Source organism: Pantherophis guttatus, chromosome 1 (assembly GCF_059756535.1).
Source record: "Pantherophis guttatus breed Tessera chromosome 1, ASM5975653v1, whole genome shotgun sequence".
Lineage (NCBI taxonomy): Eukaryota > Metazoa > Chordata > Lepidosauria > Squamata > Colubridae > Pantherophis > Pantherophis guttatus.
In genome coordinates, this window is record NC_142063.1 from 29,782,410 (window position 1) to 29,844,166 (window position 61,757).

The 61,757-nt window shown below is 39.4% G+C and overlaps 1 protein-coding gene and 1 long non-coding RNA gene across 8 annotated transcripts; one reads left to right on the forward strand and one right to left on the reverse strand.

The window, feature by feature from the left end:
• Positions 1 to 32,574: 32,574 nt before the first annotated feature.
• LOC117675082 (uncharacterized) lies at positions 32,575 to 49,976 on the reverse strand. Its single transcript, XR_004594113.3, has 4 exons — positions 49,667 to 49,976; positions 48,605 to 49,082; positions 48,259 to 48,315; positions 32,575 to 32,742 (listed from the first exon to the last, which is right to left on the reverse strand). It is a non-coding gene; the product is annotated as an uncharacterized LOC117675082 (long non-coding RNA).
• CDKN3 (cyclin dependent kinase inhibitor 3) lies at positions 49,927 to 60,582 on the forward strand. Of its 7 annotated transcripts, none has more exons than XM_034433404.3 (8): positions 49,927 to 49,964; positions 53,144 to 53,226; positions 55,915 to 55,967; positions 56,073 to 56,138; positions 57,139 to 57,361; positions 57,840 to 57,871; positions 59,072 to 59,175; positions 60,272 to 60,582. In XM_034433404.3, the coding sequence occupies exons 2-8, from the start codon at positions 53,144 to 53,146 to the stop codon at positions 60,356 to 60,358; spliced, it is 648 nt and encodes a 215-aa protein (XP_034289295.2). In that variant the 5' UTR covers positions 49,927 to 49,964; the 3' UTR covers positions 60,359 to 60,582. The 7 variants fall into 7 exon arrangements, with proteins under 7 accessions (XP_034289295.2, XP_087751313.1, XP_034289293.2 ...); XM_087895187.1 differs by having other exon boundaries at positions 49,929 to 49,964; positions 56,073 to 56,117; XM_034433402.3 differs by lacking the exon at positions 49,927 to 49,964 and adding an exon at positions 50,324 to 51,269 and having other exon boundaries at positions 56,073 to 56,117.
• The last annotated feature ends 1,175 nt before the right edge of the window (positions 60,583 to 61,757 follow it).

Sequence of the window (61,757 nt, forward strand, 5' to 3'; positions counted from 1 at the left end):
CTATCTACAGTCTTCGGAAGAAAAGGCTGAAATAGTTAGGTTGAGGGATGTATTCTGTACACAAAGCATGCCTGTATAACAGAAAAGCAAGGTCTTTTCTCCTTAGAAAATGACTGGTATTGGTTTCCCATTTCTCTGAGAATATAACATTTTGAGTATTCCTCTGCTTCTGAATTGAAGGCTTCCTGTAGCACATTTCAGCAGCTAAAAGGATACAAATCCAAATCACCTCCAAATACAAATGGATTTTTTTTTTCTGATCCTGATAGGCTCCTATCCAACCTGAATTTTCTGTTAACTTTAGTTTGCTTACATTATGTCAGAAAATTGAAGCCAGGAGTTCATTGCAGTCCCCTACTTATGTGCAGGACCTTGCCAGAGAGGTCCTGACACTTAAGCAGTGGTTGAAAGAATCATGCAAATGATGATTTTGGCCCAAATAGGGAAGAAATAAATAACGGTTATTTTGCCCTACGTTTCCTTCCCCAATTTTTCCTCCCACCCAAAAAAATAATTGGAATGATAGTTGGCTGTCATGATAAATGAAGGGAATGAACTGACTAGTGTAAAACAAGCTTGGTTCTAAAGGCAAAAAGTTTGGGGGTTTATCCTCCAGAGTGTGATTGAGAGGGTGAGAAGTTAATTTGGCAGATTCACTTCTATGGTTTCATAATCTTTTTCTCCTCTTTCCCACCCCCCATCCCTTCCTCACCCACCCACCCCCCTTCGCCCCTCTCCCCCCTCCCTTCCCCAACGCAGCCTGGCTCCACCAAACGCTGCTTTGTGCCTGCCCTCACACAAGTCAGGAGCATGACCTGAAACGCAACCCTTCTCCCCAGGGCGCATCCTGAGTGGCAACAGCTTAGCTCAAGTGTTTCTCATGAACTGCCTTCCCAAGCACTTGATCTAAATCACGTTATTTCCTTCACAGTCTGGCCCAGTCAGTGCATCAACGGAATCTGCAGATGGCAGTTCAAAAAGGCCACAAGCTCAGCAAGAGGAAAGCCAAGAGAAGTCTCAGGATTTTGCTTGTTACTTCGCTTCAGCTGGAGGGGGAGGAGAGACTGGGGCAGGGGCAAGGAGGGGGAAGAGTGGGGAAGAATTGGGTGAGAAAGGCCAGGCAAATCTTCGGTACAAGCATTTCTGTGCAAATACAGTTAACCTCTTGCAAGAACAAAAGAGGGATGGCAAGGAACAAGGAAGGAAGCATTTTGCTGGAAAGTTTTCCTTTAAAAAGAGTTGTTGCTCACAATGAATACACTCCCACACTGATACCTTCGCACAGGTATCCCATGTTTGTGTTCTGGTAAAAGAGGTGGTATATCTTTTCTTCAGTATTATAGATGAAGTCTTTTTTTTTTTTCTCCCTCCCTTGAAAAAGCAGAAGGGAACATAAGGAGGCTTGGATTTTAGTTTACAGTTTGGTAATTTTGCAAAAAAATTCTGAGAACCCTGAACTGTAGGAAATTCCTGTGTGTGTTGGTGACTTGGTATGTTTTAGGAAGGGATGGCCTTTCTTCATCCAATCAGCAGAGGGGGTGGGGGAGAATGGCTAATCAATTATTATACTTCTTTTGGTGATAGATATTTAAGTTATTGTTTTGACTTTGATAGTGTCAGTATTTAGGTACTGTTGTTAGCTGCCCAGACGCACTATACTATGGATGGACATTGAAATAATTTAAATAAATAAATAGCATAAAGGAACATAAATTTGGAGCAGTACTATTTGTGTTGTGCTGATTTTAGCAATTGGCAAATAAAGGTCAAGTAGATATGATACCATTCATGCTCTTAGCAGATATATGATAAATAAAACAAAACAAATAAAATAAAATAAAACAGATCTACTGGTGATTAGGGCTTTTGTATTTAGCAGCGCTTTAAAATTTTTACCCACATTGATTTACAGCTGAGACTGGCCTCTTTGCACGTCCTTCATGCTTGATCTTGATCACCCAGTCCATATACTCAACATGTGAATTATTATTTCTGTTCCTGAAAATAACCTCTAGTGAAATTTAAAAAAAAAAAATTTCATGAGCACAAAGCCAAGAATTTCTGGGATATACGGTTAGATAACCTGAAGAATCTAGTTGGAGACAGACCATCCTGGAGAAAATTTACCAATGAGATCCCTAAAATCTGACACTGCCATTATAGCACATAATCAATCAGTCAATTGGCCAATATTTTATGGACAAAGTAAATTGGTGAATTACTAGAACTCAGGAAATTAACTTTTGCTGGTCAACTTAGTTAAGTATACTAAGTGTAGCTACACAGACTGTATGTCATTCAATATGCTTCGATAGCGCACTTACAAAACTATAGCCATGTCCACATAACATGTTAATCTTGTGATACAGCACGTTATCAGAAAGTGGCATATTTAATTAATTTATGGTTCAATGTATTGTGGAAATCTAGAAAATCTAGATCTGACAAGGGTTAGGGTTAGGGCAAGGCAAGGCTGGGCATGTTCCAGGGCCTATTTATTAAACAGTGACATCTGGTATGCCTTCATTATTGCAGTGCCTACTTTTTAAAACCCCAATGTCTCAGGATTCATACTGTGGAATCATAGGGCTTGAAGAGACCTTAGAGGTCTTCTTATCCAACACCCTGTCAAAGGCAGGAATCAGTACAGGGGTGGGCTGCTGGGGGTTTGCAGGGCTTCAGGAGAACCTCTAGCTAAGATTCTGTGCAGTTCGGAGAACCCCCAAATCCCACTCCTGGCTGGCCCTGCCCACCCCACCCTGCCCCTGTCATGAGTCCCCACACAATCCATTTTGGATGCAGGTGAGTGCAGGGCACACACGGAGGCTCAGGGAGGGTGAAAAACAGACCTACTGGAAGTGGGCCTCCAGAACCCCCCCACTGTGGTGGAGGCCAACTAGGCCACCCCCCACCATTGCCACGCCCACCCAGCAACCAAGCAGAGAACTCTTTGTTAAAATTTTTGAAGCCCACCCCTGAATCCGTATACCATCCCAGACAAATGATCGCCCAACCTTTTCTTGTCCCAGCAATGGAGCACCCACAACTCAGAAAGGCAAGCTGTTCCTTTGATTAATTGTTCTCACTTCTTCTCCTTAGTTCCAGGTTGGAAAGCTCTTTAATAAAATACCATCTGTTGATTTTTTAATCTTATATTTACTGTCCAAAACTGTAATTGATGAAATGACATATAACCATATAAATCAAATAAGAAAGAAACAATAATTGATTTTGTAATCAGATTAAATGTGGCTTAATCTGCTGCTCATGGCAAGGACTTTTCCATCCTTATCTCAAGGTGCAAGGGATTATTGAACCCTGATGCCAGGATCTTCGGCCTAGAAAGCTCTATTTGCCTCTATTCAAGCAAATGGACGGGAACATAACCTCTACTCAAAGAAGGAAGAATATTCTATCATGCATCCAAAACCAATACAAAATCCAGATCTGGCTATGAAGCTTTCCTGTCCTACAACCGTCTCAAGTACAGATAATCAGAGCCTACTTGCTTGCTTATCTAGAACACGGCTTTCAATTGGAGATCTCTCCTCTGTGGACATTATAGAGTAGCAGATGCTAAAGAAATATTTATTAGAGATATGTCTAATTGAGAGAAGAGAGATGTTGTAACCATAGAGTAAATTTCTCATTGTACTTATAACTGCTGTAAAAAAAAGATGAGAAGTTATTTTTTGATCTTTTTTCTTTCTTTTCTATTCTTTTTTTCTTCCTTGCAGTTTTAGTTTTTTCTGTTTTTCTATTTTCTTATATTAGTCTGTATTAATTTATATCTTCCTTTTTTAAAAAAAATCTTATGTCCATGTCTGTATGTATATCAGAAGTGAATTTTCATACAAAGAGGGCAAGAAACGAAAGAAGTAAATACCTATTAAAGGTAACAAAGCCGCCTTTTCCAGATTCAAGGACTGCTTTTTATGAAAATGACCAATCAAGGTCATCCTTGAAGACAAATTTTCTTTTCAGCACACTGTAAATCTGCAGCATTGCTTTCAAGGTGTTGATTACTGGGGCAGAGCTTGCAATATGGCTCTCTTAGTAATAGCTTTAATAACATTCTGAAATGAAAAGCAGATACCTTGACATTTGGCTTACTTTGAAAAGCTACACAGGTCAGTCTGCTTTTAATTTATGTTCCTTTCTACATCTGGAATCCCTTATAATTAAAAAGAAAAGGTCGGACTACTACTTCCACCTGTCAAACGATAAAAAGATAAATGCACTAATAGGTTACTAAATAGTCCAATGAGAGAGACTTTACATTTTTTTCCCCAGTTTTATATGGTAAAAAAAATTAAAAGAAAATTTGAGCCAGGAAATCAAAGGTCTTCTGTCATTGTTAATAACTTGTTTTTGCTCTTAACCTACACACCCCTTTACCACCCATACTATATACTGTTTTCAGGGTTAAATTCACCTAGTAAATAGTTCCTAGTATAACTTCCTAGTAAACTCACGCATAAAGTGAAGACTCCCTTGACTAAAGCTTGATTCCTGGTGATTACATGGACATGTTATTTTTTTCACAACTACACAAAAGTTTTAGGAGAGCAGAAATATAAAGTACACATTCTTAACCCCAGAGCACAACTCTTCCCTACTTACCCTCCAATTGCACCAATAAATGATAGCATGATTTCTAACTATTGGGTATGGAAACATCCCAAACAGTAAAACTTACTTTAGCTTCTATGCCCCAAAAAAACAGTTCCCCACCCCCAAAGAAACAAAAGCTGCATTTTCATGACCAGCTTATCCATGGCTAATAACACATTTCGTCTATAGCCTAGATCTGTGATGGCGAACCTATGGCACGTGTGCCACAGGTGGCACACGTAGCCATATCAGTGGGCATGCGAGCTCAGCTCCGGTGCGCATGTGCACGCCGGCCATCTGATTTTTGGGTCTTCTGGGCCCACCAGAAGTAGGGAAGTAGGGAAACAGGCTGTTTCCTGCCTCCAGAGGGCCTGGGGGTGTGGGGAAGGCCCATTTTTCTTTCTCACCTGGCTCCAGGGCCTTTCTAGGAGTCTAGGGAGGGCGAAAACGGCCTTTCCCACACACACCCCGAGGTCCACTGGAGGCTGAAGGTGGGACCGGAAGTTGTTAAATGGGCCGTTTTCAGCCTCCGGAGGAGCTCTGGGCAGGTGGGGAAGGCCGTTTTCACCCTCCCCAGACTCCTAGAGAGGCCCTGGAGCCAGGTAAGAAAGAAAAACGGGCCTACCAGGCCATCGCGTGCCAGGAGCGGGGGGAGTGGGGGAGTCGCATGCACGGAGTCGGGGCACATAGAATTATGGGTGTGGGCACGCACGCACTCAATCCCCACCCACCCCCTTCCTGGCACCTGATGGCAAAAAGGTTAGCCATCACTGGCCTAGATTCAACTCACATACTGAACCACACTGGCTAGACCGAATCTGGTTGGCTAGTTTCTGTTTTGTCTCAACAGGTGGCAATACCTGGAAGTTCTTCTGTGGGCTTAGAAGCTAAGTAAGGCTGGGTCTGGCTAACACTTGGATGGGGAACACTTGGATGGGGAAATCACTGAAAAATCCCAGGGTTACAAACTAGACTTGGAACAGTGCTGAGTTCCTCCCGGTTCGGCCCAGTTCTCCCAAGCCGGTAGTGGTGACGATATGATGTCACCAAACCGGTTCTGCCCCCCCTCCCCCCATGCCCCTCCACCCACCCCCCGTGTTATTCTTACCTTTTATTTGGCCCCACCCCCAATCTATTGCTGCCTCCTGAGTCCCAGCTTATGGCTAGAGGGAAAAAAACTGTTTAAACTCTTGCCGTGGGGCTTCAAAGGGCCACCTGGTCAGTGTTAAAAGAAAACAAATGAGTAGACCAGTGCCTGCAAAAATACATGAGTAGATCAGTGCCTGCAAAAATACATGAGTAGATCAGTGCCTGCAAAAATACATTAATAGATCAGTGCCTGCAAAAATAAATGGGTAGACCAGTGCCTGCAAAAAATAAATGGGTAAATCGGTACAGCTCTGCAAGCAGTTAAAAACCTGGTAGACCAGTACCTCTGCTAAATCCTAAATAATTGTCACATGACCATCAAGCCATGCCCACAAAATAAGCCATGCCCACAGAATCGGTAGTAAAAAATTTTAGAACCCACCCCCGACTGGGAAGCTGAAAAACATCCTGAAAAAAGGCAATGCTCCACCGCCTCTGCACTGAAGTGAAGAAATCTGCATGATTTGTTGTTCACAGGATGAGTCTAAACAGCAAAATGGTGCCCATCTTCTGGATACAACTGATTATATCAATGAAACCACTGGAATCCATGAAAGCATCCATGGAGCCAAACTCTGACTAGGTGGCTCAGTGGCTAAGACACTGAGCTTGTCGATCAGAAAGTTCGGCAGTTCGAATCCCTAGTACGGGTCTCCTGCATGAGCAGGGGGTTGGACTAGATAACCTCCAAGATCCCTTCCAACTCTGTTACTGTTACTGTTACAACTCAAAGGCATTTCTACTGCTAAATGCTGAGCACAATACAATAAATAGAACACAGATAAATAGAATAAAGCCATGGAAATTCTATTTCCTTTTACTACAGCTACATCCATCGTGTCACTGTTCTGCCTGCTGCCATCTCTGACCACTGAAACAAGTCAAAACATTGCTTGCTTCTGCCTTAAATAGTGCATTAAAAGTTTATTTAGTGAAGTTTATTTACTTTGAGTGATGGCTGAATGGCCCGAATATCTTATTGGTTGCTTATTTCTTCTGCAGCATCCTTCTATGGAAGTCCATATCACCAAACTCCCATTGCCACACTGGTTCAGAGTTTAAGAAGTTACAAAGAATAGGCTGAGAAAATGCTTTATAAGACAGAGGGGTTTTAAAAGCTATTTTTAAATATGGCTGCTTTCTTTAAACAAATGTCTCTCCATGTTATACCCATTTTCCCATTTCTAACCCTTTCCCAAATTTTACTTTTTTTAAGGAGTATAAGTAGACTAGGGCTTTTGTGCTCCTTCATATATCTTTTTTCCTCTTCTTTATATATTTTTTAACCTTCACCTTGTAACCTAGTAGTTTATCTCTCAATTATGCTTAACCAAAACCATAGAATGGGTTTAGTAAGTTCTCACAATGTGATATGTGCATCTCTTTTACTCTTTTTGACTTTTCTTCTGGGCAGCTGACAAATATTTAAACATGACTGTTTAAACAGAATTAGAACATAACTTTCACTGCAATTGGATATCACCATTTTCCTCCTCTGCTTATATGCTGCTCACCCCACCCCAAATTAGCAACATGAATAAGAATTACTGTTTGTAGAATCTAATATAAATCTGTAAGTTGTGAAATAAGTTACTCAAAGTCTATGTTGAATAACTGTTATCACTATGTTGCCAAACAATAGCTTTCAACATCCCTGGGAAGTTTGACTTTTGGTAAATATGGAAAATTGAAGTTCAACAATATCTTGGAATGCAACCCTTCTCTGTTGTTGAGATATCAAATGCCCCACTCAATAGCAATTTAAGACTGAAATGCACACTATTCCCTTATCCAAAAGGAGCCTGAAGATCAAATGGTATCAGATGATCAATTAATTCTCTTCAAAGCTTGCCCTCCTTTCTCAACCTGAGGGTCATTTATTGTGTTTTATTTTGTTTTAATTTGGATGGGGAAATACATACCGTGTTTTCCCAAAATTAATTTGGGGTGGGGTGGGGTGAGCAGCGTATAAGCAGAAGAGGAAAATGGAGATATCTAACGGCAGTGAAAGTTATGTCCTAATTCTGTTTCCAGTCATATTTAAATATTTGTCAAAAATATTTGAGAAGAGAAGTCAAAAAGAGTAAAAGAGATGCCTTATATTTTTTTGTAAAATATAAGTAAAAGAGATGTCTTATATTTTTTTGAACCCTGAAATAAGGGCTTGGCCTTATTGCCATGCGCTTAAAAGCCCAATTGGGCTTATTATCAGGGGATGCCTTATTTTGGGGAAAACAGGATATAAGGAAAACATTTACAACTTTCTTCAACCTAAGCACCATTCACATGACTGGACTCCACTTCCCAAGACACCCCAACCAGCAAAACCATGCCTGAGAATTCTGGGAGCTGAAGTCCATCCATTCAAAGGATTTCCATGTTGGGTAAAGCTGTTTCCCGACTTCAAAAAGTTGATGACAAATTTCAAACTGTGTTCAGCTTGCTGAGCAGAATGTCAGCCTCCGAAAGCAAGAGAGTAAATCACCCAAAGACTATTCTTTGAAAGGTCCCTGCCAAAGGGAGCCATTTTGTTAAATGTCCTGCGGAGGGCAATAACCGTACCTCCCATCACATACATCCAGCAAGTTCCACGCCCAGCTCCTCCAAGCCTTCTGAGGGTGATTCATAAACAATGTGTGTTGGTTTAATCTATTTTTCACAGGGGGTGCTTGAGAGCAGGAAAATTAGAACCAGGTAGAAAGGAATATTATTACTGTCTCTGAGTGTGCTTTGGTTACATGAGGACTGGATTAAGGTAACATCTGGTCTGTATTTCTTGAACTATTTCCCTTTTATCACAAGAAAAGATCGGCAACCCATCCCACAACTGCTCTTAATTTAGGCCCAAATATTACTGATGAAACATTGTACAACATGCTGTTATCTATTAAAACAATTTCCCTGAAGAAAAACTTGATACTTTTATATTTTCCAGCAAAGCCAATCACACACCGCTAACTGAAGCTTGCAGTAATAACAGACTCTTACAATCCCACACTCCTTCCAAATGTTGCACGACACCGCATGAAGGACAAGCAGGATGAAGAACTTCACCAGTTGAGAGGAACTCATGGGTTCTTTCTTCTCCCCTGAAACTTGCCTTGCAAGTCAAGTCAAGTGGGGGATGAAACAGCTGACTGGCTACCCCAAAATAAACCCATCCCCAAATATGCTAGCCTTCTGGAAGGCCTTGAAGATCTGTGGATAGCACGTATGAGTTTTGGGTTATGTTCTTTGAGACCTTTTGATTTTATGCTGTTGGAAATGTTTTTAGGATGCCTCACTGCGTTTGAATTGGTTGCTGTTGAAGTTGTTTTTATTTTAGTCTTTGCTGCCCAGTGTTACACTGGTTAAGATAGGAGGCCATGTACATTTGTTTAACATATAAATAATAAACTGTAGAAAGTTAGCACCCACCCTTCTCCTAGAAGAATGAAATATTCTAGGAAATATTTAAAAGGCAGAATATTATATTTCCCTGGATGAGAAATGAAGAAACATGTTTTTATTTTAGGCAGGAAGCAGACTCACTCTTAATAGCCCACACTCTCCTCAGCAGATATCAGCACTTAAGAGATAAAGAGATGGCTAGGTCTATTCATAAGCAAATACCCTCACCCAAGAGCCAACAAAGGTAGGATTGACCCACAGTCATAATAGGAATTGCCCCAAACCCTCTTCATTACATCATCACCCAGCAAGATTCAACCAAGCCTGAGACTCAAGACAACCTACAAAGTTATCCCTGCATGGCTCCATGGGAGTCTGACAACCAATCAGGATACCTGCCCTTACACAGGAACAGGAAGCTCTAAGGCGGGACCCAAGAGAGGGTATAAATCTCTCTCACACATACACCCATGTGCTCAATTGCCCAGGATCTCAAACCATGTGGTCCTGTCCACCATTAAACCATCTTTCCAAACAGCCTCCATGTTTCCATTGTCTTTCTCCCCACTTGGAACTGAACCCAGATGGACATTTCTTGCAACAAAACCCTCTCTTGCTCTCTTTGATGAGATAAGAATATATGGGAAAATGTATTTATAGCTCCTTCTTAGGGAAACTGAGCTATCTTTCGATTAAACCGTTCACTTGACTATTTGAGAGCATATAGCCCTCCCTAAAGATATTGCTCAGTATCCCTCATTGGTTAAGCACAGTGGGAGAATGCTGGGAACGCTATAACTGCTTTAAGTAATTAACAGTTAATTAATTAATTGCAATTAAGCACCTCTGAAGACTTGGAGGAAGATGTCAGATTGGAGAGGGAAGCCCTATTACCTCTTTTAATTCTTATCTTGTCACCCAAGGAACAGTATAATTTCGGTAGTAGAATTCACCTGTAACATTGATACTTGCATATTCTGAATTGTGTGTTTATGTTTAAAATAGAGAAGCCACAAATAGAATGTGAGGCCATCAGCATCCAAAATGGCTACAATCCACCTTACAATAATTTCATTAGCAGGTTTAAATGAGATATCCTGTCTCTTTTCTAGAAAATTATCTTTTTTAGAATTTAGCAGTGTGGCTTACAACCTAAAAATATTTAGAAAATGTGATTGACAGGAAAATGTGCATAAATTAAAATATTAAAGACAAATATACTAGGGCTGTGCAAAATTCAGTTTCAAAAAGATAGTATGCGGGAACGCATATAGTAAATATCCACAATTCTTTAAGGTAGCTACATCTTTTCCCAGGATCTCACAGCAATGATGGAGGGTACCTGTAATATTCCAGGAAAGATGCAGAAACAGTTGTAGGCAGGTGTTGGGTTCATGATCTACAACCTCTGAATTATTTGTTTGAAATCAATTATGAAGTGCTGTACAGTCCATGATACACACAAAATGTATTTTTTCTTGTTTATTAATGTTGAGTATTTTAAATATGATTATTTTCTTCTGGAATTTAATGAGTTATTCACAGATCTATGAAATGTTTCTAAATTTTCTTCCGTCAACAAAATATTATTTCTATTTCAAAATTGCAAAGGTTTTCTTGTTTTTTCCTCTCTATTGGCTTCAAGCAAATGATATAGCCAAATGTTACAGCAAATTCTTGCTCATTTGGCCATATGTTTATTTAATTTCTCACTTCTTTGTCTAAATGGTAAAATGCAATGGAAAATGGGGAAAACGGATGTTTGGAATGACAAGAGGCCAGAGGAATTTGTGTGCTGGTTACCCTTTTCTTTCCCTTCTCTCAACCCATTCCCCTCCCAAGTCACTAGTTTACCATCTGTGGAAAGGAATGAAAGTTCAGAAGTAAAATCAAAACAGAAAATGGGAGTATTTATTTGCTGCTCTCCTTGATATGTTTTCTGGTAATTGGATCACTTGGAAAAAAAAGATTACTACACTTGTATAAAAGTTAAATTTAAAAGAAAATATTCACTCCATGCATTTGTTGTTTATCCAAAAGATGGAACAACAATTGCCATTATCATCCATCATTTTTTTTTTCCCTTCAGATCAGATATCAAAAAGAGGACCGTTCTGTTCCTGGATTGCCTGTTTGCTCTATTTTCATTTCACGCATGGAAAAAGACATATCTTTTTCAGTGGAAAGAGGAATCCAAAAAGCCAACTGGTAATTGATGAAAGAAAGCAAGTCTCCTCAATTTTTAGAGATGTCCAATTGGCATTTTTATGTGGTGACACCATGATGCAAGTAACATCACTTCCTGTCGCTTGTTCTCCCCCATCCCCCACAACTTCAAAGCACCAAATCAAATGTCCTGAGGCAGTTCCTGAGACAGTTTCTTCCATTCTTGTCTGAATGACAGGGAAGGCTTCAACCAGCCCAATGGGAGGGATTGGTCCATGAACCAATGTTTAGGCTGGTTTAATAGATTAAACATTTTTAGGGGAAAACCCTTATAACTAACCACCACCCATCATTAGTATAAAGGGATCATGATATTAGCACATGGAATTCAACATCACAGCTGTATTCCTCTTTTGTGCTACCTTTCAGAATATCAAGATGGTCATTCATTGGCATCTCAGATCCTCACTGGAATACATGTAAATAATTTTGGTGTTAATAGTTGGCACATAATTTGAGGTTATCTGAAAATCTGGTCACTTTGGTGATTTTTTTTTTTTATTTGTCAGCAGTAGAAATCCTGCAAGAATCCCACTTTTTCCAATCTTCTATTGTTATGAGAACTGTCCATTCTTTTCTATCATTGTCTACACAGTACGTTCTTTACTATTTATACCCATTATGGCATTTTCTTTCAAATTCCATGGCTCTTATATTTTCCAGGAAGTTCTTAATGAGGAACTTGGTCAAGTGCCTTTGTAAAGCTTTTGTCATTTATCATCTTAGTACACATACTCCTTGATACCCACTCTCCCACACACAAAGAATACCAAAAGAAAGCAGAGTTTATTCTTATAAAAATTTGCTAGTTCTCATTTTTCCTATAGAAGTTTTTCCTTCTATATATTTGATCATTTAAAATTGCTTTTTGTTAGTTCATCCAAAATATACTCTCCATTTAAATTCTGATAATTCTGGAACAGCAATATAAAAAAGAATTTCTTTTTAATATATGTTTATATAAAGATGTAATTAACCATGGACATTTTTAGTCTGCCTCATGTTGAGTAGATCTGTAAAATATTGGTATATATTTCTCTATATGGGTTTTATCTTTTATGATGAAAGTGGTTCATAATAATTAAGATAAGCAATGAATCTCAGACTAGAAGATATTAAAATAACGCAGCCAGAGAACCATAAAATTAGCAATTATTAAGAATAATTTTTCCACAACTAATATTTCTACCATGTGTCAATGTGGAATTCCTGCTGAAAACATTGGCATCACATCTAGAAAGCACCAGGCTGGGGAAGGCCAATTTTGATTCTATGCTTTCTGCAGTACTATTGTTATTGTTATCTCAGGCATTAGTGCCCATCACATTGGCTTCTTTTTTTTTCTGAGCCAAGAAATTGTAAGATTTGTTGTTCCAAAAGTGCTTTTTTCCAGAAGGCAACTGGACTTTGCTTTTTCCTTGAAGACATTTCGCTTCTCATCCAAGAAGCTTCTTCAACTCTGACCAATGAGAAGTGAAACGTCTCCAAGGAAAAAATAAAGTCCAGCTTCTTTTGGAAAAAAAGCATTTTTAGGACAGCCATGACCTGGATGACTGTGAATCTCCATAGACCTGTATGTCAAGTAGAACAAAGTAGATTTGTTCTACTTCTACCTGGAAAACAAAAAAGAGGGTTGGTTGTCATTATTATTTGCATGTCTACACTTTCAGTATCAATATAAAAACCACAGGTTCATATCATATGAAGTGAAACATAGACATTCCACATTTTTAATAAGAAACACAGGGACTAAGAATTTCGATAGCCATGATGAGTACCACAACTGTTTTGTAATAACTTAAGTGATCCAAATGAGTTTTGTGGTTTATGCATTGAAACACAAGCAGATCCTATTTTCCCCACATGCCATCTTTGAAATTATTTGTTTAGGGGCATTTCTTGAATAAAAATCAGGCTAAAGCTATATCTTTCCCCCCCTCCCCTTCTTCTCTTTCTTAACAATTTGACCTACTAAGCAGGAACTGAGATCATTGTGCAGAAGTCATACTGAGGTATACATTCATAAAGCATGATTGATTCAACAGATCTAACTTATCTTCCTCGCTACTTCGCCTCTTATATGCCAACAGATGTTTTCTCTCTCTTCCTCCCCCTCTCAAATATTTGTAATTCCATAGATTCCTTGAAGCCATTGGCTTCATAATCAGAGAAACCTCTGGAAAATTAGATACATCATTAGTTTTGAATTTGTCTACATGGCCAGCCAGTATCCAGAATTGTTTATTGTAAAATGATTGCGTGATGGTCATCATATGCATGTCCTTGGGCCCTAAGAGACTAGGGTTGCAATTGATCAAGGGAAACACAAGTTCTAACAGTAGTATATCAGGCTCAATTTTTTCACAACTTGTTTCATCTCAACATTTTCTAAGTGAAAATTCACAACACCAACTCTCAATTTGAATACCAAGGTGCTCTAAGTGGCAAGCCTAATTATTTTTCTGGGTCATTATTTATTCAACTATATACTGTTTCCCTAGGCCCAATGTACACAGCCACCGAGAAGGAGAAAGTATAAGTGACGTTAGGTAAATTTAGCTGATATTCCCCCAAGATGATGCTCTCTAATATTTGCTAATATAGACTCTGAATTTGTTCATCCTAGGAGGGAACCTCTTTAAGTGTCATGTATCTTCAGTTCTGAAGCACAAAAATAAATTAATTCATTTTCTTTCCACATCCATATAGCCATTGTTTCATAATGTTCACATTTCAAGTAAATTAGAACAAAAGAAATAACAAAACAAAACAATCTGTTTGCTAGCCTTATTTAAATGAACTTTTCTGAGCTTGCAAGCATTACATTTTAAGCTTCCTTAAATCCTAGCATTATCATATTAACAGAAAAAAATTGATTGTTTCTTTATTGATCTGGGAATAAACACCATATTGTTGTAGAAAACCATAATCAGGATATCTTAAAGTGATATTATGTAGCTCTATAATCATGGGTGTGCGCGGCCCCGTTGCGAACTGGTAGTAAAGGTAAGTAGAACCCACCCCTGGTTTGCCACCTTGCACTGACCAAATTTAAAAAGTGAGATAAAATAATAATGGCTGCAATTTCCCAATGGTTATTATTACACTGAGTGCCATGCCAAAAAATGTTGGACAGCACCTAGAAGATATGCACAATTACAGGCATTACAAAAGGCCACACTGCTTAGATCCACCCATATAGCATGCTGATACGTTACAATATTCTAGGTTCTTGGGAAGAACTCAATGCACATGAAGGCCAACACCAGCTAAAGAACTGGCAGCTGTGATGTCACATTGTTCTGTACATTATAATAAGAAGAATAAGAGAAAGAATTGGAGAAGAGAAGATACAAAGACCTGCAAATAGAAATAGAACAACTGTGGCAAAAGAAAGCATAGGTAGCACCAATAAAAATAGGCATTCTGGGGGCAGTCCCAAAACAAGTGGAGCACCACTTGAACTTCATCAGCATTGACAAATTCACCAACAATCAATCACAAAGGGAAAAATTCAAAACAGCTTACATCCTGCAATACCTGTAACACCCCCCCCCACTCCCCCACTTTTGGCACGTGATGGCACGGTGGGCACGGGAGGCTCGTTTTTCGCCCTCCCCAGGCTCCAGAGACTTTCTAGGAGCCTGGGGAGGGGGAAAATGGCTTTCCTCACTCCCCCTGGAGGCCGGAAACAGCCCGTTTCCCGACTTCCAGTGGGCCCAGAAGGCCCAAAAATCAGGTGGCCGGCAAGCACATGCGTCCTGGAGCTGAACTAGGGCAACATTTGCGTGCCCACCTGTGGTACAAGTGCCATAGGTTTGCCATCCCAGTCCTAGGTCTTTGGGAAGGATTCAATAGGTGGACAAAAATCCCAAATTCATGCTGAACATCTAGCTGACTATGTGATGAACCATAATAATACCTTTAACACCATAAACATCCACATCTACATATCTCAGATCCTTAGGAAGGACTTGATAGGTGGACAAAAATGCCAAATTCATTTATTTAATTAATTAATTAATTAATTAATTAATTAATTTCTATACCGCCCTCCTCCCGAAGGACTCGGGGTGGTTAAACATAATATATATACATCAATTTAAAAACCAATTAAAAGTAATAAATAATTTTGGCTCAGAATTAAAACCTAATTAAAACACCCAATTTAAAATCATTCACAAAGATAGCCCAGCCTGGCGGAACAGTAGGGTTTTAAGAGCGCAGCGAAATACACGGAGATCAGAAATCTTACGTATTTCCGGTGGCAGTTCGTTCCAAAGGGCAGGAGCACCCACAGGGAAGGCCCTCCCCCTGTGTGTCGCCAGCCGACATAACTTGGCCGATGGCACCCTGAGGAGCCCCTCTCTGTGGAAGCGAACTGGCCGGTGGGAAATCCAGTCTGAACATCTGGCTGACCATGTGATGAACCATAATAATAAATCTGTTAATGTAATAAAGTAAATACAAAGAAGTCAATGATGAAAATAAAGAATTTCAGTTTCTAGTAAAATTAAAATGCCAATAGTGAATCAAAACTCGAATGTCTAATTTTCCTGTGTTTTAGTTGCCAGGATTCTAGAGTTTAGCACATATTCAAAGGTGGTTGTTTTTATTATGCCTCCCACATTCTTCACTGTCTCTCATTAGCTCCCTTTGCAACATCAGAAGAGGAGAACAGCACATTATCTATCCTAACCTGGCAATTACAAACTGATAAGCAGTCAGATGGATACAGGAGAGAGGTTTTTAATTAGCAACATTTCCCTCCTCTTGAAGTCAGGAAATCCTGATTCAAAGCATAAGGTCAGGTTAATGGGAGGAAGCAGAGGCAGACTTTTGCAGATAAATACCGTAAGTGACAGCATATCTCTTAGAATAGAGTGGACGTTGTAACAGTCTCACGCAGACATCCCTAAACATTGCTTTTTCTGGAGCTGAGCAAAAAAGTTGAAGTCTTCAACTATAGAAGCTATACTGCCTTTGGCCACTCAGGATGTCTTTCTTTAATATGTGTATGTAATTTAATTGATGGGGAGAGAAGTTAGGAAAAAAGATGCCCATTTTTTTCCCATGCTGATCAGCAGACAAGCTACAGGCCATGCCACAAAAACTGTGTGTGGAGCCAAGAAAAAAAGAATTGATTTTATTTCCATTTAAACTGAATTAAATACAGTTAATTCAATTATTTTCCACCTGTGTATTTAATTCTTTTTAGTGACATTCAATAAGGCATTTTTGGAAGTCTTTTATTTGGGTATCTACCGGAGGGGGGAAGGGGGGGCAAAAAAAAGTTAGGACAGGACTGTAACACCATTAAAAAAAACCCACCTCTTTTTACATTCATCATACATGACATATGTAAAAAATAGGGTAAGTCTGCAATTAGTCACAGCTGCCAAGTTTTCTTTTTCTTTTTTTTTATCCCTCCCAGATACTGTACCCCAATGGACATTTCTATCTCTAATACCTTACATGCAGCCCTGAGGCCTTAGTACTGAAGGAGCCATGACTTTACAAATTTGGGATTCTGGGTTCCTACATTATGGACGCCCTCTGTAAATTACTCTATTTGAGGTATGTTGATTCAAAAATTGTTGCCCCATGATGCATGGGTTCATCCAATTAAAAGTTACAATCAATCACAGACAAGCATTTTAGTAGTAGATTGATGCTGAGAATGGCTTCTGATGAGAATATTATGTTCCAATTTATTTATCTTCAACTGGCAATTAATCCCACTGTGTTATATAAACCTCAAACCTTGATTTGTTTTATCAAGAAGAGTGTACATTTTGTAAGCCTTGAAAAAAATTGATAAATTCGGGAAAAACAAATAAACAAATATTTCTGCTTTTTTTTTTTTTTAGATTGATCTGCCTTATTCATTTGTGCCTGGAAGCTGTTTGTTCAAAACATGAAATATAGTAGCTGTTCTGAATGCATTCATTAGCTTAAGTTTTCTGACAGCTTCAGTAAGTAAGAGTTTGCAACTCTTTTAATGGCCTCCCCATATGGAGGCGATTCCTCCTCTCCCATTACTAATCCTAATGGAATTCAGTCAGATTTGCAAATGAGATCTTCATTGTTTACACTACATCCCATCAAGCTCATAAATATTGATTTAACCTCTAGAAAAGTCAGATAATACCATGTGGATTGCAGCAAAATAGATATTTCTTTAAATTTGAAATGCTAATTATTTCACATGGAAAAGCATGGGCAGCAGAGAAAAGAGGATGGCTTTGAGTTAAACGCATCACTGAATGTGCTGAGATTTAGAGGCTGATCAGACCATTCTTTTGAAATTGTATAGTTTACCATGGAGATGAGCTTGGATGATCTTGAAAAAAATGTGTTTCAGATATGGATGGGACACCACCAGAAACTCCCCAAACTATGGATCAGATTGGAAAACTAAAAAACATTCCAGAAGAAAGCAATAAATCTAAAGCCACTTCCAAACTCTGTCAAGAAAACTATGTAGTCACCAAAAATCAAATTCTGCCTAATGATGTCTTCACCTTTTACCATATATTTTACATTCATAATAGTTTGCATTTGTATCCTACTCATGTGAGAATCACATTTATGAAACATTTATTTATTTGTTTAACAAATTTATATAGCCACCCACTCATATATAGTGACTCTGGGTGGTATACTACATTAAATATCCAGTTAAGAGCCCAGTTTAATCCCATCTCCGCCCCAAATAAATGTTTGTCAATTTTACCAAGGAAATTTTACTTTTTATTATTATTAGGACATTTTCTAAGAGCTTCCCTCTTCAGGTAAACTGAATTCGATTCACTACTCAATACTCACAAAAAGTGATTATATAAAAATTAATATTTAATAATTGTATCAAATATGACAACTCAGAAGATTATTTTGATCATTCTTAAATTGAGTAGAATCATGAATTGGCAATAAAGCTGGAGATGAAAAAGGATGCAAACTGTAGTTTTGTTGGTTTGAACTATTTAATAATGATTTTTCATCAGGATTTCCATGGTATAGATTTCATATTGGACAGAATAGAGTTCATAACTTCCAAAGGAAACAAATAAGTTTATCCCAGGAGAGAAACTTTATCTGTTGAAAGTAGTGGAGATTGACGATGGCATTTCAATAACTGGTGATAGGTCTTCAAGATCTAAGTAATCTGCATCTGAGATGATTTAAATGCCTCTCAGAGGAAGAGATCTGTGACAGAGATCTCATACCCTGAAAATTGTTAGACAAATTTTCTATCACATCCAAAGGTAGTGCCATTGCTCTGTTTGGAGAAGGATCTCTTCTGCTGCCACGTGGAATTGGTGGAACATTTTGAGATATATTTGGCAATTTGTCCCAGTTTTAAACATCATGAATCAACCTCATATTTGCCATAAGTCCTACAAGTCTCCCATAGCATCTGCCTGGATGTTTCAATCCTTCAGAACTGACACCGTTTAGGTTCCTTTGATTAAACAATGCCATCCATTGGAAACCTGGAAGTGCCCCTTGTCTACAGCAGTGCCTGCCCCCCAGAATGAGGTTTCCCCCCCCCTCCCCTCAAGACCTGGACTACCCCATTCATCTGATGTTTAGAAGAGCCTTGAAGGCCTGGATCTTCACCCAGGTCTTTGGCAAGGGAGAGTGAGACCCCACTGTTTCATTCCATCTGGCCTGTCACACTTGCCATCTTTTATCTTTCATTGATGTTATTGTAATTTCTTTGATTGTTGTGACCTGCCCAGACATTGAGTCAGGCAATGTACAAGTTTAATGAATTATTAGCATTAGCAATTGATGTGCAAGGTTGAGACATTTAATACAGCAAGTCTTGTTTTGCTTACTGTGATCATCTAAGCAGTGTCTGATTTCACCTCCTCTTTGTTTTCCTCTTTGTCTTCAGTTCATATTTGAATTTTAAATTTGTTGTTAGCTATTCTCAGGCACTTTAGGATTGTTTAATTAATTCACTGAGTGACTGACCTGGCTGATAAACCTGCAGGTGCCTTGTGAAAACTCCAAAAGATTCTAAACTTTCCTTGCTTTTTCTACGTATTCGTATTAGGTAACCAGAGCGGCTGATTCAAAATGGCATTCAAGAGTCACTGCAGCCATTTGAACCATACTGAATGTCAAGACTTTCCTGAGAAAAACTTCTTAAGGTTTGTTCAAGCGGCAATCTGTTTCTTCTCCTCTTCCTTCTATCTCTCCCCACCCAAGGAGCAGGAAGATCGTGTTAACAAAACCAATTGTTTTTACCCTTAAAATAAATGAGCTAAAGACATTGCTGCAGACATGGTATCGTAAGCTTGGAGCAATTAGCTCTCGCAAATACCAAGACAATCAGTCTACATGCAGACTAAAAGGTCTGCCAAACAATGAAGCTCCCCCACTGCCCCATGAACCTCTGTCATGCCCACGTATGTCACCCACTGTAGCCGAGGGTGTAAGGTTCTTTGATGACCAGGAACCGAAGGCTTTGACTTTACATAAGAAATGTCAGCCCAGTTTGAGGCTAACCCATCAGGTCCTTCCAGCAGTTGATTTGCTGAACCAAGTCAATAAACAAATGCAGGGTTGGGTAGCAAGAGCGGCCATCAGCTTAATTACCTTCCACTCCTCAGTTTTTCCTTTTATTATGTACATCACAGATACTTGTCCGCATTAACATTCCTGGGATTGCAACTGACCAGCCCTTTGTAAAGAGATTGAAGGCAGGGCCTTAATATAGGCTTGTGGGGTGCTTGTATCTCCAACAACAGCTTAATTATAGACATTGTTTACAGATCACTATTCAGTTGAAGACTTGGGGGGGGGGCAGTCCTAATCTGGGGATTAGCACAATTGTTTGCATTTGGTTCTTCTAAGAGTGGAGTGGAAGGAAGTTTTCAAACAAACAGCAGAGAGAGAGAGAGAGAGAGAGAGAGAGAGAGAGAGAGAGAGAGAGAGAGAGAGAGAGAGAGAGAGAGAGAGAGAGAGAGAGAGAGAGAGAGAGAACTTATCTGTTGTGACTCATATGCAGTTTTGCATGTTTCTCTGCATGGGTTTGAATGCTTCAATGCAACAATTTTTAACAAAGACAGTTGCCATTTTATAATCTGAATCTGCTTTGTGGATCGGGAATAGTGTTAAATTATTGGGAATTCAAAAGTTACTGGGAATTCAGGATTAGCTTTTCATCATGGTCTTGGTGATAGACTGTAGATATATTAATTGAGCACTTGAGAATTCTAGGGAGTATGCTTCACAGAATAGTGCTCAATTAGAGGGAAGTCATTTGTGTTCATCACACCAGAAAGAATTTCATTTCAACTTGGATTAGAGCTTTTTCTCTCAGAAAGAATGGTGAATCACTTAAGAATCAACACTCTTAGGGTCTCAAAGACGCAACAACCGTCCTTGGACCCTCCTTCATGTCCCATTAAAAATGTTACATTTAAGAAACTTCCCTTAATTGTACTTCTATACAGTCATTCAAGAAACCCTTGTTGCTGATGACTGAGTGCTCCTGGTGCCCAAAGACAGTGATCTATATTCAGCCTGAACAAATTTTCAGCACCAAATGTAACCAAAGAGCACTGAAATTCTCTTGGCTTGGCTACCAGTCTGAACAAGACTGAATTGTCCAGCTTGTGTTAAATACTAGGAACCTAGACCTCAAAATCACTGTTGATGTCCCCAGGTGATAAATATAATACTTGGGAAGCATAAGCGATGAATTTGTGGACAAAGAAATTGGTTCCAGAATCAGTAAGGCCAGCCAGGCGCTTGGGCACTGCAAATTACTGTGCTCAATCAATATATTTGTATCTCCACCAAGCTGAAAGTCTACAGAGCTATAATTATCCCTTCTCTCCTCCATGGATGTGAGTCCTGGCCTTTGTACCAAAGGCACATCAAACTGGAAAAATTTCAGATGTGCGCCTTCCACTCTATCCTCAGAATTCAGCAGCAAGACTGTCTCCAATCCGGAAGTCTTGGATCCATCAACAATTGAGTCCCTGATTATCAGAGGCCAGATGAGATAGAAGGACTGGGCAGATGAATGACCACACAAGCCCTATAAAGATGCTGTGAAAGAAGCTTTATGTTGTGGTCCGTCAGCAGCCTGCGGAGCTGGCAGCAGAGTTGGACAGTGAGAACATGGGGAGGAACATGGGCCAGTACTGGAGTCTGGGGAAGGCTTGGATGAGGGCTCTGCGTTGGAGGCAGAGAAAGGGCCATCTAGGAGATACATGCTTCTTCCGGAGCCTCCAGTCTCGGACCTCAGTGAGGAAGAGGAACAGGGGGAGCCTGTTCCCAGTGTGAGCATGCGTAGAGCTGCCAGAAGGCAAGAAAAGCTAAAACAAAAGGGACGACTCAGGAGTAGGACTGGGAGATGATTGGCCCCTCCCATAAGACTTAAAAGAGGAGCAAAGGCACGTGGGCCTTTGCAGGAAGCAACATTTGTTCATTCGGTTCAGCTTAAAGCCTGGAGCTCTGTTTGATTCTGGACTCCGTGTGGCTTTGCCAATTAGGTCTTTCGCAGCGTGTCAAGGAAGATAAAGGTGGGTGATTATCCCGAAGGACTCTTTATAACTAATTGGGACTCATCTGTGAATGAACAGAATTCACAGCTGTTGCAATAAAAAAGGTTTTTTGGACTACTCGTGTGTTTTAATGATTCAGGAAGCCTAGGTCAGAACACCTTATGCTATTGTAACATCCAGCCAAGAAAACTAAAAATTGTGTCTGATGACAGAACCCACTGCTGAGCCCTGTGCTATGAAGCCTTCACCAGTTCTGATGATAAGTGTCACCAAAAACTAAGAGAAAACTATGAGCAGCATCACAGAATAACACCCACAGTTACAACAATCAATTTCCAGAGTCCCATTGTGCTAGACTCTGTGCTTCCAGACTAGGACTGCAGAGCCACTTATTGTCCAAAGATGAGCTGCACAACTGGGTGACTTCTTCAAACCTGAAACAACACCATATATATCCATCATGACAGCCACTGGGGGGGGGGGGTTGATTTATTTATTTATCAAATTTCTACACTGCTCATCTCACCTAAGTGACTATGAGTGGTTTATAAACAACATGGTGTTTATAATAATTATATTAGCTATATAAATATATTTATCACCAGTTATTTTGTGTGAATGGCCACGGCACAGAATTCCAAGTGTGCCTCCTGCAATAGAGGTTTAGACAAGTAGCAACGATGTGGGCAATTCTCTTCCTATATGTCTACTGATAGGATTCACAATAATTTTTTTTTTAATTGAAAAATTTTACAAAAAAAATGAATTTCCCCTCCATCCCCCCTCCCTTTCCCTCCCCTCATCCCACCCTCCCCCCCAGACTTCCCAGAGCAAAATACAAGGTATTTCATTTAACAATCAAAAGCTAAATTAACCCACCTATCCTCAGACTACTAACTCCCCCCCCTGAAACCTTAGCTCCACTATAGATACAACAATAATTTTTAATTGATTATTATATACCGCCCAGAATCACTTTTTGTGAGATGGGCAGCTATATAAATTTGATTAATTATTTATAATTCCATTATAAATTCTATAATAATTCTCTCTCTATCCAGTGCATAATTAATGCATGGATTTTAGTCTCACAAATAGTTATCATCCCTAATTTGGATGACTCTGTAACAAGAATTGAACCAATTCAGGGAACTTCAGCCTACCAATCGCTGATAGCAATGACAGTACCAGAGGTGCTTTTTTTCCAAAAGGTTCTTGGTTTTCTGTGGGGTGTTTTGTTTTGTTTTGTTTGAAAATGTTAGAACTGAAGAAGCTTCTTAGATGAGAAATGAAACGTTTTCAAAGGAAAAAAACCAAGAACGTCCAGTTGCCTTTTGGAAAAAAAAGCACCTTTGGGACAACCATGACCTGGATGATTGAGAATCTCCATAGACAGTTAATGATGACAATATTCTCATGAATATCAACATTAACTAGAGAGCCCACTCTTTCATGAACTGCTTACAGATATCAGAAGGCAATTGCTCTAGTGCTCTAGTGGTTGGGAAAATTCTGGACTAGATGGACCTTTTCCTATCAGTCAATATATGCAAAAAGCCCAAGTCTACATATGGCTGTTGATGGGCATTTGCACTTAACTAGTTCACCATAAATTGGAGCTCAGATGCTTTGATCTGTCAGTTTCCTTTTCTGCTGGCGGAGAGATGGTGGTCTGAGCTGCTCGAGAAAAACATCAGATGGCTATCACACCCATTCCTAGACAACCTTTCAGATATGGGAATTATTGTTCCTGACTTAATGGAAGTTTTCAGCAAGCTTCCTGTCAAAATTGAAGCGGTATGCGCATGCTAGACATGATGTAATTCACAATTATTAATAAAAGAGATGTTCAAAATGAGAGCCATAATGCCTTGTTCACATCAGCCCAGATGTTTGCAAAAGGAAAACCAGCCCTAATGCAGAGTCTCTAGTATTAATGGGAAGGAATGTTTAAGATGTGATGGGGGTCACTCAATATTACTGAAGGCTAGAAAGATCATGGGAGGAAAAAAAATCCAGCTGTGGATTTGGGGGCAATGTGCTATTAACCTTTGTCAATACAGCTGTTTGTTAGAGTTAGAAAAAGAAATAAAATATGACAATACAGCAAACATGCATTTAAGCTTTCATTATTGTATGGAAGAAAAACTGGCCATCGTTATTGATGGTCTGAGATATAAAAGGTCTGCATTTGCTTTCCGTCCACACATTTCATCAATGCCCATAAGAAGCATGGACTGAGAGATTGAAGAATATCTTTTCTAGGGTTCAATGAACAGAATAGTTTAACAGACTGAACCAGAGCTATGCCCAAACCCAAACTTTTCTTTTTTTAGGAAGACTGTGTCTTTCCTTCAGAATTCTCAGAGGTTTTCAACATTAGATAGTCTTTGGCATGAATACATAGCATCAATGAACGTATTCCTTTATCCTAAGATGTGAGAGAAGATGCCAGTTATTGCAGCCTGAGATAATGCCAGCTAATAAATTGGGACAACCCATGCCAGACACTCTTCTGAGCTGTGGGTTCATATGACATCTCAATGTTGAGACTTTGGAAAAAGTTCAGAGAAGAGCAACTAAAATGATCAAAGGCCTAGAGACTAAAACATATGAAGAAAGAATGCAGGATTTGGGTTTGTCTAGTCTAAAGAAAAGAAGAATTAGGGGTGACATGATAGCAATATTCCAGTATTTGAGGGGCTGCCACAAAGAAGAGGGGATCAAATTATTCTACAAAGCACCAGAGGGCAGGACAAGAAACAACAGTCGGAAACTAATCAAAGAGAGAAGCAAACAGGAATTAAGGAGAAACTTCCTAACAGTGAGCACAATTAACCAGTGGAAAAGCTTGCCTTCAGAAATCGAAGATGCTCCATCACTGGAGGTTTTTTAACAGACTAGACCCGTGATGGCGAACCTATGGCATGTGTGCCATAGGTGGCACACGGAGCCATATTGGTGGGCACACGAGTGTTGCCCTAGCTCAGTTCCGGCATGCATGCGCACATCGGCCAGCTGATCCAGGCCTTCCGGGCCCACCAAAAGTTGGGAAACAGGCTGTTTCCGGCCTCTGGAGGGCCTCCGTGGGGGTGGGGGTGGGGAAGGCCTGTTTTTCGGTCTCCCCAGGCTCCAGAGGCTTTCTAGAAGTCTGGAGAAGATGAAAACAGCCTCTCCCCCCCCCCCCAGAAATCTCCAGTGGCCGGAAACATCCCGTTTCCCGACTTCTGGTCCCACTAGAGGTTGGCAAACAGGCCATTTCCGGCCTCCAGAAGGCCTCCAGAGGGGTGAGGAAGGCCGTTTTCGCCCTCCTCAGACTTCTAGAAAGCCTCTGGAGCCTGGGGAGACCGAAAAACGGGCCTACCAGGCCCACCATGCCATCACTTGCCAAAAGTGTGGGGAGCGGGGGGAGGGTCGCATGCGGGGGGGCCATTGAATTATGGGTGTGGGCACCCATGCGTGCAACCTCCCCCCGCTTTTGGCACACGACGGCAAAAAGGTTAGCCATCACTGGACTAGACAGTCATTATCTGAAATAATATAGCTTCTCCTGCTTGAGCAGGGGGCTGGATTAGAACACCTCCAATGTCCCTTCCAGCTCTCTTCTATTCTATTCACTTGCCCAAAATGTCAGTATGTGGTTGGCAACTGTCTCACCTTTGTCGAAAATATGTCAATGTGACACACTTACAGTATGCCTCACAAGTAGTCCAAATTGGAGACAAAATGAGAAATATTAGCTTCATTCATTCCAAACTCAAAGATGTGGTTGAATTTTCTCCACTTGGGTTATATGTGTGAAATGACTTCACTGCTACAAGAAGTTTATTTTTGAAGTAATGTCTGTGCCAGCCATTAAAGACATCACTCCAGATCCATGCCTAATTATCACATTCAAATGAGCACTTGATCCATGCCTAGTGCTGTATCCAGAAGGATCAGGACTGATATTGCAGTAACCCCAGGCTATTCTTGATGTCCCCTCATTTTCCCAGTTGCCATGCTTCACTTTTTTTACCCACAATGCACTAAAATGTGAACTACTTGCTGCTTTGAAAAGTTGATGGACTCAATCATAAAAAGGCAACTTATCATAATGCCCAAGTAAAGGGGAGACTCGGGATAGCATGGAAGAGGCTTTGCACTCTAGCATTGATCAGACCTAATTAATTGGTATGGAGGCTGCCATAATGAATGCATGTACCAGCCTCTTTATTTCAAAACAGAATGCATGGAAAATCATTTGAATTAAGAATAAATTATACACTTAAGATCAGGGATGCTATTCAGCAGGTTCTGACAGGTTCTGGTGAACTGGTAGTGGAAATTTTGAGTAGTTTGGAGAACCGGCAAATACCACCTCTGGCTGGCCCCCGAGTGGAGTGGGAATGGAGCTTTTGCAATATCCTTCCCCCGGGAGTAGGGAGGGAATGGGGATTTTGCAGTATCCTTCCCCTGGAGTGGGGTGGGAATGGAGATTTTGCAGTATCCTTCCCCTGCCATGCCCATCAAGCCATACCACGCCCACCAAGCCACACCCACAGAACCGCTGGGAAAAAAATTTGAATTCCACCACTGCTTACGATGACTTTGAGAGGAGATCTAAGCTGGCATTCCTTTCATATATCAAAATTACTCTTCCATTTATAGGAAAATGATAGGCAATATACATAGCACAATATGCACTGCAGACATACTACGAGCACACGGTGATTTATGTGATTAAGTGATCTTTTGGAGACTGAAATCAACCCCACTGAAAAGAATATAGAGCTATATTTTGAGGAGGTCAGTTTACATGTGGATGAATGTTTTCATGAGGAAACATGGTATTATGGTCTGTTTCCTATTTGCTTGTTAAATACCAGCACCATTAAAAAAAAGCAATGGCATTAAATCCACCATTTTAACCTAACATCTACCCACAATTACTGCTAAAATAAGTCAGTAATTTTGAGTTATACAAGCACAAATGAAAACATCTGTAACCAATCACCATTTTTCTTTTTGTTTCTTCACCCCTCTTTTTGACCATTTTACATCTTGAAGTTTTATATGCAGTATTTGCAACTCTTGGGTTTTAAAAAATAAATACTGTTAATATTTTTTTCCAAAAAAATTCTCTCTAGACTGGGAAACACATATGCATGAGAAATTTAGCCTGGAGAGAGAGAAAAAATATGGGTGACTTATAACCTCCTGAAAAATAGGAATTTATCATGGAAATTTAGTTATAGACCTATAACTAAAACAATATTCAAGCAGGAAAAGAATGTTTGTTAATCTTTTCTCAGTTGCGTTAACAGCAAAATTACAAAAGTCTATACATTATATAGTATCACAAAGCACAGGTTATCATATATTGTAAATATATGCAATCCAATGAAATTAGTATTATTTATTTTAAAATAAGCAAAATACTCATGAGTCAGAGTATGGTAGAGAGAAGAAAAGTAGTGATGAAAAAACTTTAAAAGCGTTTTAGGGGACCACAGTGAAATCGTTCAGAATCAGTTCCTTCCATAATCTTGTATGTAGATTCCTGCTATCTAGTATTACACTGAAGTGATTTTTTTTCCTCTGACAACAATGTTGTGGGAGCTTCGTCACTTGAGACTTTCAAGAAAAGATTGGACTGCCATTTGTCAGAAATGGTGTAGGGTCTCCTGCTTGAGCAGGAGGTTGGACTAAATGACATATAAGGTCCCTTCCAACTTTGTTAACCTGTTAAATGTTCATTTCCCCACAAAAGTGAATAGATGCCATTAGATAAACATCAGGAGCATGGAATGTCAATCATCAGTTATTTTATTTTATTTTTATAGCAGAGAATACCAAATTACTGACTCATTACAATTATTACAACACATACAGAACATCAGCAAGTATCCAGTCCAGAAGCAAGTACCCAGTTTCCAATATGAAAGTGCCCTTTTCCAGATGCCTATGCAAACATCAAGGGGAGCTTTGCGGGTAGAATTGTGCGCAGAAGGTTTTTATGCAAACAAGAACTGCACTGTTGGGATTCTTGCTACATGAAAGCCTGCATCAATACAGCTTGGCATCTTACTTTTCCACCTTTTGGGGGGGTATCATGCCATTTCTTTTTACAGCTTATTTTATGAATGTACAGCTGTCTGCCACACCAGCTTCTAGGTGAGGTTACAGTGCCACCATGAGGCACCATATTACCAATTCCACCTTCTAGGGAAACTTCAGACACAGCTAGCCAGATATTATTCTATGGGGTTCAAACCCTCTATCAGGAATTGAACTCATGTACCATTGCATAGATGAGAGTAAACTATTTACAGCTTACATAACATCCTGACATTTCAGTTGTGCTACTATATCCAAAGATTGCACTATTAATTCCTTTCTCTCCCCCCCCCGTCTTTTCTCCCGTTCCCCGAAATAAAAGAGAGAACAGAGTAACCAGGGAGCCTCTGAGAGATAGGCCATTCCCCTTCCCATTCTTGAAATTCCCCTCCCTCCAAAAAAATTAGGGGAAATTTGGAGAGCCTGTTCTTTCTGATGACATCAGGGCAACTTCTTTTGACCCTTGTTATATTAGGAGGCAGAATTAAAGTGCCTAATCCCTCATCTGTTCCAGAATTTCTCAGCTTCACATAGGACTCTAGGAAGTATACATTAATGAAAAAAGTTTGAAACAATACAACAGATAATGTCCAGTAAGACCAATAAAACATAGCCTATTTATTTTATTTATTTATTTTATTAAATTTATATACCGCCCTACTCCCGAAGGACTCAGGGCGGTGAACAGCCAAAAAATAAAACACATAGATTACAAAATTTAAAAGACAGTATAAAACCACATTAGATAATTTGGCCCGGGACAAATTAAAACACCTCCAATACTTAAGACAAATTTAAAATTTAAAAAGTTAAAAGGGAAAAAAGTTAGGCCAGGCCGGCCTGTTGAAACAGAAAGCATTCTGAAGGATCCAATATGAGTCAGTTACCGGAACCAGAGGGTTACTGTTCCAAGTTTTCGGACTCATGCTGGAACCCATCCATAGGAAACATCTTTCTCTCCAGAATGTGTGCATTGGGCTGTTCTATGAGTAGCATTTATTTTGTGCCTGGTTGTATATGGCTTTTAGTTGTTAATTGGGGTGTTGATGGCCAGCTACATCCCAATTTACAACTAAAACCCACATACCACCAGGCACCATATAAACATTACTCATAGACTAGTTCAGCTCGCACATTCTGGAGAAAGAGAAGTTCCCTATGGATGGGCTCCAGCACAAATCCTAAAGCTTGGAACAATAACCCACTGGTCCTGGTGACCAACTCACATTGGATCCTGCAACATTATCCTGGGACACCTATATTTGCCTTTGTCTGTGAGAAAACATTTTCACCACATATAGAATAGAATAGAATTCTTTATTGGCCAAGTGTGATTGGACACACAAGGAATTTGTCTTGGTGCATATTCTAGGCCAAGCTTGGAAATAGAGCCAGGTTTTTAAAGTCTGTTTAAAGGAGGTCAGGGTAAAGGTAGTATGAATCTTGGGGGACTGCTGTTCCAAAAGGCATATGCTACAACAGGTTGGGAGAGAGAAAAATATTACTTCAAAACTGGAACAACTTCAGTTAAAAAATAAACATAGCATGCATTGAATTCATTGGGAGTGGGAAAGAGGAGCTGACACTGATTGAAAGTTTTAATGTAAAGGAGGAAAGAAGATGTGACAATTGATTCAGCAGATGGAGGCAAAGGCCTAATCTAAAAAAACGCTTAAAACAATAGGACTTGTCATCTCAAATATGTGCCAAGAACCATAACATAAACAGGAGCAGGTATCAGATTAAAAATGAACTCAATAACATATTTCAACCCTGTTGAGCTGATCAGGGATTTTAGAATTAGATTAAATAACAAGCAACTTCCACATAGAGAAGTATCAAATGGCATAGGGGGTCAAATTCTATCCAAAAAACTTACTCTGCTCTATCCCACAGATCCTACAATTGCCAGCAGGGTTTTTTCCCCACTGGACCAATTAACATTGCTTCATCCATTGCCAAAGTTAAGCCAAAGAAAGTACCTTGCTCAGCGGGGTGGGACAAGCAATCTACCAGCATCAAAGGTAACTCTTAGAAACTTTTGGATAATTGCTTTTAAGGATACATTAAAATCTAAATTCCCTGTCTTGCTCCCAATGATGTCACTGGCCAGCAAAATCTAACTGCCTATGTCAGTGATGGCTAACCTTTTTGCCATCGCGTGCCAAAAGCGGGGGGGAGCACGGTGGGGTCACACGCATGCGTACCCACATTCATAATTCTATGTGCCCCCCTGTGCTCCCCCCACTTTTGGCACGTGATGGCACGGTGGGCCCGGTAGGCCTGTTTTTCACTCTCTACAGGCTCCAGAACCTTTCTAGGAGCCTGGGGAGGGCGAAAACGGCCTTCCCCACCCCCCAGAGGCCCTCCGGAGGCCAGAAAGTGTGTTTCCTGACTTCTGGTGGGCCCAGAAGGCCCAAAAATCAGCTGGCCGGTGCACGCATGCATGCCGGAGCTGAGCTCGCGTGCCCACCGATATGGCTCCACGTGCCACCTGTGGCACTCGTGCTATAGGTTCGCCATCACGGACCTATGTTGTACAATAGGTTTATTGTAATGTTCACTATAGATTCACTATTACCGAATTTCTAACAGGCTGGGAGAAAATCCATATACAATCTGGATTAAGGGGCACTGTCTTCATTCTCCATTTGCTATGAATTCATGCTGAGCCTCCAGCAATAGCCTCAGGCAAATAGGCACCTGATACTACATAGTGAATAATAATAAAATCAGAAGCCACAACCAATAGACAAAGCCAAAATTCAAGATTAAACACAAGGGCTCACTAATACTCAAGGGGACAGTATTTTTCAAGCAAAGATTCACCGAGATAGCAGCTGTGTTAAGGCTTTTATCTGTGAACATTTTTAATCACTGCTCTGCCTGGCCAAAGTGTTTTGGGAATAATCTACCTGCCCCATTCCTGACCGATATCTCAGTACATTTTGTTTGATCCCAGCCAAGTTTCGACCTTAATTAGCCCAAAACTGATAACCACCTAACTCCCTGCTTCCCCCTCATTGGCTTTTCCTCCTGCTAGATAGGCAAAAGAAAAAAGAAAAGAAAAATCCACCCTCCAGAGGCCATTATTCTCAATTGATGGTTGGCTGCTAAAATACAGTACAAGGAGAAGTAAGATGAAGGGAAGGGATACAAACAAATTAGCACAGTATGGAGCACAGTAGTTGCCTTTGAAATGAAATTAGGTTTTATTTTCTGAAATCCAGTTACTTCTTTCAGACAAATGGGAAGGAAAAAAGATAACTTGGACTTCATGTGAATTAATTGATTAATGGAGGATGGGGATACAATAGCAAGGAATGGAGGTGTGAAAATGGAGTAGGAAAAACACTGATTAATCAGATAGCACTGAAGGACTACTTTGCAGCAAAGGGAAACTGTCAATATATGAACACAAACAAGCATATTGGCATATAGTAAATCTACATGCATTATATTATGATATAATCCCATTTCTTCCACAATTCCCAAATAAATTGTTATTACTAAGAGAAAAAAGCAATCTTTGCTGCATACCACCAATCTACCCAGTAAAAAAATCATTGCCAATGAAAGTTAAAACCAGTCTGATTCCTCCACGTTGTTCTCACCCTTCAGATCAAAAACATTTCCAAGGTGATGTTGGTCATACTCACGAGTTTGGACCTTGTGAATAGCACCTCCTCCTATCAATCATTGTTCAGCCCAAACTGCCTAATTATTGGGCATAGGGTGTCAGCCAATGAGGGCTCATATCCTCTAAATATTGTCCATAAAGCTCTGAATTAACCGATAGCTTTTTTCCCTTCCCTCCTAAAAGGGGTGGCAATAATTTTATAGTTCTTATAGCCACATACCATGCATTTGGTATGATGTATATTTGGATTTGTTCAGATATTGGTCTGTTGCTTTACCAAACATCCTTACTGATAAATCTTTAGGGATGTAGTTTCAAGGAAGGTTTTTGAAAGTATTAGCAAATGCACCATCAGGACATCCTGACAAGCCTTTATCTCTCCAATGATGCCAAATCATGCCAGATCAGTGTGGTAGATGACATGTGTTTTCCTAGCAAATTATAAGACTGTTACATGGCTGCAAATTTGCCTGCTATTAAAAGTACATCCAAGGACAGGGAAAGGAAGTTTCTCTGATGAAGGGGGGGGGAGGCTTTTATTGGAGAAACTTGAAAGTATCACCCATTTCTGGATTGAAGGAGAAAAAACAAGCTGGCTTTTCAAGGATTATACTAAACCAGAGATTTAGACAATTGTAAATTTCATGAGTTTGGTTTTGATATACAGTTTAAAGTCACCTTGATTGGAGCTGTTTATATATCCATGAATGGATAAATAAAATTTTGCATTGTACAATTGGTGGGGCCCTGGCAGTAACAAAGCTGGGGAAGAGGTGTGTGATAATATAATAAGAATGAGATAGAGCTGAAATAGAAGAGGAAAAAAAATAAGGACAAAGCATTTTCACAGAGTCTTCCAAATAATACTTGTCTCCCAACTTTTAAATACAATGATTTTTTTGTGAAGCAAAAAATGAGAACAAGGGAGAATAGTAGAGTTTATTGTTATGACTGTAAGTGACTCCTGTTTCCATAACTGTATTGTACTGTATTATGGGATATATTCCATTCTTCTTTTCTCTTGCTTTGGATTTGGGAATATCCATTTCCAAAATTTCTGAACGGTTCCCAAAAAGTCTGTACTTTTGATGTGATCTGGAAAAGAACAGGCCAGACTACAAGATTATTTTCATATCTTAATTTTTCCCCTGAGGCAAAACTTGCATGTTTGAAATGTGTCAGGGAATTAACCCAACAATAAATTATTTTCTGCACCTGGCAGTTTTTGCCTTGTGAAGCTTCTCACTCTGTGGGGCATCCTTTCCACTAGCCACAATCTCCAGCAAATGTCCACCACATGTAGCCTTGTGTTTAAGATATACATCTCTTCTTCCCACCAAATGTGTTTGCTGCTGCATACCTTACCCTGTCCATAGCAAACTGTCTGCCTGTACTGAACAGAACTGTCTGTCAAAGTTTCCGAGAAAGCAGAAAAAACAAAGAACAGTGCCTAGTTGGATTTTCATTTGTGTGAAATGTTTGCGTTTATACAACTTGATGTGCTCATGATGGGGATGGGGGAGACCACTCATTTTTATTGAAGTTCTAAGAAGTCTAAAGATAAATTTGTTAGCTTCATGTTACAATAAAATATACCCTCTCCTATTTACAAGGAAACGAAGATTAGCACTGCCCCCTAAAGTCCGCAATGACTAGCAGAGTAAAATCCGCAGGGACTCCTTTACTTTTTCCTTTACCTACTTATTTACAAGGTCCCCAGCCGTTAACGCAAAAATGTAGGGATATTCTGTAGAACTGAGAACATAAAATAACAGAATTGAAAGCCACCTTGGAGGTCTACTAGTCCAACCCCCTGCTTGAGCAAGAGACCCTGACTGGACAGCCATTCAGACAAATGGCTGTCCTGTCTCTTCTTAAAAGACATCTGAAGGCAAGCCATTCCACTGGTTCATTGTTCTCACCCTTAGGAAATTTCTCTTTAGTTCTAGGTTGCTTCTCTCTTTGATTAGTTTCCATCCAGTTTATTGTCTTGCCTTCTAGTGCTTTAGAAAATAGGTTGACTCCCTCCTTTGGAGTCCAAATATTATAACACTGCTATCATGTCACCCCTAGTCCTTCTGTTCACTAGACTAGATATACCCAATTCCTGCAACCGTTCTTTGTATGTTTTAATCTCCAGTCCCCTAATCATCTTTGGTGCTCCTCTCTGCACTCTTTCCAGAGTGATTTTTTATATTGTGGTGACCAGAACTGGATGCAGTTTTCCAAGTACAGTCTTACTAAGGCTTTATAAAGCAGTACTAATTCTTCACATGATCTTGATTCTATCCCTTTGTTAATGCAACCTAGGATTGTGTTGGCTTTTTTGGCTGCTGCTGCACACTGTTGGCTCATAATTGATTGTCCACTAGGACTCCAAGATTCCTCTCAGAGTTACGGGTATTGAGCCAAGTTTCACCTAATCTGTACCTGTACACTTGGTTTTTCTTGCCTAAGTGTAAAGCCTAACTTTGCCTAAGTGTAAAGCCTTACTTTTTACTACTTGTTACCTTACTTTTTCCTAATAGAAGCTCCCTGCATGTTCATTACACTATAATTACAGATCTTCTGCAAGTTTTCCTGAAACTGCATTTTCCAGGGAGGGATATATTTTGATCTACCCTGAGTGATCGGGTCATTTTATTTCACCACTTAGAAATAGTATAATTATGTGCATGTTCCAGTCTACTCTTCGAAACCAGGTTGCACAACATTTTTGACATCCAGAGCCACACATGGCCTTGGTGTGGCAAACTGGGAACAAGTGGTCAAAATAACAGTCAGTAGCAGAGTGAGGAAGCTGCCAGAGTCAGAAAAAAATTGATTTAATTGACATATGAATGCATTTAAAATTAATTAAAGCATTTAATATTGATATTTTCCATGCTCTTTTCCACTCCCACTTCAATTTACTTTTCTATTTCTCCTAGTATATCATCTCTCACTTGCATATACTAAAATGGGTAGAAGAGTAAATCTACTTACAATGAAATGTTAGTCTTTGTGGTTTGTGCTTTTTTGCCTGGACTACCTTGAAGGGTTGACACTCCCTTGTTTTTCAGTTTATACATTAACCAGCCAGGGGAGGTTCTCCATACTTTGGAACGAGCTATCATCAGTTCATTTATTATACCCTCCTGTACATCTGTACCCCAGCCAAGTTAGAGACGCAGTAGTGGCCTTGATCCCATGTCTGGAGGCTAGAGAAAGAGTATTTGGATAGGTAGTTGAACTCTAGCACAAGAGAGCGTGGGTAGGTACTACTTTCATTTTAGTCAGCAAATGTATGACAATGTATGATACCATTGAAGGAGCAGGTTCATGACTTGATAGTTTCCTAGCTACATTGGACCGGCAGGTGGGGTCCGTGATTAGGAGAGCCTTTACCCAGCCATAACTAGTATGCCAGGTGCCATCTTATTTGAGCAGGAGGCTTTGGTAATAGTAACTATTGCCTTCATCATCTTTAGACAGGATTACTGCAATGTATTTTACATGGACTTTGCTTTGAAGATTAACCTAATGTGAAAGCTCATCTTTTGCTAGGCAAGAGCCGGCATAACCATATAACATCACTGCAGTGACTGTGAATAGGTTTCCAAGTATAATTCTATGTGCTGGTTTTATTGTATAAAACTTTCATAGCTTGACACCAAAATAAATATAGGACCACCTTTCATGCTCAATCCAGATAAAATCTATCAACTTGCAGTTCTCTGTTGCTATTTGCCAGACACAGCCATAAATAACCCCAAGGTGTCCCCCCACCATTGCATGGCAAAACATTTCTTCGTTTAATAACTGTAATAACTGTACACATGACAGGCTATTCCTCCTCAATCCACTACATCATTATTATCAAAGTCAAAAGGAAATTAACTGCGTTTTCCAAAGGCTTGGCAATGGGTCGGCTCTGTGCATCACCGACATCTGCTGTTTTTGTACATAGGTCATTCTCTGAAGCAGTTTTTTTCTTCGTACTTTCTTCTCATAACAGTTTATCATGCTATGCCGTTTGCCAGGGAAATAAAATGTGCAGTGAGATTTCTCACTGGTTCCATAAAAAAGTGTAAAGCTAACTCTAAAGCTGATAGTCATAATCTATATTTCACTTTCAAAAGTTTTGCTGGTTTCCAAAAACAGGAGGAGGGGGAAACTTCTCACCAAATCCTGTTAAGCAAAAATAACCTCTCTTGGTCTCTTTCTGAAATTTATTACCCTCTTTCCAGCACTTTGTTTTAACAGATGGGGCTTTATCAGCAGGTTCTGTGGGCAGCTGACCAGTTTTCTTTAAGAATGGGGGAGAGCCTCTATTTGCTTGGGTTCTTATCTCAGTACTTAAAGCTGTATTCCCAGCACAGTTTTATAGCAGTTTTATTTTCATTTACTGATACAAAAGATAAAGCAGAGAGAATCTCAAGTGCCTCTAAATGCATCCAGCCTTCCTCATGTATGGGCATAGATGAAGAAATGGCATTTTTTCCCCTAGCTTCATGAACTTATCGACTACAGAATAGAGCTGGAAGGGATCTAGTCCAACCCCATGCTCAAGCAGGAAACCTATACCATTCCAGACAAATGGTTGTTCAATCTCTTCTTCAAAACCTCCAGTGATGGAGCATCTACAACTTCTGGAAGCAAGCCTTCCACTGATTAATTGTTCTGTCAGGAAGTTTCTTAATTTAGTTGGAATCTCTCTTTGATAATCTTCCATCCATTACTTCTTGCCCTGCCCTTAGGTGGTTTGGAGAATAGGTTGTCTCCTTTTTCTCTGTGATAGCCCCTCAAATAAGGGAAGACTGTTATTATGTCAACCCTAGTCCTTCTCTTCATTAGATTAGATATATCTAGTTCCCACAACCATTCATTGTATGGTTTAGCCTCCCGTTCCCTAATCATCTTTGTTGCTCTTCTCTGCACTCTTTCTAGAATCTCAATATCTTTTTTTGTATCATGGTGACCAAAACTGGATGTACCAAGAGTGGTATTACCAGTACAATGTAAAGCAGGACTAATATTTCATATGGTTTTGAATAGTTACATTTTTCACATTTTCTATGAAAGTAGGTTGATTATGTAACAATCCAATTTTCAGGATTTCCAAAGAACTGACAGTTTATATAAAACTAGCAACTTTCACCCCAGAGTTGCAACTGCTAAGATCTCTTTAACTCTTTTGGAGAAAATCTGAAGTCCTGTTGGACTAAAGCAGATATGTCTGAATACCCTCCTCTATTACTGGACTATGAGTTATTGCCTTTTTCCCAGATTTATAAAAGCAGGTAAAGCTGACTAAAGTTATAACTGAGAAGCAGATAGTTGCACTCACATAATATTTTCACACAGAAAAACCACCAAGCTGAAAACTTGGAAAGACTGCAAAAACAGCATGGATGAAATGCCAGCCATAGAAAAACTGATCTGGAAGAAGAAAAATAGCAGACTGGAAAAGAGATTTAAGATGTTTTCTATACCCATTAAAAATTTATATTACAATGTATTTTGCCATTCATTAAGAATTACAGCAACAGAAAGGAGGAAAAAGATGAAAACCTCAGATATTCAGAGAGTAGGATCTACTCAATCTGAGGAACTCTTGGTAATGGATAATTGAGCAGGTTCAAATTCTGCCTCATGACCATGCAATGGGGCCTTAAGGCAAGAATGGGGAACCTGTAGTCTTACAGATACTGCTGATTTCTAATACTTGGCAGATCCAGTTAGCTCCTATCCCAGCAGATCTCTAGGGCTCTGCCTGTCTCTTTCCAAAAATAAAGATTGCTCTGTCCTGAAATCACTGGAGAATGGAGCAGATAAGTGGACAGAAGAATACTGTAATCTGCCACATCAGATTTGGCTCTTTGCCTTTATTTTGAATGAGGGAATGAAGGACATATATTTATTTTTCTTTCTTTTCTTCCTAGTGTTTTCAGCAAGTACTAAGTTCACTTTTTTCCCCAGCTCAACCAAATCCATTGGTTGTGACAGGTATGGACCAATCAATTTGTCTCCTGAACTTGAGGTCGTGGGCTCAGTAAAGAGTCACCCAGCTGGCTTTCATGGCTAAGACAGAACCAGAATCACAGTATCCTGGTTTCTAGCCTGGTGCCTTAGCCGTTAGACCAAACTAGCTCTCCTATCGAAGAGCACGTATGTGCAGCAGCAAACACAAAGCCACTATTTCAAGGCTGGGTTTAAAATCATAACTGAAACATATCAAGCTTCTTTGGGAGTGTCACCCAGCTGCATAAAATTCTTCCCATGAAGTCCCTTTGATGGGTCCCCAACCCTCTTTGTGTTACACTCTGCTAAGGACCACATGCCCTTCTGAAGTATGGCCATGGTTCAATTACTCCATCTGCGTATAAATTTCATAGTTATTTGAAACACATGCAAAATGTGGATGCTGAAGTACTTTAAAATTGATTAAATATCTGCCTCATTAAAGTATAAAACCTGCAGTGAAAGAGGCCTCACTAGAATGTTCACTTTGCATTAAGAATACTAATCTATGCCAACAAAAGACTATTCTCATGTGGCTCAAATTTAAGAGTGAAATATCTACACTGTGGCAGAGCCTGTTTTTATGAACCTGGACATGCAAAAAGCTTGAAGAGAAGCACATCATCCATTTATTTCCCTTTGAAATGGGGGAACTGAAGCTCAGAGGCCATCTATGACAAAAAGCAGTTGGATGAAGCTCAGGATGAAAACATCACACAAAAGTACTATGAAACTGGTCATTTGTGTGGCTATTATTATTATTAAGGTTGGTCGCATAGTTAGCCAGATTGTTAGGCTGTTCCAAATAAAGCTGCCTTTTGCAATTGATTAATGACGATTTTGTCATCGCCAATGCTGTTGAAGTGGTGCTCCAGTTGCTTTGGGACTGCAACCAAGATACCCGTTACTACTAGTACCTTTGCTTTCTTTTGCCATGATCATTCTATTTCTATTTGCAGGTCTTTGTACTTTGTGATTTTCTCCAGTTCTTTCTCTTCTACTCTGTTATCCTCAAGTTCTGCAATGTTCACTATCCAGATTTTTTTGTCTTTTTTATCAGCAATTGTTAAGTCTGGGATGTTGTGTGGTAGATACTTGTCTGTTTGAATTTTAAAGGCCCAGAGCACATTAGCTTTTTTATTTTCCATTACTTTGTCTATTTCATGGCCCCACCAGTTCTTGCTTGGAGACAATGTGCTATTTCTTGAAAATATTCCAATGCACCATTGTTGCTTTGACATGGTATTGTTTAGCCCATCTCTTTCATCAACTTTTCTGCTCTTAGCCAATCCAGGTCTTGTTATCTGCTTTGCCTATTTTTTTAAAATATACTGGCCATGTAATACTTTGCCTTGCCATGTGTCTTTTTTATTCTTCATTTGGTCTTTCTTGTAAGCCAGTTTGTCTTCTCCAGTACTCAATAAGCCTTCCTGGTATACTGCTTGGGTGCATCTTTTCTCTGTCCTTCAGATATTCTCACTTGTGCACACTAAGCAGGGAGAAGATTTAAACTGCACTGGGACTGCCTTCCATTGCTTGAAGCAACTCCAGCATCTGGCTTTGTGCACTGTGAATCTCTGTTCTTGATTCCTGTTTTGTTTTGACCTTGGTACGTTCCCAACCATGTCACCAGCTTTTCAAGCTATTGGGTGGTGCTGGATAACAGACTGGTTTGCTTGGATTATTCTTTTTCCTTGAGCTCTAGTAAACTTTTATCCCATTTCCACAATATATATATATTTGGGAGCAATGTGTTTGCAGTAAGGCTTGTTGGAGACATGGCAGCAGACAGGCAGGGAAAGGTCAATAGAACAAAGAGTTGTGGAAATGGGATAAAAGCTTACTAGTCTGGTGGAATTGGATAGAATCATAGAGCTGGAAGGGACCTAGGAGGTCTTCTAGTCCAACCCCCTACCCAAGACACGTTCATATACCATCCTAGCAAATGGTTATTTAATCTTTTCTTGAAAACCTCCAGCAAATACCCACAGCTCAGGGAGATAAGCTGTTCCAATAAGTAATCATTCTCACTGTCAGGAAATTCCTCAGTTCCAGATTGAATCTCCTTCTGACAAGCTTCCACCCATTGCTTCTTGTCCTACCTCAAGTGCTGTGGAGAATAAATTGACACTTTTCCCTGTGACAGCCTTTCAAGTATTGGAAGACTGCAATCATGTCTCCCCTGAGCCTTATTCTTCATTAGACTAAACCAGTGGAATTCAATTTTTTTTACTATTGGTTCTGTGGGCGTGGCTTGGTGGGCGTAGTGTTGCTTGGTGGGCGTGGCAGGGAAAGGACACTGCAAAATCTCCGTTCCCACCCCACTCCAGGGGAAGGATACTGCAAAATCCCCATTCCCTCCCTACTGCTGGGGGAAGGATATTGTAAAATCTCCATTCCCACCCCACTCCGGGGGCAGCCAGAGGTGGTGTTTGCCAGTTCTCCGAACTACTCAAAATTTCCGCTACCGGTTCTCCAGAACCTGTCAGAACCTGCTGAATTTCATCCTTGGGCTAAACATACCTAGTACCCTTAGATCATCCAGATCCCTTATCATTTTTGTTGCTCTTCTCTACACTCTTTCTAAGGCCTCAGCATATCAGGATAATTTGTCATATCACTTGATGTTTTCTACAATAACCATGACTCTTTGTTTCAATTGTTCTACAACCTCTGCATTTTTTCCTCTTCCAGCTCATGCTTCATGCACAGGCATCATTGATTTGATTTTCTTATTCTTCAAATTTTCTTGTCTCAAATTTTCAAATTCTTTAAATCCATATGACTTCAATTCCAAAGAAATTTTCCATTTAAATTTTCCCTTCTTAATGATTTCATTTCTTCATTAGTTATATAGACTACAGTGTACATCAGCTGGTTCATTTGGATCAATGTTTCAGTTGAAATAATTTTGACAGCTACATTAGTTTTCCTCACTATTTTTGCCAGTCTTCTTGTAAATTTGATACAATTTTGGCAATCATATACTTTTAGTTTCTTTCATTTGATAAGATAAACTTTTATAAAAAATTAACTTTAAATATTAATATGCATAAATTCAGTGTTGAAGAAAATAAATTATACATCACAGCATATCTCAGCTGCCAATTCAACATTAAAAAAAATAAGAATTAAACAACGATCTGGACAGATCACAAAATGGAACTAGTCTGTTACAAATGGAAAAGTCTCTGCCAAAATTTTCCATAGGTAGATGGGAAAGAGATTCAAATTATTACAAATCACACGAAGATTCTAAAGAAAAAATGTCTTATGACTGAAATATCAATAAAAATTGAGATTACTTCTCATTCCCTGACTTCTACATACAGACTCTTAGCCTACACAGAAAGCAGAAATAATAAAAAACAAACCAATGCAAATTCCTGACTAAAGATATTACCTATGTCTCAAGAAATGGGGGGTGAAGCAAATGTTTCTCTGCCTCAATTTACAGAACTCCTTGGCTTCCTGTGATATTCCAAAATTAATCAGAGGCTATTGCAGTAATCCTATGTTTCTCTTAGCTTTGGTCCATCTCCTTTCTGTGATCTGTCATCTGCACCTCTATAACTGTCTGGTTTGGTTCTGCAACCCAACAAGACAGACACAGACTTCAGAGGATAGAACTGCAGAAAAAAAACATTGCTACCAACTGCCTTCCATTGAGGACCTGTATACTGCACGAGTCAAAAAGAGGGCTGTGAAAATATCTACAGACCCCTCGCATCCTGGACATAAACTGTTTCAACCCCTACCCTCAAAATGACGCTATAGAGCACTGCACACCAAAACAACTAGACAAAAAAATTTTCCCATCACTCTCCTAAACTAATAATTCCCTCAACACTGTTAAACTATTTACTAAGTCTGCACTACTATTAATCTTCTCATCGTTCCCACCACCCATCTCCTTCCACTTATGACTGTATGACTGTAACTTTGTTGCTTGTATCCTTACAATTTATATTGATATTGTTTCCTGATTGCTTATTTGTACCCTATGACTATCATTAAGTGTTGTACCTTATGATTCTTGATTAATGTATTTTTTCTTTTATGTACACTGAGAGCATATGCACCAAGACAAATTCCTTGTGCATCCAATCACACTTGGCCAATAAAAAATTCTACTCTATTCTATCTATGCTTGGGTTAAAAAGGACAAACCTTTTATGTCTCCAACAGTGGAAGGGATTGGGATAATCTGACTCAAAGCTAAATCTATTCAGGGAATGTGCACTTAGATATACCTAAGACTACAATCTAGCAAACAAGCTACATTCAAACCACATCTTTTAAGTACATCCAAATTACTGGCCATCAGTATAATTTGCACTAAAAATTCCAGATTAATTATAACCAGATATTATACTATATAAGAGTAGGCATTAATGTTCTTAGAGTTTCCATGAAGGAAGAAACTATAAAAGAAACTAGACCTGGTACCATACCTGGTAGAATAACTGGTTTATTATTTACCTGATCTCATGTCGCCAGTGTCTTAATATTGCCTATATCCTTTAAAAAGCACCTCCCAATGAACAAATCTGGAAAAAGGCTCAGATTCTGAGATAGAATCTTGACAAGTGTTAGAGAAGAAAGTAGAACTAGGAGTCATCCATGTAACAAATCAGTAATATAAACTCTTAAACATTTTCACACAATGGATTCATGTGAATGTTATACCACAAAGAGGCTACCATCGAGTTCTGAGATGTTCTATGTCAAAGGCCAGAACTGTGATTCCTTATCATCACTTTCTTTTAAAATTTCACATAACTCTGTTGAAGTTTAAACTAAACAAAAATTCAGATAATATTGTTCAAATCCTTAAGTAGTAAATAATGCATTTCACAATTACTATGAATTATATAACAAGCTGAAATCTGAGCTCTCTGAAACCAGTTTGCAAATGTGATTTGTGAGATTATAATCCAAGAAAGGTTTCAAATTGAATTGAAATTCTTTTTAAAAACAGAATTATTCAGATATATATCATATCACAACTGTTTAGTCCAAATATACTGTAGAATGACAGGCGCAAAGACATCCAGCCGGCTTTCATGCCTAAGGCTAAGGCATGTCATGTTGGGACCACCCCAACGATGCCCTTGAAGTGATGTCCCAGTGCCTGGAGGCCGTGCGGATCTGGATGGGGAGAAACGGGCTCAGGCTCAACCCATCCAAGACCGAGTGGCTGTGGTTTCCGACGTCCCGATATAGTCAGCTGGCGCCATCGCTGGCTATTGGGGGCGAATCATTGGCCCCCACGGAAAGGGCTCATAACTTGGGCGTCCTCCTGGACTCACGGCTGTCTTTAGAAGAGCACTTGACGGCCGTGACCGGGAGGATTTTTCATCAGGTTCGCCTGATTCGCCAGTTGCGTCCCTTTCTAGATCGGGACTCGTTACACACAGTCACTCATGCCCTCGTCACCTCTCGTCTGGACTATTGTAATGCTCTCTACATGGGGCTCCCCTTGAGGTGCACCCGGAGGCTCCAACTGGCGCAGAGTGCGGCCGCGCGGGTGGTTATGGGAGCAACATGGAGCTCCCATGTAACACCTCTCCTGCGCGAGCTGCACTGGCTCCCGGTGGTCTTCCGGGTGCGCTTCAAGGTTCTGGTTACCACCTTTAAAGCGCTCCATGGCTTGGGACCTGGTTACTTACGGGACCGCCTACTACCATCAACAGCCTCCCACCGACCAGTACGCTCCCACAGAGAGGGGCTCCTCCAGGTACCGTCGGCCAAACAATGTCGGCTGTCGGCCCCTAGGGGGAGAGCCTTCTCTGTGGGGGCACCGACGATCTGGAATGAGCTCCCCCCAGAGATACGGAGGATTCCGGATCTGCGCACCTTCCGCCGCGAGTTGAAGACGCTTTTGTTTCATCAAGCTGGCCTCGCCTAAATCTTCTCCCTTTTAAGTGTAAATTCTAAATTTTTAATGGATTTTAAAATATGGGTATTTTAAATTGGGTATTAATTCAGCCAAATTTATTTAATTCATTTTATTCGATTTTAAATTTTGTATATCTATGTGTTTTATTTCATGGCTGTGCACCGCCCTGAGTCCTTCGGGAGTAGGGCGGTATAGAAATTCAATAAATAATAATAATAATAATAATAATGTCTAGAACCCAAAGTTTCCTGCTTTCTAGCCTGGTGCCTGTACCACTAGACCAAGCTCATGCTCTATATAAATTGATAAAGCAAATGTAAATACAATGTAAATTGTTAAAACAAAAACATGTAAGTAACATTACATTGTGTTTCCTGACTAAGAAGGAATCAGGAATTCCATAAACCACAAAAGCCAAAACTTCAAAAATATTCTAAGACCAGGGAGGAATATATTTTACATTTTAAATCATGGTATCATAAACTAAGTTGAAAAGAAAAACACAAAAAGACCTAAAAATGAAATCCAAACTTATTCAGTGATTTCTTCTCACATAGATTTATTCTTCTGGGAAACATAGGAATGCTTAAAAATTAGGATAGATATAAAACATTTTTCATTTTGTTTGTATAACTAAATAGCTATTGGATTTGCAGTCCGAAAATATAACAACTAAAGCAACACCATAAATTTAATCTACCATAAATCAGAATGACACAACTGTCTTTCCTGTTTGCCACAACAATGAATGATCTCAGAGGCAAACTAAGGGAACTTTCAAACAACCACCTTTTTGAGGCACAAAGTCTTCTGATTCCAATCTAAAGTCCACTTAGTACTGTTCTGGACTGTCCTGACCATTTCACGTTTTGAGAAATTGATGCTATGAGTAAGAGTTACGTTTACATGTAGGAATTACCAGCCAATCAGTATTAATTCTTTTACAACAGAACACAGTGGACTCTCAGCCCGGTCATGTATGTTTCTGATCAGCATGTGTTATTCTCTGTCCCTTTCAAAATTACTGATGCTGGGATGCAAAGAATCTTCTGACCCCCTCCAGCTACCACATCACTATGGTTGGAGAATAGGAAGTATCAGTTTAAGTGAACTGTGATTTTCCTCTAATAAGCACAGAGAGTAGTTAAAGCAAACATAACTAGGTTGTTGGAATGGTTGTTTTAGGAAGGTAACTTTCCCCAGCTGACAGAAAACCTATGGAAAGATTACTCACTTCTGCAAGACTCAGCTAGAGACACCTGATTGCCTGATTGGGGCGGCATCTCACATTCCGTTATCAGTACTGCATTTCTGTCTAGAATTCACCTCAAATTGCTTGTTAGGTTTTAATAGATTCCTATTATTTTACTAAGCAGTGTGTCTTGCCTCACAATTGCAATATTCTTGTGGAATGCAAGCAGAAGAGATAATAAACATATTTGTTTCATTACAATGTTTTTTTTAAATGTAAAAACCATATAACAACGGCACCAACTGTAAGCTGACCTCTAGCCAAAGTACACATTAATTATCCAGCTTAAGTCAAGCGGATGCTCAAGAAAAGAGGAGATAAAGTTACCCTCAGCTGGATACTTTGTAGTAAACACAAATGTAATATAAAGCGTACCAGAGTTTGTCAAGTGTCTGTCTGGATTTTCAGTTTTCATTAGTGCCCTAATTAAAACCACATTTCTTCACTGTATTACCTATAACTAGAAAGGAATGAGAAATGAGGTTGTCAAGGTCAGTCACTCTTTGCTCTTTGTGATGAGGATCTGCAGGCCATGAGCTGGATTTTGGTGTAAACCAGAGAACTGGGGTGGAATGTTACGTTATAGCTAACATTTTGCAGTTGAAAAGGCAAACTCATGAGGTCACTTCCTTTAAACCACCAACAGAACATGTTTATCTGAATGGCATATGTGAGACAAGGAGGGGGACAGGCTGATGACAAACGGAAATAGCAAGCTTCCTGAATGTATGTCTATGGATACTGTAGGCTCAAAGGACGACAGGGCTTATTTTGAGTAAGGTTAACCAGATAAATAGTTAGGCCAAGCCTTAAAGCTATAAACAAAAATAAATTATATTCATAGGTAGGAAGATGCTGTTGTTCCACATATCTTTATTCCAGATGATTACAAGGAAGGCTTGATCCGTTATTTAGGCATATTCAGTGTAAAAATATAAATCTGACAAATATATGTCTGAAATGGTACAGGGTTTTCTGCTTGAGCAGGGGGTTAGACTAGAAAACTTCCAAGATCCCTTCTAACTGTTATTCTGTTAAGACTGAAGGAAAAAAAACTAGTGTTGCTACATACACTATGGCAAAATTCCCTTTTTATTACAGCTTAACTTTTGCATTAAGGTTGTTCAACAACTACTGTTCAAAAGTATTTACTTTCAGCTAAATTAAAATCTCTCAAGGCCTTACTTGTTTAAATCTGATTCCAGGAAGATTAGATTCAAAACAAGTCAAGATGGCTAGCAGAATTCTGATCTTTACAGGTACTGTATAGATCCGTGATGGCGAACCTATGGCACATGTGGCAGAAGTGGCAGACAGAGCTATCTCTCCGGGCACGCGAGCCATCGCCTGTTGCTCTTCCAGGTTCTGGCACACCGGCCAGCTGGTCTTCACACGTGCGGGAGCACCAAAAACTGAAAGGGGAGCCGCCCAGTGCACATGCGCATGCCAGGAAGATGATCTTCCGGTTTCCGGCACGCGCATGCAGCCGGCCACCTGGTCTTCCGGCTTCTAGTACACATGCGCACATGAAAACCAGCTAGCCAGTATGCATGCACGCACCAGAAACCAGATCATCTTCCAGCTGCTCTTCCAGTTTCCGAGCACGTGAAGACCAGATGGCTGGTGCGCCGGAACTCGGAAGAGCAAGGGGAGCAGAGCTGCCAGCCAGAATGGGCGGGCCGGGGCTTCCCTCCCTCCCAACCCTAGCGGGCTTCTTACGCGGCCCCAGCCCTACAGCTCACAGTACCGACACACATTCGCAGTTCGGAGCGCCTGGCCAGCTCGGGCACACAGGACAGCGGGACAGCATTTGCTGGCTGGAGGGCCAACTGCCCCTCCCGCTGCTCCTGCCATCGCAAGGGGCGAGGGGGCAGCAGCAGTTCTCGCGCTGCTGCTTCCAGCCAGGAGCTGGAACAGCCAGGAGGAAAAGGAGGAGCTGCCGTCAGGGGTAAGAAGTGCATCGGCCAGGAAGCAGCCAGGAAGAGGGGGCTGCGCTAGCTTGTTCCCGGTGGCGGGCTGGGGGGCGCTTCATCCCAGCCAGAGTTGGGGCAAACCCGAACCCCGGGAATACAGACGCTTCTTATCTCCAAGGCCAGGAAGGTGCTCCAACTTTCCAGCAGAGGGAGGCGGCATTCCCCGCCCAACTTTCTTTCCCTGTCTGGGGCTGCGGAACCAAGCTATTGCTTAACGCATTGTAAGCCGCCCTGAGTCTCCGGAGAAGGGCGGCATATAAATCAAATTTTAAAAAAAAGTCATTGGTGGGGATGTCCCGCCATCCTGACGAGGACCAGGGGGTGAGTAGGGAGGCCCAAGGACCCCGAAAGGCCAGGCGGAGCCATCGCATGCACCCTGGACAGCTGGTCTTTGCGCACGCATGTGCATCAGAAACCAGAAGACCAGGTGGCCGGCTCACATGCACGCGCTGGAAACCAGAAGATCATCTGCTCTTCTGGTTTGCGGCATGAAGGCACGCTCCCGTTTCAACACTCGGTGCCGAAAAGGTTCGCCAACACTGGTATAGACACATCACAAATTTGAATATCAAAGGCCTTTATGGCTGCTCTATCAAGTGCTAGACTACAGCATATTTCTTGACTATTTTGTTCCTTTACACTTGATGGTTGATCTTAAAAGGCAGAAGCCATTCATCCCTTTGATATCTTCATTTTCAGTTCTAAGGTTAGTTGTTCTACCTGTCATCTTTAAGAAATCACAATCATTATTTGTTTTCATATATACTGGCATAATATTACAGGGGCCATCTTTAATTATAATACCAGATTGTAATATTTCCTATACATTTCATGAAGAATGGTCAAAACAAACTTTGGGCATCAGAAAGTTGCAGTATGAAGATAGGTGCATCTTGGGTAAGAAATGGGGAATTATAGATGCGTAGAAGTAGACATAACAAGTAATTCTGACCACCATTAAATAAAAGTGCTTCTGCAAGCTTATGGCTGTTCTTTGATATAACAGTTCATTAAAAGAAAGAAACAATTTTATCAACTGACTTTTTCAGAAAGAAAATATACCTTAAATGCTTGGCATATTTAACCAGGAGCAAGCCATGTACACATAGCGGAAAGAAGCTTGAATAAAATCAACAATATGGAAACATGATCAAAATATAAAGGCAGTTTTACAAACAAAAGTGAAAAATTCAGAAACTATGTCTTCAGATATATTTTGAATATTTTATGTTTTTGCTTTAATACAATTTCTTTTTAATCCAACATATGATTTATTTTAATGGTTGTTTTAAAAAATGAACAGCTTAACATACATAAAACACGAATTATTCGTTTTTATATTCTCAAAATAAAATTGATAAGCACATCAAAAGTTCCATGCTAAATCATACCAAAGACCTGACATAGTCAATGGTTTGTGATAATCTGAATATATTTTTCTGTATAATATCAATTTTAAAATATGTTTTTAAAGTACTTACATTCATAAAGCAAGAGTGCCCCCTACAGTTGCCGAAGCATTAGGTCAAAATGTTCTCCTTAATTAATGAAGCAGGAGTTAAGAAAATAGTATAATTAATAAAAATATAATTGTACATATATTTATAGATGTATCTTTGTATCTGTGTACGTGTATTGATGCTGCAATGTTTGCATTTATGTACTATAATAAAATTTAGTGATAAACATCTCAATCTACAATCCTTTACCCATTTACTGAAAGTTAAGTTTCACTTAACTTACTTGATATATATGAAAATATAGTGCTATCAGTTTCGGTATTTAACCTAGCTTAATATATTCACAATATGAAGTTCAGAAACATACCTTTGTTTATTAAATACATTTTCTGATACCAAATGGCTTACACTGACATTTTACAGGGAAGAAATTATATTGTTCCAAGATAGCAATTTAGAGCCATTGGAGGCTCAAAAAATATAATGCAATGTCACTCTCTGCTGCTGTTCACATGGCTTCTCTCCCAAGGACAACCACAATCAGGGCTTATTTTATTTTCTAGAACAGGAGGAAATATCATTAATCTTAGGGAATTTATCTGAAAATTTTAATAAGGACCGCAGGCTAGATATCAGAAAAATGGAAATGGGTTATTGTTATCTTGTCTGCTTGAGAAATTCAATGACCACAGGCTGGGGATGAGCAGAATCATATCCAACATGCCTGGATGATACCATTTCACACAATACATGGATCTTTAAGGCACCCTTGAGATAGTCCCATCTTTTAAGATGTGCAATCTTCAACTTCCAGAATATTGTTGCCAAGTTTGAAAAACACTGTACTAAAGAAAAAGAATATCATCTTTAGGAATAGGCTGCTTTTAAAATTATGTGTATTCTGAAATCTGAAGTACACACATCACTCTTTTTAGATTTTTTAAAATCCCAGTTTTATTATATTTATAAATAATACTCCCTGCTCCTCCTATTCTCTCCACAACAATCCTGTGAGATGGGCTAAGCGAGAGAGAGAGAGAGAGAGAGAGAGAGAGAGAGAGAGAGAGAGAGAGAGAGAGAGAGAGAGAGAGAGAGAGAGTGCCTGGCCCAAGGAGATCACCCAGCAGGCTTTCATGTGGGATTAGAACTCAAGCCCTACTGGTTTCTAGCCTGGTGCCTTAACTACTTTTAGGCCAATCATCTTAAAGTTGCCAAGTTTCAAAGACGCTGTTTCTAAATCATCTTCAGCTTTTCCTCAAATATTTTTCTTTGTTTGGAGGTACATTCCTGCTTCATACCTTTCGCTATTCAAAATTTGCATTAAAAAAACACTATCCTGTCTCTTGACAAATTCCTTCACCAGAAACAGATTTTAAATATTGAACTACATCCTGCTTTTTATGAAAATTTATCTCCTGACTCTACCCACATTCTCTTCAAAGAAAACCCTTCGATTTTGCGCTGCGCTTTCCTGATGTCTAACCGAAAAGAATTCTCATCACTTTCTTTAAAGGCGCCTATTATACTGTATTCCGACTCTCAAAGGTCATAATCCAATAAGAATCGTCCTTTCAAGTTAAAGAATTTGGGCGGGAAATTTATTTTTTTCCTGCCGGTTGATTGGCCAAATGGGGAAGTTTTCGCGAGGGGTGGAGTATCAGCCTTTTTAAACCGTTGGAGGGGGGGGGGAAAGCGGCCACTTTTTGGCGGGAATCCGCATCGCTGAGGTAGGGGGTATCTTAGCAACACAGCGGGAGGAGAGCTTCTATTCGGCGTTATTTTCTGTATTTTGGAGCAAAAACCCGGCGTTTCCCCGCCTCTACCTGAGCCTTTGGGGGCCCGAGTTTATTCTGAGTTTCCTTCGCCCACGATGGGCAAACGTTAAACTTTAAATAGTTACTTCTGTTTAATGGGTTTTAGGCTAGAGGGTTTCTTTAAAACTATTTTTAAAATCTTTCTGTTAATGGACGAAAAGGAAAAAAAAAAAGAATGCAAGGAAGCCAAATTAGCAAAGAAACTATGTCTAACTGTCTGTGGAGATTCTCAGTCATCCAAGTCATGGATGTCCCAAAGGTGCTTTTTCAAGAGGCCAACTGGACTTTCTGGTTTATGGACTTTCTGGTGAACTGGGCCGGATAGTCCAGTTGCCCCTTAAAAAAACAGCTTTGGGACAATTATGTCTAACGTTTATCAATTTGGGCTAATTATTTGAAACTATTCGGGTTCTTGAGGAAGCGACCGGAGCGGCTTCCGCGCGAAGCCAGATTTACCGCTACTTCTAAGGCGCCGCCCCCAGTTGCCTAACCCCGCCCCTATCACAGGCTAGGGAATACGATTGGTGGATTAATTCTCCCGCTAGCACTGACGTTCCACAAGAACGAATCCAGGAGGAAGCCGCCAATGGCCGCCCTCCAATTGTTTCCTATGGAAACTTAGGCGGAGTCCTTCATTACAGGCGCCGCATAAGGATCAACCAGTTACCAGAATAGATCAGGGGTCTCCAATCTTGGTAACTTTAAGACTTGTGGACTTCAACTCCCAGAGTTCCTCAGCCAGCTTTGCTGGCTGAGGAACTCTGGGAGTTGAAGTCCACAAGTCTTAAAGTTGCCAAGGTTGGAAACCCCTGGAATAGAAGTTGTCCCAAAGGTGCTTTTTTGTCAGGAGGCCACTGGACTTTCTTGGTTTTTTTTTTGAAGACGTTTCGCTTTCCGTCTTCGAAAGAAAAAAACAAAGTCCAGTGGCCTCCTGAAAAAAAGCACCTTTAGGACAACCATGACCTGGATTACTGAGAATCTACAGACTTAATAGAAGAAGTTGTGCACTGGCGAATGGGCGCCTCCATCCAACCATCCATCTCGGTGGCCCAGTAGAATTAAAGCTTGGCATACCTTTTCATACCTGAAACCGCAAGCAAAGTTCCGCTTCTGATGGAAAAAAATCCGATTTCTGGGAGCATCTGTTCCGATCAAAACGTGAATCAGAATAGAACTGGAAGGGATCTTGGAGGTCTTCTAGTCCAGCCCCCTGCTCAAGTAGGAGATCCTATACATTTCAGTCCAGTGACTGTCCAGTCTCTTCTCAAAAACTTCCAGTGTTGGAGCATTCACGACTTCTGAAGGCAACCTGTTCCACTTGTTAATTGTTCTCCCTGTTAGGAAGTTTCTCCTTAATTCCAGGTTGCTTCTCTCCTTGATTAGTTTTCCATCAGTTGTTTCTTGTCCTGCCCTCTGGTGCACGAGTACAGTTGGCATAATCCTTGGTGAGCTTGCCAACCATAGATTAACACGCCTCACCGCTTACAGCATCTGATGACCTGAACTGCCTGAAAATGTATGCCACATAAAAATGTGTTGGTAGGAAAAGGTGCTACCAGACTCCTTTAGACATTCTGCCATAAATCTCTTTATCATACCACTTTATTACTTGCAGACTATGGTTTCTAATGGCTTTAGTAATTTTTGTTTTAATGCTGTCTGTTGTTATGATTGTAGTTAATTTTGCACTTTGTGTCTATTAGCCTCCCAGAGTCATGTATGTTTTTTTATTTATTTTTATTTTTTATTTATATGCTGCCCTTCTCCGGAGACTCAGGGTGGCTTACAAGGCGTTAAGCAATAGCCTTCATACTTTTGTATATTTTATACAGTCAGCTTATTGCCCCCACAGACCGGGTCCTCATTTTACCTACCTTAGAAAGGATGGAAGGCTGAGTCAACCTTGAGCCTGGTGAGATTCAAACTCGCAGTAATTGTAGGCAGCTGGAAGCTAAATATTACCTTTTAACAGTAGCATTAGTCTGCTGCGCCACTCAGGCTCCTCTTATCTCTGTGAGATAAATAGGGTAAATATAAATATATTTCTGTCAATTGCTATTTCTAATGCTCCTTAAACTGAAAAAGAATATGTGATATTCCCAGGGTAGCTAATTTGTAATAATCTGAGTTGTATAGTATTTAGACTTGATTCCATAAAGATGCTTTAGAACTTGAAATGCAACAGCTGCATCTTTTTCCGCATGGCATAACTACCTTTTACAGCTAGTGTGTAATTCCAGGAAAAAGCTTTAAAGAATTGTAAACAGGTGTTATGGTGGCAGCTTTGCATGATCAGAAGCAGCTTTCTGGGATTTATTTATTAAATTTATTTGCAGCCCATCTCATATCCAACAAATCTGAATAGCTTAAAACATAAATTGTAAGGAATTAAATTTGATGCTCAACAAAGGCCTAATTAAAAGCTCATATTTTTCCTAAAATTTATTTTATCTAAAGTTACTATATTTATTTCCTTCTCCCATCTGCTATATTCTTACAACTAATTCTAATAAAACATTTAAAGTTCTTTCACTCCTTATTGCTTTTTCAAAAATAATAAGCCAAAAATCATTTCCAAAGCAATTCTATAACTTTTATTCACACAAATATCCTTTAATCACATCTTTATCTTTGTTTCCATAAGTGGGTTTCAGTGGTTCCTGGACCTAATGTTTCTTTTGCCATCAAAGTCTCAGCATTGTTTTGTGTTATTTTTCTCTTAACTCAGTATCTCTATCCTAATCTTTGACTCCTCTTTTCATCACTGTAGCCATTCAAAGATTCCCAGGTGATCTACAACTATGGTAACTCTTCCCTTCTAATCCTAATTTCTACCTTCCAAACTGCATATCCCTCTTTTCCTATTCTTATTTAATTTGAAATGTTAGAGGAAATCTAAATTTTAGGGGCATAAGCATTAAAAAATCTAAACATGTAGCAGACCTAATCAGTTACTTGTAGGCAATTGTAAAGGCTTTCAAGATATTAAATTCTTATGTGTGGAAAGGAAAATTAATGTGATTAACCTGTGATAACTCATGCAGTAAATGTGTTCATGGCATAAAACTATTTTCTTGCAATATTTCCTTGAGATGTGTGCAATGCAGGTAAACGAGTTTGACTCATCAGATGAGGAGCCCCTGGAGGAAGAACAGACACCTTTTCAAGTATCCTGGTAAGACTAAAGGTGGTGGAGCAAAAATCACCTTTTAAAATTTTGGGAGCAACTTTAATATTCTGTCCATATCTGATTAACATATTGACATTCTTAATTTAATCCACATTATATAAATGAGATGCCACTTTTTAATTTTCCACTGTCTCATTTAAATGACAGTATCTCTTCTAAACACTTTAATAGTCATTTTGCTTCTTTTCAAGAATTCAGAGTAATAACATAACCCTCTTGTCTTTTTCTATAAATCGACTAAACAATTAGATAAAATCATTAAACATTTTTTAATTTTTTTGTTTTTAAACTATTTTTTCTGCATTTCTCTCATGGTATTTGTATTTTTTAAGTGGATGGTTTCGGGTTTTTTTTAATGTGTTGGGTGGATTATATTGTCCTACTTCTGTCATTCATGTTGAGATTACCTGTGTTTGAATAAAAATGTATGCATATAAAGCTTTTATTTAAAAGCTGCACCTGTAGTGTGATTAGGAACACTAATTATAAGTGTGACAATGAATTTAGAGCTGGCTATAATTAGATCTCATCCTAAAATTTTGGAATGTAGAATGAGGTGATCAGTATAGGTCTTCTATTAGTCTAGTACAGAGGTTTTCAAACTTGGCAGTTTTAAGACTTGCGGACTTCAACTATGCTGGAAAATTCTGGGAGTTGAAGTCCGCAAGTCTTAAAGCTGCTAAGATTGGGGACCCCGGTCTAGTATTTGATCTAATCTCTTCCATTGGAATCAATATAATATTCCTCCACTTCTATATACTCAGCGTACATGTAAAGATTGACATGAAAGTAGAGTTACAGAGAATTCTTAATGGCTGCTTTTCAGCATTAGGCACACCTGTTGCATTTGCAGCCTGAATATTTTAAACTTTATCCATATGTCTAGCTCTCCATGTCTTGGATGTGATTTCTAATGCTTATAAAAATGTTACATACTTGAGGGTGAATATTTTCACTAAACTATTTTCCTATCCTTAGGTATATTTATTACTCTTTTCCTTAAATTGAACCATAGAATGTAAAGATTGGAAGAAATCTGGGGATTTTCTAGTCCAACCTGCTGCCTAGTGCAGGAAGTGATTGAGCTGTTTCTAGTGGAGAAATGCAATCCTGCAATAACTAGGCATAAAGCCATAAAGAGCTTTATAGGTAAAACCAGCACTTTAAATTGCATCCAGAAGTTAATAGGAAGCCAAAGCAGAGCCCACAAAACTCATACAATATATCCCTGTGAAGCAGCCAGGCCCTTGCATTTTGCATTTATTATTATTATTATTATTTATTATTTATTAGATTTCTATACCGCCCTACTCCCGAAGGACTCAGGGCGGTGCACAGCCAAACAATAAAAACACATACAATACAAAATTTAAAAAATAGAATAAAATCAAATTAAATAATTTTGGCCCCGACAAATTTAAAACCCCAAACTTTTAAAACCAATTTAAAATTGAATATATAAATACTAAAAATATTTAAAATTTTAAAAATCTTTTATAAAAGAGGGGGAAAATTAGGCCAGGCCGGCCTGGTGAAATAGTAAGGTCTTTAAGGCGCGGCGGAAGGTGCGCAGATCCGGGATCCTCCGTATCTCTGGGGGGAGCTCGTTCCAGATAGTAGGTGCCCCCACAGAGAAGGCTCTCCCCCTGGGGGCCGCCAGTCGGCATTGTTTGGCTGACGGCACCCGGAGGAGCCCCTCTCTATGGGAGCGTACCGGCCGGTGGGAGGCTATTGGTGGTAGTAGGCGGTCCCGCAAGTACCCGGGTCCTAAGCCATGGAGCGCTTTAAAGGTGGTAACCAAAACCTTGAAGCGCACCCGGAAGACCACTGGGAGCCAGTGCAGCTCGCGCAGGAGAGGTGTTACATGGGAGCGCCATGTCGCTCCCATTACCACCCGCGCGGCCGCACTCTGCGCCAGTTGGAGCCTCCGGGTGCTCCTCAAGGGGAGCCCCATGTAGAGAGCGTTGCAATAGTCCAGGCGGGAGGTGACAAGGGCATGAGTGACCGTGCGTAAAGAGTCCCGATCCAGAAAGGGACGCAATTTTAGTATCAGAAATGATACTTTATTGAAGCCCCGTTAACAGTTGCTTAGTCAGATGGTAATGGAGGTCTGAGCCACTATAGTCAGGTCCTCTCATCCCAAGTGAAGCAGCAAACTGCCAAAGTTTCAGCAAAAGCCACATCCTCCACTTACTGATCAGGCAGTACCATTGAATCTAGAAAGATGCTCCTTCATAGGCATTGAAACCCCATTCATAGAATTATAAGGCTGGAAGGGACCTTCTAGTCCAACCCTCTGCCCAAGACATGAGGCCTTATTGCATCTCAGACAAATGTCTGTCCAATCTTTTCCTAAAGACCTCCAATGCTGGATTACTAACAATTTAGGGATAATCTATTCCATTGATTAATTGTTTTTATTGTCAGGAAATGTCTCCTTAGTTCCAGATTGGATCTCTCTTTGGCTGAAGGAGCTTCCATTCATTGCTTCTTGTCCTGGGTTATTCAGATTATATTCAGTATTCAAATATAAAATATGAGGTGGGGAAGATCCCAATGTATAAACAGCTTCATCTTCCTAAGGTTTAGTTGTATGTCTTGGGAGTAAATGCAGTAGATAAAAATGGCAATTTGTAAAAACTTACCTTTGAGTTTTGTGCATTCTTCCTGTAGGTTACCCTTATCACCAGCTTATTCCCAGTTCCTAGGAATCAGCTCGCTACCAGGTAAGTGCATAGAAGTGGCTAAGAATGAATTTATGAATGTTTTAAATATTTGTTTTAACATTAATAGCATTGTTTGTTTCTTTTCATCCTTCTCACTTGATTTAGGTTGTCGATTCAAAAATATTAAAAGAAACCTTCAGAAAGATATAGGTAATTATCAGTGGCACAGAGGTATGTCCTTCAGTAACTTATTTTTCACAAAGCTAGTTTTAATTCCTTGGAACTGCAGTTAACCATTTATTTGTGTTAAAGACCTGTATCCTACAAACCTACAACACTGTTGTAAGAAACACAAAAATAAGGAAGAGAACTCTGCGAAGCAATTGTATTAACATATGGCATAAAAATACTTATCATTGCACATGGAAGTAGACTAGATTCCAGGTGAAACATTACTCCATAACTGGAATTCTAGCATTTTCTCTGTTAACTACCTAATTAACATCTGATGATTGACAACTGGAGAAAAAGCTTCAAAAGCAAAACATAATAAACGCATGGGCATATTCATACGGCAATTTTGGTAAAAGTATGAGCTTTAGTGAAATAACAGATTGGTTTGTTTAAGTGTTCTGCATGGAAAAAGTACTTTTAAAAATACATATTGTAATTTAAAATTTAACTCTAGAAGTTGATACTCTCTAGCATCACTCATCACTGACATTAAGTGCAGCTACTGACATTTAAGGTTCAGCAAGAGGCAAGACTATAGGTTTTCTTTATTTAAATGGTGCAGTTTTATAATTTTCTACTTGCAGTTTTTGTATATTCTTTTTAAAATGTAAGCATTTTAAGATTTTTTTTTCTGAAAGGGACATTTTTATTAACACTATTTTAATCTAATAATCTTACCATGTACTCAGTAAATATTGCTGTCTTTCTTGAAATCTCTTATATTTGCTTACAGAATGAAATAACAAAATAGCAGATTTCACACCAAAGTGCCATTTCTGCTACTAAAATTAGGCAAGCTTAAATCTGACATCTTTTATTTGCCTAACAGACAATGATACACATATTACAACTGAAGGCAAAGCTACTTAGAAAAGTTTGGAAATTACATTTTTTAACTACCGGTAGTTTTGCAGTCAATTCCATCAAAATCATATATATGGATTCAGATTGCATTTATCACTTTAGCAAATATTTAACTATGTTGCCTTTTTTATAGATGAACTAAAAAGTCACGGGGTGCGCGATGTATTTGTACTCTGTACCAAAGGAGAACTCACAAAGTACCGTGTCCCACACCTCATGGAAACATACCAGAATTATGGGATCACTGTGCATCACCATCCTATTCCTGATGGAGGTACACCAGATATTGCCAGATGCTGTGTTATTCTAAATGAACTGAGGAACTGCCTTGAAAGTAAACAAAAAGCCACAATACAGTTGAGTTTTCTAGTCATTTATCCTCTTTTAGTAAATGAAAATGGTTCAATCACTAAATGTTCATCTGCCACCTCTCTGCCAAAATTTCACTTCTATTTGCTGCAGTCAGCTTCTGCTGTATCATTCCAAACTACAGATCAGAGATACATACTTTTTTTCTGCTTTCTAAGGGACTTCAAAGTTGCATTGAAGAGTAGAACGAGGTTCTACTCCTTTAACAACTTCACTACCATAAAAAATACTACTCTAGAATATATGATCACAGCTTATTGTGAGAAAACTGATAAGCACCAATATCAGTAGTCCTAGGAAAAAAACATTGTTTTTAAGTTAGACTTTGGAATAATAGATCTAACTGAAAACCTCTATATATGAAGAAGTGCCAAGTCACAGCAGATTTTTAAAAAACTATATTGGCTATGGAGATTGTCATGTTTATAGCTATTGCAATATATTCATTTTTTAAATTTCTTACAGTTGTTATGGAGGACTTGGACGATCCTGTCTCAGTAAGTGAAGTGTTCTGTTTAAAAAATTACAAAGTATTGCTTTTTTAATATTACTGGTAATATTCTGCAGCCAATCACAGAACTATTTTCTTCATACCAGAGAAAAAATTCTCTGCAATACATAGACTTACTCAAAAACCAAAGCTCTCTTTAATCTCTCACAGCCAACAGTAGACTCATATTGACTTTTTAATTTTTAAGTTTGAAGGAGATAAACACATAGTTTTCTATAAACTGTAAGAACTATCCTTTTTTAAAAAAGCTGGTCATGAGAAGCTAGGATACGAGATACATGGTTACATACAAACTGAAAAAAAAGAAAAGTAAATGCATACTGTCTGTGTCATATCAGGGATTCTTTGATATAATGCTCTACTCAGCCAATAGTGTGAAGGTTTTGGCAAGCCTAAAAGATTCTCACATGTATTGCAGCAAAAATGTCTCAAGAGTGAAACTGAAGCCCTATCAAAACCATGAGCAATAATGTGACAGCAGATACTTTCCTTAGTGCTTCGGACCACCTGACTACTTTTAAAAAAAAAATCATGTAAAAAGCATTTCACAGGAAGGTGACATATCGTAAAGCAAGTGCCAACATCTCACATCATGGTTTCCAAGAATCTCTGAGTGTGCTGTAAAATAGGAAAAATATTAAGTATGTTATTTCTATGCTGACCTAATCTACACTTGAGCTCTCTAGTGGTCTAGCAAATCTCCATTTTATAGCTTTTACTATATTTTCAATAACACATAATCAAGGGAAGAAATGCAAGTAATTTTCCCCACAATCCTACATACATAAAAAATCAAGATGGTCACAGCTATCTTTTAGGATTGGGCTTGAATTGCATGATTGTGATTGCTATCTTCGTTTTTTGACCATCTCTCCCTGCTTACATAGAAGCTGCGCTCTCTGAATCCAGCTGGCCTGGCTTCTATGATAAATCCCTATTAAAACTATAAACACAAAGGATTTGAATTCTTGTTTCAGGCTCAGGTGTTCCTGCATTTAATAGGCCTAATCTGCATAAATGCTGTCACTGATATTTTCCAAAATAGCTGACATGTGAAAAGCTGAGAATTCATGAATAAGCATAGGAATCTTATTGTTCTGTTACCTTGTTTACCTTTAAAACAGGTTGTTCCTCCTTACTAAAAATGTCTTGTTCATTAGGTTATTATTCTATGGTTTCTTTACAGTTGCAGCTTGCCTTCTGCTCCAGATATCTGACACCATAACTCCACAGCAGGCAATAAACTGCATGAGGGAGTTGAGAGGTTCAGGTGCAATACAAACTTTAAAGGTTAGACCTGCCAAGGAGGAAATAGAGCTTAAAAGATGCTTAATTTATTTATTTCTGTACACCTCCATATTTCCCCAAACTTTGTAGGATACTCGACTGTAGACGGTTTGCTTGGTACTAAAAGTCTTTTCTGGATTAAATACACCTATTTGCCCTCGGGCCATAGACCACATCCATGGCTGCTGCTGGATCCTCCTTGATATTGTTAAACCTTTTAGTTTGTTTTATATATTTATTTATTTAAGCATTATTATTTATTTAGCACATGGCATACAATGTCAGTGAAATCTACAAATGCTACACACAAACTTCTGACAGCCTAGATTGCTAGTTCATTCTATTTAGCACTTGTACACCTATCCTTGGTGCACCTCTGGAGTGAACTAGCTTTATGCCAGCTAACTAGCAGCGCTCAGGTTTGTTGCTTTTTCTGGGCTTTACCAGTCTCATCTCACATTGTCTCGCATCCAGCCAGGTCCAGCATCAGCATCAGGTCCTGCACATATAAACGCAGTTAGGTAGTTCCCACGAAAGTGGTACATTGAAACATTTATACCTTGCCCTGCATTCATTTTTTCCTGTCCATAGCCCTGCCCTTATTGTTTAACAAATTGTGTAAATTACATTGCTTCTTTCTCATTAGGCTGCTTTTAAGCTAAATACTTAACCAAAAATTATTTAGCTTTCCTTGTTTTGTGTACTGGGCTTGCACAACACATGTTCATCCATGTTGAAATGGATTGAATAGTTTTTAAATCAGCAGATTATGGGAATTGGAGTATCATCTTAATGGTGGCATTGGCACCTTTTCTGGGGAACTGGGGCTAGAATCCAGGGACAATCCAGGGGCTAACCTCTGCAGCCAGTTCATCTATTAATGGAAAATATTATAGAAGCCTGTTCTCTTATATGAACAAATACCGTCTTTACACCTTCACAGGAGAGGAGAGTCTGTTTGGTAGAGTTGGAGAATGGGAATCCATTCTATGTTCCTTTTCTGTGGTTCTCCACTCATCCCAACCCATATCATTGGAAAAAGTTAAGTCATCCTAATGTTGAAGTCCAATCATTCTGAAGCATCCTTTTTTCTTTACAGCAATACAACTTCCTTCATGATTTTCAGGAGACCTTGGCTGCCTATTTGGCAACAGAAAGTGAGCGACCAAGATCAGTATCCCGATAAAACACCCTGAGTTTAGTTACTATTTGAAATAATACATTGCATTGTTTTTACTTTGTACACATAGTGGAAAATAATTTTATTAACTGCCTGCCAGTTACCACCTTGACGAGGGATATGTGACTATATAGCACAAGTCCCTGAATAAAGTTCCATCTGCGCATTTTATTTTGACAGCAAATTATAACATGTAGCAGAACGCATAATAAATATTTCTAATCTTTTTATTTTATGTCCTTTCCAATTCCTGTTTAGTTTTCTCTGCTGTGATAGGGGTTTTTTTTTGGTTGTATTCCTTTATGCAATTTATGGGAAAGTCTATAGGAGAATCACATTAATTTATATTGCAGCAGTGCCAGCTTTTTGGTGGAGTATATTGTAAGACACTAGCAACAGAATATTGTGAGTTGTGTTTCATATGTGTTCACTTTTCAATTGGTGCGTCCTTGTACACATGCCTATGGGAAACCAGATGTTTGTTCACAAGTAGCTTGCCTGTTCCCTGAATAAGCAATTCATTAAGTCTCCCTTAAAGCAGAATAACTTGCATTTAAGTTTGTCACCAGTTTGTCATCTGGAAGATCACTCTATCATTACTACAACTACAGCACCAGCCAGCAGGATATTTTCAGGACTAGCAATCAAACCTGCTACTTAGGAAGTGGCAAAAATATATATTTCATAAGCAAAACCTACAAAGAGCATGTTGTTGTATTGTTCTTTGCATAATAAGAAATGAACAAAAATACTGCCTCCCTTGTATTTAGCACAAATCTGAATCGGATATTGTGCAATAGCAGCCAATTCAAATTCAAATTTTTTTGTAAGATTGAAGTAGGTCTGCCCCTTGAGGCAATACAGTTGTCCACTTACAGTATTCATTAAATTTATATCCACCACAATCTAGTGACTTCTGGCAGTTTACATGGTAGAATATAGCAAAAAAAATAATTACAATATCCATGTCATGTTAAACATCCATGGCATGGTTAGAATGAAATAAAAACCCTGCAACTAAAAAAATTAATAAAAAATAAACAACGCTGCAGTACATAAACTTAGAAGGAAGCTCTCCAAAATAATTTTAACATTTTTATATCAACAAGGAAGCAAATAACTTAATTTTTGTTGGAAGGCTATTCCAAAATAGTAACACCACCATGAAGTTGTTTCTAGCTTGAGCCCTCTTAATTGTTCAGAAACTAGAGACTAGTTTATCTCTGGAAGGACTATTGGGTCAGGCAATTCTGGTTGGAGCAGATAATCCTCTAGATACCGAGCAAAAATGGTTTCATAGGTCAACCCCCACCTCTAGCATCCTAAATTGTAACCCACAATGCAAGTCTGTCATATCATAGTAATGTTAATATACAATAAGATTTGTTCCTAGCCCAAGAACATG

Bases quoted from the DNA above. Each gene is read 5' to 3' on its own strand.
- CDKN3 (XM_034433401.3), top strand. From the start codon at position 51,165: ATGGAAAAAAATCCGATTTCTGGGAGCATCTGTTCCGATCAAAACGTG. The intron at 57,872-59,071 runs GTAAGTGAAGTG...GTTTCTTTACAG, and splicing joins ACTTGGACGATCCTGTCTCA to TTGCAGCTTGCCTTCTGCTC. The intron at 59,176-60,271 runs GTTAGACCTGCC...TTTTCTTTACAG, and splicing joins GTGCAATACAAACTTTAAAG to CAATACAACTTCCTTCATGA.